Here is a 71,324-nt window from a genome sequence, read left to right as displayed (position 1 = left end):
TACCATCGGCTGTGAATGCTAGAAATCGTTTCCCTACACTCTCCATAAGTGTGGAGTAGCCTCAATGTTTTAAGATCATATGATGGATGGGCCTCCTCGGTGGCACAGCGGTTGAGTGCTGGGTTGCGAAGCTGCCCGCAGCCTCTGCAGCGCTGGTTTGATTCCCGGCTGCTCCCCGGCCACCGGAGGAGGGTCCCACATGGTGCGCAGACCTCTCCTGCCGCCCGCTGCTCCCCTCAGCAGTGTACTTTGCTCCTTCTGCCTGCTCTGCTCCCCGCTCTGGCTCTGGTGAATTCTCTCACCCTCCCACGCCTCTGACTGTACCCAGTGCTTGTATAAATAAATAAATAAATCTTTAAAAAAAAAAAAAAAAAAAGATCATATGATGGCTAAGTTGATAATAAACTTGGATACATAGGATTGTGCTCAGCCACACACACACCCACACACAAACTAACTTAGTGTCTTAAATTGGGGTTTATTTTTCTCGCATGATGAGAAATACAGTGTTGTTCAATGGCTGAAGCATCTAGGGCTGAGATCTCTGTGATGCTCTTTCCTTGTGGTCACAAGATGGCTGCTGTGGCTCCAGCTATTCCATCGATGTTCAAGACAAGGAGAAGGAGGAAAGAGGAAGGGTTGGACCAGCTAAATCCATCTCTTTGTATTAAGAAAGAAAAGCCTTTCTCAAAATATGTTATTTTGAGAGCTGTTACTATATCACGGGCTGCGTTCCTCCTATGACAGCAGCCATGTCTGCAGAAGTAATTTGCTTTTCAGTCTTCATAGAGGAAGGCCCCGAGGAAGGAGAAAGTTGGGAATGGCTATTGGACAACCAACCAGAAATGTCTGCCAAAACTGGTGCAGACACAGTAGCTGCCAAGCACTGTTCTACAGTTCAGCCTGCACCCTTCCCTGCCTGCTCCTACTCCAAACAGCCATGCTTGGTCCTGGAACCATAAAAGCTCAGCCTGAAATGATACCAGCAGCTTTCCTCTAGCTCAGGACAGGTTTCAAAACTTGACTCCCAAGTTTTTGGTGAGGTATACAAGGCAACTTCCTTGTTTGCCCCAGGATGGAACATTCCATCTGTCTTTTTTTTTTTTTTTAAGATTTATTTTTATTTATTTATGCAAACAAGAACTGGGGATGTAGGCCAGAGGTGTGGGGGTGGGAGGAGTGAGAGGGTTCACCACAAACAGAGTGAGGAGCAGGACAGGTCGATGTACTGAAATACATGGCTGAGGGGAGCAGCAGATGAAATGGGAGAGGTCTGCTGTGTTATATGTGAGTTAGGGCTCTGGCTGAGGATTGAACGCAGGCCATGGTGGTGATTGCTTGATGGTGCTGAGACTTTAAGCCCTGAACCACCGGGGAGGCCCCAAGACATTCCATGTGTCTTGATCTCTGATACTCACAGGAAGTCCACTGGTTGAAGAGATCCACTGGTTCCCACCAGCCCTCTCCAGTGGGACCCTGCCATGAGTGCCCAACTGGCTGCACCTCCTGCCTGCTGCTGTGATTGTCCACCCAAGACTTGTCCACCCAAGACTTGTCCACCCAAGTCTCCCTCATGTGGACTTCCTGATACTTCCTGGACCAGCACTGGCCATTCTGTCCTCGATGGGCTTTCTACCCAGACTACTGCTGTCTTGTCATTGCCTCAGCCTCTGGGAACAGTTCCATTATCCCAGAGTGCCGCCATCCTTTTAAAAATAATTTTTAATCAAAAGAGCACATGGGAATTCTGTTTCCAGTAAAATGACAGTGGGCACATGCAGTTGTCATCCTAATAATACCTGACACTCCATAGCACTTGCTACAGGCAGACGCCATCCTAAACATGTTATACGTTTGCTCACCGATGAGGAAACTGAGGCATGGGGAGGTTAAGCAGCCTGCTCTAGTCATAGTGGCAAGTGGCGTTGTATTTCTTAGAAATGGTTCAAGTAGACTAAATATTCTTTTCTGGGCATAGCACAGCTGGCAAAAAAAGGGAAAATTTCGGGCCTCCCCGGTGGCGCAGAGGTTGAGCGCTGGGTTGCGAAGCTGACTGCAGTCTCCACAGCGCCGGTTCGATCCCCGGCAGCTCCCCGCCCACCAGAGGAGGGTCCCACATGGCACGCAGACCTCTCCTGCCGCCCGCTGCTCCCCTCAGCAGTGTACTTCGGTCCTTCTGCCTGCTCTGCTCCCCGCTCTGGTGAATTCTCTCACCCTCCCGCGCTTCTGACTGTACCCAGTGCATGTATAAACAAAACAAACAAACAAATAAATAAAATAAAACATGCCTCTATTAAGAAAAAAAAAAGGGAAAATTTCTAAGGGTCAAAAGTGAATGGGGCATTAAGAAAATGGAGCATAATCCCCCCGTTGGTGTGGGCTGCACATAGGGACTTCCTTCTAGAGTGTTCAGCATGAAATGGAGGACACTGTGCACAAAACAGTGTGGAGTGCAGAGCCCTCACAGCACCACCTCAGCCCAGCGGCCAGGTTCGCCCCCACGGCGACCAACCATGTTGGCAGCACATCCCTGATGCCATGTGAAGAGAGAGGCGCTTCACCTTTGAGGGGTCTCCCTCCCAAAAACCTATAGCCCCAGTTACTTGTGAGAAAAAACACCAGACAAACCCTACTTGCTGGACATCCTACATCACTGACCAGTGCCCATTGCCACTGTCGTGGTCTCAAAAGCAAGGAAAGGCTGAGGAACTGGCGTGGCTGGGAGGAGCCTCTGGAGGTGCGACATGTGAGAGCAGTGTCGTTGCTGAGGTGGGATCCGGGCACGAGCAGAGGACACTGGGTAAAAGCTGAGAGACCTGAACGAAGAAGGATGAGAGTTAATAATGATGTATCCACGCGAGTCACTCGAGGTGATGGAGGGACCTGCAATAGATGTGAAGGGGCGTCGGGACCCAGGGCATTCAGGACCACTCTGTACTATCACTGCAACTTGTCCATGAATCTCAAGCTCTATTAAAATTAAAAATTTATCTAAAAATAAATAAAAGTGAGCCAAAGGGCACCTGGGGAAAAGGTCGTCTGCAGAAACTCTGAGGTGATGGTGAGAGTGGTCTGTCTCATAATCAGACAGCCCAACAGGGCCAGCCTGTCGGAGTCGGGAAGGCATATGGGTTCCCCACCTTTGCTGGGACACTTGAAGACCCCCAACACAATGATATGGTGACAGGTTAAAAAAATAAATCCTCCGTGTGGCAGATAGACCCAGTGCCCAAACACCAGCAGCATCCGCCATTGGGACCCTCCAGAGAGAGAATCGGCACTTGAAGCTGCCGGCAGAGAATGTGCAGACACAGACCATACACGCGTGGTTTAAACCTCATAGAAGAAATCTGAAACGTGAGAGAAGGAACTATTTTTTCAAAAAAAGCACATTTGAAAAAGAAGCAAATAGAACCGCAAAACAAATAAAATTTCAAAATGAAAAAAATCAGTGGAGAAGCGTCAGGCAGAACGCAGCTTCGGAGCAGGCTAGAGAAGTGTGAGAGGCAGGTGAAATGACAGAGAGGCAGAGAGCAGGAGAGCTGGAAGCTACAGAGCAAGGAAATGCTCCACATACACCTCACAGGAGTTCCAGAACGAGGGAGTTGAGAGACAGGACTAGGGGAGGATTCAAAGAGGTGATGGCCAGAAAGTGTCCAGCACAGATTGGAAGTATAAATTCTCAAAATCAAGAAGCAAAAATCCTGAATAGGGGAAATAAAACTGAAGCCACCCCTGAATGTGAAACTGTGGGATGGTGCAAAGGTGTGGCTTAGAGGATGCAGAACACCACCCTGAACCCCCAGAACTGGGCACTTGTTCCCCAGCTACAGGGAGTGTTGGCTGCTGATGCTTCCCAGCATCCACCATTTTGGGAAGATGAGAAGATCTGGAGATGGTGATGCTGATCCTACCATTTACCGCTTAACCTTTTCAATTGACTTGATTTTTTAAATGAAAGTACTTTGAAAGAAAGCCTTTATGTCACTATCATTTTTTTAAATCTTATGCTAAAATATTTAAGCAAATATCCACATTCATTGGCTTTGCACTTAAAACTCTGTCCAGTGCGTCCCTGGTGGCACAAGGGGTTAAGCACAGCACTATGAAGCTATCCGCAGCTACTGCAGCATGAGTTCAATTCCCAGCCTGGGAGGTGACCCACATGGCAGAGCAGATCTCTCCTGTCTAGCCCGCTGCTCCCCTCAGCAGTGTATTTCAGTCAATCCACCTGTTCTATTCCCCACCCTGCCTCTGGTGAATCCCCTCACCCCCCGCACCTCTGGCCTACACCCCAGCTCTTGTATGCATAAATAAATAAATGTTTAAAAAAACAAACCCTGTCCATACCCCCAGCAGTACTTGTCCCACATTTTCAACATTAAATAATACACTTATACCTCAGTTCTTCCTTGGGATGTGCTCACAGCTCTGGGTTTAGGTATATTATAGATATGATGATGATGGTGACAGAAGACAGACAGACAGCTAGCTAGACAGGGTGACAGAGGCATTGATTTGTAGTGTTTCCCAATTTCAGTGGTGTAAACACTCCCACATAGTCCCTTTCATGCTACCAACATGATGTCACTGAACAGATTGTTGGCACACGATCAACACTTGCAAGCTGATATGATTTGGCTCCTGCTCACTCCAGCCTGGGAACCAAGTGAAGAAAAAGAGTTGGAAGAATGGAAGAATGACCAGCCATATTAAATGCTGTTGACATGTCAAATTAGATCAAGACTTCTGTGATGATGTATGTAACATTTTGAGACACAAAAATGTTCAATCTAGTTGAGGCAAGATGCAAAATATAGCAGGACTTCATTCCATTTGTAAAGTCAAATTCTCCCAATGACACCTAAAAGCCAGCAAAAGAGAAAAGCAACTGCTTAACTCATTTATTTTCAATCATTTTTCTAATATATGTGTTAGGCTTTAATTCTCCCTGTAAGCATACCTTTAACTGCATTTCACATTATTTTAATATGTGGTATTTTAAATATCATTCATTCAAAATATATTACTAATTCTCATTCTGTTTTTTCCTTCGGTCCTTAGGTATTGGGGGGGTGGTGGTGGGAGTTGTTAATACTGCTTTTTTTTTAATTGAGAGACTATAGGAGAGGACGTATTCAAAAAGATGATGGTTTGACCACACATTAATTCATTTTTACCTGGGTCTGGTTTTTTCCTTCAGTTTCTTGAATGAATGTCTCATATACCTTTTACTTTTGATGGAATTTCTCCTAGAATCTCATGCTTGGTTAACATCTGGAGCTTTTAATTTATCAGATTGAAAGTTACACACTCAACTATGTCTCGGTAATCTTTATATTGTTTTAGAACATATGGTTTTATTATTTCAAAGACTCTGAACTTCTCTACTGTAAGCATTAATAAAATTTCAATTATATAGGTATCTACATAATAAATGCATAACATTTAATTTTTTAAAAAAGAATTTTTTAGCTATCTTTTTAATCATATTTCTAACTTAATTATATTGTGGTTAGAGAACAAATCCTGTATTATTTCAATTCCTTGAATCTTTTGGAGGCTTGCTTCCCAGGGTAAGTACTTTTTTGGTAAATTTCCAGAGTGTGCTTAAAAAGAATGTGTGTTCCAAAGCAGTTGTATCCAACGTACTGCACATGTCCATTAGGTCAAACTCGCTGATCATTTATTTGAATCTTCGATATCCTTGTTTTTTTCCCTGCTTGTTCTATAAATTACTGAAAGAGAAGTGTATTGATACCTTCTGCCATCAACAGGGATTTATCCATTTCTTCATGTCTGTTTTCTGCTGTCTTTTCTTCTGGCTTTCATTCCTGTGATCTTGTCTCTGTTTGTGCCTAGTTACTTTTACTGTGTGCTCGATAGTAAAATTTTAAACACTGTTGGCAGAAATCATTTGAGATGAAATAATTTCATCTTTCAGAAAGGTATTTAGAGATATTAAATGCCTCCAGGAAATCTTTGTTAGTGCCTTAGGCATTAAACCCCTAAATCAAGTTTTAGGGTTTGAGATTATTTGTAACTGAGAAGGAGTTCCTGCCAGAACTGGCCTAAGGCTGTTTCCAATTCATGCTTACCCCCAGCAGATTCTGGTTCAGGGTCCTGTGTTAAACCATGAGCAATACCAGCACCCAACAACTTTCCTCCTTGGTCCCCTGAATTGTCAAGGGGACTGCTTAGTTCTTAGCCACCTTCTGAAATTGGCACCCATCCTCAAGGAAAAAGTGGCCCCACATGCTGAACTCATTTTTCAGAAATTTTACTTTCTACTGCCTCTTGGCCCAGTAAGTCTTCACTCTCAGTAAGTCTTAGCTCTCTGATGCCTTCAAGCATTTTGTTTTGTTTTGTTCAACTTTTCTAATTGCCCTCAGTGGAAAGGTTGGTACACATCACTTAGTCATCTTTACAAAATCCAAAATGTTCACCTCATTATTCAAAGGAGAAATCCACTGTATTGCATAGAAGAAGGAAGAGTCCCTTTTAATTCCCAAAGGCTTCATTTCTAGGATGCGTTACATCCACTGATGTGAATTTGAGGGAAGGGTTTTTCATGAAAGCCTCTTAAAGGCAGGCTGTATTAAGAACAGAATTGTCAATTACCTGTCAGAATGCTAATGCAGAAGACTTTCCACATATGCAAAATTTAAAGCCAATTTAAATTTTTTGCCAGAATCTCCAATTCTGGCAAAACACAGCTACCACTGAACACCATGAGTAAGTAGGCAAGCTCATTGCCACTTGGTGACAGCCTGTCTTAATTGTAGGCAGACACTAAGTGGAAAACAAAGGTCCAAAAGCAAGTCACAGGCTAGGAGAGTGTCACCCTAGGAGGTTTGCGACCCAGAGGTTTGACCCTCTGCTTCCAAATATGACAGGGAAGGGATATAGAAAATAAATTCTGGAGATCTGTTGAGGAAGAAAGACTCAGCACGGTCCCTGGCCAGCACTTCCTCTTTCTTACACCCAGGCCCTACTTCAGGCATCTGCCTCACCCCTTAGTTCTCACCAACAATAACCTTGGTCAATATTTTAGCCTCTTCCTTACATTCTGCCTCATTCAAGTTCTCTCTTCTTGACCTAATTCACTCCCTTTCCTCAAGATGAACAATATTTCTAGTTCTTGCCCTAACAATCAGAGAGGTTTTGTGTTGGAATTGCTACTGGGAAATCTCTTAAGACTCTTCATGTCAAAAAAGGGAAAAAGGGAAATTCAGAGAGCTTCATGAATTCGCCCAAGGTCACAGCCATTGCTAGTTGGGCCAGTATAGAACTGTACCTCCTGTCTTTCTGCCACTCTCCTCGCTGCCTCTTGTCACACCGCTTCGTACCAATCCAGGGCTCTGGACCCCCCAGCTGTGGGTGCCCAGGCTGGGGAACAGATGTCCCAGAGGCTATTTAAGTAGGGTCTGCAGAAATTTAGAGGGCAGTGCTGGCAAGAGCAAAGGGGAGGTTTGCAACCCTCCCTGAGCCAATGAACATCTGACACTCCCAGCCACTGGCACTCTGCCGCCACCTGCCAACACTGCAAAATTGATACAGCTGGACCTTGGCACCGACCAGCCAACAGGCTGCAAGTCTACAGACTGAGAATCTCTTCAGCAAAACTTTGGAGTCAAACAGACCCAAATTCAAGCCCCAGCCCGGCTCCTAACCAGTTGTGTGGCCCTGAACAAGTCACTTCACCTCTCCATCCTCCCTCCCCTCCTCTGTGCTGTAGAGATAAGAGCGGTGCCCACCCACAAGGCTGTGATGAGAACAAGATGCAATATTATACGTGCATCACTCAGACCTATGCTTGGTAGAGTGAGTCCTCGCTATTAGCTGTTATTAGCAGAAAGGGAAAAGTAGAGATTTCATAGCACATGGGAAGAATTTGGCTATGCCTGGAATAACCGTTCTCCCAGGCCTACTCTACACCAGTTGCCAATGTCTCTATGACCATGACCTTGGATTAAGTAGGTATCATATCCCCATTTCAGAGGTGAAGAAACTGATAGCAATTTCCCTAGTCAGCACATACTAATTCCATTGCCTCAGCATAGAAAATGTAAGTACCTTCCCTAGGATTAAACTCCTGGTCAGTGACAAAGTCAAGATTCAAATTCAGGATGTGCTCTGCCGTTGGGGCAAGTCAATGAAGGTCATGACCTACAAAGCAGAGTTGTGAGCTGGCTGCAGTGGAGAGTCAGCCTGGCTGAAGCCGAGGGCCCATGCCCGGGTAGAGCTGAGAAAGCCCTGTGGCCCACGTCTCCCTTAGCCCTATACATTTGCTTCTTCACCTCTGTCCAAGACTCCCAGCAACAGGGCCTCACTGGCGTGGGCTCCATATCGAAACAGACTTGAGGGACTAGGAAACTTTAACTTCAAGAGAAATGTTCCACCTGCTGCTCATTGGTCCTAGTTCTGCCATCCTGAGCTACAGGGGTGATGGTCTGTGAAATACTGGAGGTGGGGAGAGGAGGGAGGGAAGGAAGAGGAAGAGGAGAAAGGAGTAGAAAGAAAAAGGCAGGCTTTTTTTTTTTAAGTAGGTACAGTACGCCATTCACTGTGCATGGGCTTTTTTGGGTATTATCTCATTTAGTGTTTAAAACGAGCCACTGTACCCATCCCCCACAACAAAGACAGGAAGTTCCCAATTTATGAACTAATTGTGTTGCTAAAATTCCTTTGTAAGACTGTTTGGATGACAGAACACTTTCCCACATAAACAATGTTATAAATGGCTGTGGATGCCCCAAGGAGCCCCTGGAAGCCTGACTTCCCCATTACACTCCCGAGGTCCCCCCAGCACTGAGGCGGGTTATAGTCACAGTCGCTAAACAATGTCGGGGTTGGGGAACTGATGTGGGAAGGGAAGATGTTTGTTCATCTTCAACTCTGCTGCTTAAGGAAGCGCAGGCCTGAGGAGTACGGCCAACTTTCCATGCTGGGCCAGGGAGGCCTGGGAACTGGCTCCTAGAGATAGTACCAACCAGAAATGTCCCCAAATTTTTACCCTAAGAATGACCTCTGGTGGTGGGGACAGGGTGGAGGCCCTGTGGAGTTTGCCAGGCCTGTGCCTCCCTCCTAAGCAAACTACCTGCTATAGCTGAGGGTCCCCTGTGGATAACGGAAAACGAGGGAAATCAGGGTCTTTCTTGGGGCAGAGACAACTCAGGATGAAAGTGTGTCAGGAACTTGGTGAAGCCAGTGGCAATCCACTGCTGAGTTGTGCAGTAGAAGATAACAAAAGTCCTACAAGGTCTTTTCAGGGGGGAGAAAAAAAAAGAGGGGAAAAAGGAGAGGACAAATAGTCCATAATCAGGGGAGGTTTCCCTGGTTCGACCCCTGCCAGGATCTCAGCTCTGCAGGGATCTGACAACTGAAGTGGGGAGGCAAGAACAGAGTCCTAGGGGACCCAGGATTTTGAGATAAAAGAGGCTGTCACCCTTCAGCCAGCCCAGCCTGCTGATTACCTGGGAGAGAGTAGGTACCTTCACAGGCAGGTAGAAGCAAGAGGCTAGGCTGCTGTTTCTCAAACTGGGGACTTTGCTAGTTCACTAAGAGCTTTCAGCTTTGGGAAGACATTTCCATAATAATTTGCATGGTTACCTTCTAACCAAGGGCAACCCCAAAATTCTAGTATGTGGGTTCAACTTGATCATCACCTCATAGCCATACAGGGATTGAGATAGGGTAAACTTTATGGCCATAGGACACTAAGGAAAGAAGGAAGGTGGGCCAGGATGTAAAGGATACATTTGTAACGAGAAGGGCAAATAGCATTTGGTTAGCAAAAAAAAACCCAAAAAACTAAGATTCTGCGGTTAAATAGAGAAAAGTATAGGAAAATTGAGTCATCAGAAGTAGCTCAAGGATGTGCAAGATGCTGCAGAGCCTACACGAAGGCAGCCAGCTCCCTCTTCCCCTTTTAACCAGGTTTTAACAAGACAACATCATCCACTGCTATCATTTAATGTTGTTCATCTGAATTTCATTATCCCGGTCATTTTGATTGCATTTAATTTAATTTACACTTTTGTTTTGGTTGTATTGTTGTAGAAGTAGACAAGTGTTTAGTTTTAGGTGTGTACAAATTTGTATGATGTCAAAGTACAGCTAAAGTCACAGCAGCCAAAAGGTAGCAGGCACATCCATGGCTGAACAGATAAACAAAATGTGGTCTACACATACAATGAAATATTATTCAGTCTTAAAAAAAAAGAAAGAAATTCTTCCATGCTACAACATGGATGAACTTCGAAGGCATTATGCTAAGTGAAATGAGTCAGCCACACAGGATAGATACATGTCACCACTTACCTGAGACACCTAGCATAGTCATATTCACAGAGACAGAAAGTGACATGATGGTTGCTAAGGACGAGGGGAGGGGGGTAGGGAGTTAGTGTTTCATGGGGACAGAATTTCAGTTTGGGAAGATAAAAAAGCTCTGGAGATGATAGTGATGATTGTTGAACCATAGTGCGAATGTACTTAATGCACCTGAACTGGACACTTAGAAATAGTTAAGATGGTAAGCACTACCTTATATGTCTTTCGCCAGGAAATTAATCAATTAATTAGTAAAATAAAACAAGCTAGAGTCAACACTAGGAATGTGTAAGATTTTTTTTTTCTTCACTAAAAGACAACCATGGGCCTCCCTGATGGCGCAGGCAGTTGGGCACAGCACTGTGAAGCTGTCCACAGCCTTTGCAGTGTGGGTTCAATCCCGGCCAGCTGGGGGGATACCCACATGGCGCAGCAGACCTCTTCTGTCGCGCCCGCTGCTCCCCTCAGCAGTGTGCTTCAGTCAGTCTGCCTGTTCTGTTCTCCACTCTGTCTCTGGTGAATCCTCTCACCCTCCCACACATCTAGCCTGTACCCGGGTCTTGTGTGTATAAATAAATAAATCTTAAAATAAATAAATAAATAAAAGACAACCAGACATAAGACTTCAAGGATTTGTCTAAGATTTATCCTTATGTGCAGAGAATCGATCCCTTCCTCACCTGCATCATGAGCTCAGCCAAACCACTGCCTGGGCCAGAAGAGCAGCAAAATGCAGAGTCCTTGGCCCTGCATGCTGATACAGAATCTCCAGGCTAAGACCTGGAGTCAATGCTTTCCACAAGCTGAACCCCCCTGAATCCTCAGCCTGCTAGGGTGATGAACTGAGCAATTAGAGGCCTGCAAGAGCCCAGGTTCGACATCCCTAGAGCTGTGTGACCTAGAACAGGTCATTAGCCTCTGAGTCTCACATGCCTGAGCCAGGCATGGAAGTACTCATGCTGTGTAGGGCTTATTTTGAGGACCAGTGATAATGTATACGAGGCACCTGGCCTGGGACCTGGCACACAGGAGATGCCCAATTAAATGGCAGTTATGGTTTCAAAAGTCGAAGGAGCTGACCGTGTTGGCACTGGCAAGGGGTGAGAACTGAGAGAGGCTGAGCAGTTCGGCCTGTTGTTCCGAGCACCTCCTCCACAGAGGGCGCTATCTACGCGCTTCGGCACCTCCCTGAGGGGAGCACCTTGAACCAGGAATGTGGACGTGGTTTGTCATTTAGCTCTGAAACATGGGGCAGAAGTTGTTAAGGGAGATCCTTTCTTACCAGAAAACAGAACGGTAGTGTAAGTCTCCCCTCCTCTCACCCCCTTCTCCCCACCCTCTCCTGCCCATCCCCAGAATTGCTTCCATCTGAACTTTACCTCCCAACTGCAGCCTCTCCCAGAAAAAGAAGCAAGGCTTACCTGGCTTTCAAATCCTGCTCTGAGTGTCTGGAAAAATCACTCACCTTCCCTGAACTTGGGTCCCTCTTCTCTAGCTAGGGGGCACGAAGGTGACAACCATTCATCCGTTCAGGAGATTTTTATTGAGCACCTACCAGGTTGGGTCCTCAACCAGGGGCAGGGAGACCATGGGGAATGTGATGGGCAGGGCCCTCATCTTTGATGGCTGACAATCCAGAAAGAGAGTCGGGCTTTAGTAAAACCATCTGAAAATATCTAATTGCAAAATGAACCATCCACCTTAGAAAGTGGTGGTCGAGCAACAATTCTTCCAACAAACGACATTTTAGGAACTGAACCCTTTGTTCAAATAGTCTTAATGCAGAAAGAAAGCATGGAAAACAGATGAGAGGCAAGCTGCTCAGAGGCCTCCAGGGAGTCTCTCTGGGACCCTAAGATCACGAGGAGCCCAGAGGGGACCAGTGGTTGCGGGGGAAAGTGAGGTGATGTCTGAGGTGGCCATGTCTGAGCAGAGTCCTGAGCAGAGTCTGAGCAGAGTCTGAGCAGGCCCATAGTGGGCACTTGAGAAATGGCAGTTGGCATCCCAGATGTTGTTCTCTCTCTCTCTCTCTCTCTCTCTCTCTCTCTCTCTCTCTCTCTGTCTCTTTGAGACAAAGGCACCATTTCGAATGGTAGTGGGGGTGGGGCACTGGACGGGGGATGGGGGCTGCAGCCCTGAGCCCCATGTTTCTCAGTTGGTAGAGGCCCTGGACTGCCCAGAACCCCTCTCCAGCCTGGCCAAGGGTGCCAGGGGAATGGGAGTCAGGGGTCCCTGGGAGGGGGGCCACGCTGACTCTGGAGGCTTGCACTGGAAAGCAGCTCACTGCAGCGGCCGATTATCTGATGGAACGCTTCCTTCATCAGCGCTAATATCCATGTAGTGAAACAATGAAAGGGTTTCCTATCAGTTCCAAATAGGACGTGAAAAACTCTCAGTGCTAAGAGTAGAGGATGCTAGAATAGGGCAATGGGAAACGCCTGAGTCACCGGAGGGCCTCTTTGATTCCAATGGCCCAGTCGTTGAAAGGGAAAAAGAGACAGCAGCTTGTTCGTGGCCAGAGGGAGGGGACGGGCAGGACAGGCCCTTCACGGGGGGCCTCCCGGAGGACTGAGTGCCAGGCAGCTCATCTGCCTCTCCCCTCACCCCCCATCACAGGCATGGCAGCTCCATTTTCCACAAATAAAAGTTTCTTTTAAGGGGGAATTTTCAGGAGTCCAGCTATCTCAGGGTATCTGCTCCCCAGGGTCTGAATGGTCTCGAGGCTGAGCCGGGTACGTTCCCTTCACCCTGAACCAGGGCTCTGGGCAGTCCCTTGGCCTCTTCAGAAGAGGCTTTTTCAGAAACACAGAATGCCACATGCAGAGAGCATCTCAGCCCCGTCCCCTGCTAAAACATTCCTGAGTGCTCTCTCCAGCTCCCTTCTGGCTGGACATGAGTTTCCTTTTCCCTTCTCTAAGAATGTGCTAGTCCATTAAGGGGTTAAGCACCACCCTATGAAGCAATCCACAGCCTCTGCAGCACGAGTTCGATCCCTGGCCAGCCAGGAAGCAACCCACATGGCGCAGCAGACCTCTCCTGTCTCGCCCGCTGCTCCCCTCAGCAGTGTATTTCAGTCAGTCAGCCTGTTCTGCAACCTACTCTGTCTCTGGTGAATCCTCTCACACCCCATACTTCTGGTCTGTACCCCAGTTCAAATGCATAAATAAATCTTTAAAAAAAAAAAAAGAAAAAAGAAAAGACAATATGTGAACATGCCCCAGGCAAAGCAGCCTGGTTATTAACCTGGTGACTGGGGTGCGTGCGCCCAGGCCTGGATCCCAAAAGCTAGTGAGGGTCAAACCGCTGCCCCATTTATCAGCCTCAGAAGTTCCAGGGAGGCTGGCAGCCCTGGAATCTAGAGGAATCGCAGATCTTTCGTTCACCACAGAGCCAGCCCCCCAGGAGCTTGCCTTGGTCCAAGTAAAGCAGGCAGGCCAGAGTATTGCTTACATAACAACTCTCTTTAGGATCAGGAACAAATATGTGATGACTCCTAATTGTCCTGACTTGCTGGTGACTCAGACCATGCCCATCTGCCCACATCTGAGTGAGATGGCGCGCTTTTGCCTGGCTGCGTGCTCTGGGGTCCCTGTGTGGACCCTGTGAGAAGGGCTTGGACCCTGCTCCTCTGTGCTCTGCTCAGGGTCAGACAGCAGCTCTTAGTAAAAACCTCTGGGTGATGAGCTGGTAAGCACACAGGTCCTATGCACAGTAGGGCCTTTATGAATATGCATCAAATGAAACTGAACCCAAAGAAGATGATTCATGGCAGGGTCTCCTTGCACAGGAAATGTGTACCCTGAGGGGAGAGTAAAGGCTCCTTGGACTCTGTTCCAGAAAGAGCTGGAAGCTCCTGAGAGAAAGGGACCCAGCTCAGCTAGGAGCTCAGAACAATGGCGACTGCTCAGCACACGCAGGTGTGTGTGCGCAGGGAACTTCTTCCTGCAGCCTCTGAGGTCAGGGGCTGGGGCCCAGAGGGCTGGCTGCATTTATTGTCCATTGTCCCGGACCGGGACAGGAAGCACTTTCTGTTCCCAATTGCTCGGGTGGATTAATTTACAGTGAGGAGCTCAGAGTTGCGTGCCAGCACCTGTTTTCCCCTCCGAGAGGCCAGCTTCCGGGCTCCGAGGGTTTCAGGAAGGGTCCCCCTCTGCAGAGACTCGGCCCCTGCAAACCCTTCTGGCTGCTGCCTCTGCCCTGCTCCCCCATGGGGGCCCCGGACTCCGCCTGGGCTGCAGCTGAAGCTCTGGAGCGGCCTGCCTCACTCAGTGCTGTGCTGCCCTCTGACTACCCACCAGGGGGGGGCGCTGGTGTACCCACTGTGGGGTACACCCCACATTAGCCCAATGTCGAGCAGAGACCACTGAACCTCGGGCTCCACTTTTGGGCCAGGCTCAGAGTTAGATGGCAACACAGGCGCCTCTCCTTTCACTCTGCGGGTGTTGGGAGTTCCGTTCACAGAAGGAGAAACTGAGGTTCAGAGAGGCTGGCTGCACAGGTGGGAAGCGGCGGTGATGGGGCTGACTCAAGTCTGGTCTGGGGCCCAGAGCACTCTCTCAAACACTGAGGCTGCAGGGGCTTGGGTCAAGCTGGCTGGCCCAGCAGCAGGCTGCCACTGCGGGACGGGGAGGAGGAGCCTGGGGAGCACGTGTGCCGCCACCAAGATCAGCGGCTGCTCAGCTCAACCTGCGGTTGCCTAGAAGTAAGGTGGGCCCTGCCCAGCCGGATTTCCATCTGGAATCCCCACATTTTTCCGTATTACTGGGTAGGTCAGAGAAAGCCAGTCTGCAGGTCACGCATTGCATGCAGGCCGTGCTTTCACCTTCTGCTCTGTGCTGCCGTACCGATAACAGTGAGCCCTGCAGTATGCAGACCCTGCCGCCCACTTCCATGCTCAACCCATCCTCGTGTGCAGGCCCTGAAACCAGTTTATCTGTCCCAGCTGGACAGATGAGGACACTAAGGCCAACAAGGCTGGCCCTGGGCATGCAGCCAATCCCAGTTCGCACTGCATATTCCTGCAGTGCAAAAGTCTTCATCACTGACCATCCAGAAGGCAGAGGAATGAATTTGGGAGCTTGGTAGAGGATGGAGGTGCTGACCCTACTCCTGTAGGGTCATTTTCATCTTCCTCGAGGCCGTGAGACTGTCGCGCAGACCTCCACACCCCAGCCGTTCTCTCCCTGGAGGTTAGGAAGCTGTTGGCTCCCTTAGCCACTCCTAAGCTGGCTCTCTGACTCTGGTGGCCCAAGTCAGCTCCCAGTTCCCTCTCTGCCCAGGCCTCCTGCCCACCTGCCCCTGCCCTGCAGCCTGTCCTTCAGAAGCCACGGCCCTGCCCCTCACACCCTAATGTGGACATGTCACCACGGGCCCCTGATACGGGTTCACCAGCCTCCCATGAGTGACAGGGCTGCCCTTTGTGGAGGGGGAGATTAGAGGCGGGCTGGGGGCTGCGCCGCCCTCCAGGATGACAGGAGACGTCAGCTCCACACGCTGCACAGCCAGAGCGAGGAAAGCCCTGACAGGCCTGGAGGGGATCCAAGAGAGAGCCTGGGGAGGGGGCCACGCTCCGCACACAAAGGCCCGGCCTGTCTTCACACCTGCGGAAGAACGGAGGAGCAGGGCTGGGGGGGGGGGGTCGCGGGGGCATGAATAATTCGCTCTGAAAGAAGCATGTCACGGGGAGATAGCTCAGCCAGACACTTCAAATAAAGGCGCACAGCCTCGGTGACAGGGGACATTCTTTGCCACCGATGCGCTGCTGGGACCTAAGTGCTGAGATGTCGTGAAAGAAAGGCGCCTTGAACCCTTCATAGTTATTTTTATTAAAAAAAAAAAAAAGAGAGCGTTCGGCACAAGAGAGGAAAAATACTACCACAGAAGCAGGGGCGAGCCTGGAGCCCTGAGGAAGGCCTGATAATAAATTCTGGCACCTTTATGCTACCTTAGTTGGGACGAGGCTTCCTGGACACCCTGGGGAGCCCCCGGGAAGCCAGGTCGGCTCATTCTTCCTGCTTCTGCACCTGCTGCCACCTGCTCCCCCTCCTGGGTGCCTTCCAGCCACCCCCCTGCCAAATTTCCAGGACTGGAGCCCATGACTCCCCCTTCACACAAGGACCACCCCAGCAATCACCCCAAGTTCTTGCTTCCTCCTCGTGAACTTGCTCATTTGGTACTCAAGTGCGACCTGAGCTTTTGACACACCGACCCTGCCCACCAGCCCAGTCCTCGGAACAAGGCTCCCATCCAGTCCTGTGCCGGTCCCCAGCAGAGCCCCATCACCTGCTAAATGTCAGCTGATGAGGACAGTGATAATGGCTTTCCTTTCCTTGGCAAAACGAGATGATGAGGCCACAGAGAATAATATTCTAGTGAGAAAGTCAACCCCCTCACTGCCCGTTCATAGAGGAATAACAAAATCAACACGCTAGAGCCCCTCATGAGATGACCCTGGGCCACCTAAAGGTAAGGCTGTGCTGCGCGTGCTCAGTGGACAGAGCACATCCAGAGGGACGGGTCAGCATGGCATACAGAAAGAGGAAAATGATGGGGTTTCCCTCAAGCCAGTGAGTGGGGCTGACAGGTTTAAGGGGAGATAGGGGACTGAGGGATTGTCAGGTATTATACATACCTAAGTGTCATTTGATTTTTTTTTTAAGATTTATTTATTTATGTTTGTTTGTTTGTTTATACATACAAGCACTGGGTACAGTCAGAAGCGCGGGAGGGTGAGAGAATTCACCAGAGCCAGAGCGGGGAGCAGAGCAGGCAGAAGGACCAAAGTACACTGCTGAGGGGAGCAGCGGGCGGCAGGAGAGGTCTGCGCGCCATGCGGGACCCTCCTCCGGTGGTCAGGGAGCAGCCGGGAATTGAACCAGCGCTGCAGAGGCTGCAGGCAGCTTCGCAACCCAGCGCTCAACCGCTGTGCCACCGGGGAGGCCCTCATTTGATATTTTTACATTGATTATGTATTGCTTTTATTTATTTTTTTAAAGATTTATTTATTCATGCATACAAGAACTGGGGTATAGGCCAGGTACAGGAGGGTGAGAGGATTCGCCAGAGACAGAGTGGGGAGCAGAACAAGCAGACAGACCGAAGACACTGCTGAAAGGAGCAGCGAGCGAGACAGGAGAGGTCTGCCATGCCATGTGGGATTCTCACCGGCCGGCTGGGATTGAACCCGCGCTGCAGAGGCTACAGACAGCTTCACAGCGCTGCGCTCAACTGCCTGCGCTACCAGGGGAGGCACTACCTTTATAATCTCTATATATACTTAATCCATGTGCTTTAGTGTAAGTTAAATCCTTTTCCAAGGGTTTAACTTTAACTTTTTTTCTCCTCAAGCTGTGGTGCCAAGGCATATCTTTGTTCAAGGAAGGAAAAAAAGGGCTTGGAAGGTGATGCCACAGCTTTAAGGTTCAAGGGAGGAAGGCAGGGTAGGACCAGCTCTGGCCTGGGCCACCACCATCCTCTCCATGGACAGAAAAAGCCTGTCCTGAAATCCTCCAGGGAGACAGCTTCTTACGTCTCATTGACCAGAACAGGTCACATGGTCATCCTAGCTGCAGGGAGGCTGGGAAGGTGGAAGCAAGATGGCCTTGCAAAGCTTAGAGCAGTGATGCATTTCGCTTTAGGGAAGCCCAAAGCCTTCCTCTAGCCCAAAGTGTCTCTTGCCCACTAACTTTTCCTCTTACCTCAAGACCACTGAAACTTTTCACCTGGAACAAATAGACCTATCTCCCAAGGCACAGGTTCACAGAACCCTGTCCTTTCTCACAGAAACTTCCTCCAGCTTCATCCTGAGAGCAGGTTTCTCTTGGCATTATTCAGCAAGATTTCTTTTTTTGTCATTTCCCACAAACACTACAAAATTCTGCATTTCAGACTTGCCACCCCAAGGACTGAGAATGTCACCAACGGGTGAAGAAACCAGAAACCAAGAGCCAATCCCTTAACCCAGAGAGCCTGAGTCAGCCAGGTCCTTCAATGTCGCTTGGCTTCTTAAGGGAATGAAACATAAATTACCTTTTCCTTTCTTTTGTCAGTTTTGATTGAGTTTCTGTCTCTTAAAACCAAAAGCTGTCCTGACAACTGAAAACACAATCTCAGCACTGAGTTTACTCATGAGGCTTAAAATGGCTCATCTAACCCTAGTGGGTGTCTGTAGGTGTTTGTCCCCACTTAGGTACACATAAATCCCACGTGCCCGCTGAGGGGGGCCCAGGCCTCGGGAGCTCAGTGGGATTGAGTCTCGTCACCTGTCCCTCAATCATGCTCTCCTCAAGACTTCTAAAGACCCCCAGGGGTTCCTGTCCTCCTGGCCATTTGTGACCTTCCATTGACTTGTTCCCATGCATCCCTCCATGTCCTGTGTCTTCTGTGGTCTCTGCGCTGCCCTGGCACAGAAATGCTTCCTTGTCCTTCCTCCACCCTCTGGATTCCCAAGACACCCAGAAACATGGTGGATTTTACTGAAGCTTTAGGGCAGTTTAAGTGACAGCAATAAAAACTCCAATCAACTAGGAACGCTCTAAGAAGAGCAATTAATAAGAGTAATTCATAATTGAGCAACAATTCCACCACCAAGAACATCTTGTTAGCTCCATTTTCCAAGCCAGAACTCTTCACCTCCCCACACACTTCAGAAAGGTGCTTCCCTGACTGAAGAGCATCCCTTCTAAGCAGAACCCCGGCGTTGCTCTCCAGTCTGTCTCCTGGCAGTGGTTTTCTTCTCTTACGTGTGGAATGTGGTACAGGTTAGGGACTATGAAGAACATGATTCTGGAAACAGGAAATTCAAACCAATTTGATTGCTCAAGAGAAGTAAAAGCCCATAGATATCTCATCCGAACGAACAGAAATATTTACATTCCAATGCAGCCCTGTGGGCAAAATGTCATCAATTTTATTCTGCTGGTGTTCTCCCACGAGCCAGGGAGCCACCCAGAAGAGGCCGTGACACGGTTAATGTTCTCTCCTGCCTCTTAGTAAGTGTTAAGACCTTCAGACCAACTTACAAATATCCTCCCTCCACAAATGGTGTGAAAGATGGCAGTGAGGTAAGGCCCCAAGGCTTGAGGAAATCAGTCTGGGAATAAGAATTGTAGCGAAAGGTGGCTGGCCTTGCTGCCTGCCCCACTTTGTGCTGGAGCTGTGGCAGCATTGTGAGGTGCAGTAGGGGACATCCCAGGGCCTTCTCAGGCAGCCCCTCGCACTCCCTGTTCCACCCATAGCCCCACCCCAGCACCACCTGAAACCCTGCTCCAGGACACACTCTGGTCACTTCCCTACAAGGCCACAGCCTCCTGACGTGGCTTTCCTGCCTTCATCCTCTCCCCACTCTCATCTCCAGGCAGTGGTGGTTTTCTGATGTGCAAACCCAATCCTGTTTAAAATTCACATATGAGGGCCTCCCCGGTGGCGCAGCGGTTGAGCGCTGGATTGTGAAGCTGCCCGTAGCCTCTGCAGTGCCGGTTCGATCCCCGGCTGCTCCCCGGCCACCAGAGGAGGGTCCCACATGGCATGAGACCTCTCCTGCCGCCTGCTGCTCCCCTCAGCAGTGTCCTTCGGTCCTTCTGCCTGCTCTGCTCCCTGCTCTGGCTCTGGTGAATTCTCTCACCCTCCCGCGCTTCTGACTGTACCCAGTGCATGTATAAACAAACAAACAAACAAATAAATAAATAAATAAAACATGCCTCTATAAAAGAAAAAAAAAGAAAATTCACATATGAGACAAAGTCCCAGGGCATGCGTCCTTGCTGCGCCCCCCTCGCCAAGGTGATTGTGCCGTGTTTTCATGGCATGCGTCTCTAACACTTTCTACAATTCACTGTTTGCTGCATTTGTTTCTTATCTGCCCTCCTTCCAGTATTCAGGGTTGTTGTCACTTGTGTTCACTCTTGTATCCCAGGAACTGAGAACTCTCCCTGGCAGGTAGTAGGTACCAACAAATAGGTGTGGAAAGAACGGACTCTGCAGAGCAGTGGGGCACCTCTGTGCTGACCTACAGCTGGCCGCCCTGAGGCTTTGTGCCGAGGAAGCTGGGACAGGTCCTCTATCCATCCTGCCCTGGACCGGGAGACTCATGGCCAAGCTACAGGGTCCAATCTCAGAGAGGATTCTGGAGTGAGGCCTTCAGGATGCCTTTGAGGAAAGCACTTGTGTGACCCAGGGGAGGTCAGGGGCCATTTCATGTAAGTTTTGCTGGCATGTAGACTTTTTTATATTCTCTCCAAGTGAGGTCGCATCTACAGAAGTCTTTTTTTCTAAAGATGTTAATCTGAGTGATGTGAACACTCCCAAGATCCCACAATTCATCAAATGATGTCCTGTCTTACCTCCATTGTTTAATAGTCTAGAAGTTTCTCTCATTTCTAAAGGGGGAACCCTGGGAGATCAGAGGGGCCTTAAGGTACACTCTCATCTTATGGGTCTCTTTCTTCCCTGTCATGGGACCCTTAGACCTTACCCCAGTGTCCCTGAGACCAGAGGTAAACACACAGTGGAGTAGTTTGGCATTCTCCTTTTCCAGGAGAAGCTCGTGCTGTAGGTGGAGAATTGGGGCCCCAGCCTGGGCCTGAGCTGAGCTCCTGGCCTGCAACTGCTCGCAGGCTAAACACCTGTTCCCTGAGCAGTGGCTGCCCCCGTGAGGGCAAAGCCAGCAGCCAGGCATTTCCTGTGCAGGGGAGGCGGGCCCAGGGCATGGTGCCTCCCGCTCAGGAGCAGAGGACGTTTCTCTGTGCAGCCCACCAGGATGTGCTGACTCCAGAGGCCCCAGGGGACCCACGGGGGAATCCATGCTGGGTGTCTGCAGAGGAGAGGCCCATAGTGGGCGAAGATGGGCCTGAGAGGGACCGGGGAGGTGGGGGGGGGAATAGGGGTGCCATTCAGGGGGCTGGCTGGTTAGTGAAGGGCCAAGCCTGCTGCATGGGATGTTCTTCCTTTTCATTATTTGTTGTTCTTTTTGTTTTGTCTTGTTTTACCTTTATTTTCAAAAAATTTTATGACGGTAAACAGAATACTATCATACCTCAATACAAAGATTCAATAATTATCCGTTCAAGGTCAATGTTGTTTCATCTATGCCTGCCATGCCCTCCCCCCACCATGCTGTTGTTAGTTGACCATGTACATCACAGTATTTTACGTGTAAATATTCTCGTATGCTTCTCCAGAAAAAAAAAAAAAAACTTAAAAAACAAAACCCATATTACCATCACATTTTTCCTTAAAATTAATATTTCCTTAGTAGTATCAAATACCTAGTGTTGTGGATTGAATTATATCCTCTCCCAATGTGTCTGTTGAAATCCTAACCGCCTCTCCCCACTGCTCCCTCCCTGCCCCATATTTCAGAACGTGACCTTCCCTGAAGGCAGGGCTGTTGTCGAGACCACAAAGTAAAAACAGTCATGAGGGGGAACTCATCCAATCTGACTGGTATCCTCACCAGAAGAGGGATGCTTGGACAGAGACAGACATGCGCAGGGAGCTCTGGGGAGAAGTCCACGTGGAAACTGTCATGAGCCAAAGAGCACTGGGTTACAGGAAACTGGGAGAGAGGACTCAGGGGGACCAACCCTGTCCACACCACCTTGATGTTCCGCTCTGGCCTCCGAACAGTGACACCGTAAATCTGCTATGCCAAGGCTCCCAGTTCGCAGTCTGGGTCATCCTAGGAAAGTGATCGGGTCATTGTTCAAGTTCCCAATAATCTCACCAATGTCCCCTTTTCTGCCATTTGTCTGTGGGGACCAAGATCACACGAAGACTACCCACTTAAAATTCTTGATATGTCTCTTAAAACTCTTTTAATCTCCTTTCTTTCTTGCAATTTATGTGGTGATGAAAAGTCATGCTATTTGTTTTGTAGAGTTGGCCGGGCTGTGGGTTTTGCTGTCTGCATCTCCATGGTGTCGGAGCAAGCTCATCCGGCAGCCTCAGCGTCAGGTCCGAGCTTGACGGAGAGGCAGGGATCCTCAGGCCCACCCGGATCTGCTGGGTCAGGATTTCCATGCACAAGCTCCCTTGTGGCTCATGTGAAACATTGAAATTTGAGAAGTAAAGGATTCAAATCTTCTTTTCACTGAATTTCTAAAGTTGGCCATTCAAGAAGGCTCAGATTCAGGTTTGGTTTTGGGGGTAAAGCCATGTCCTTGGTAGGGATTGTTCCTTCATCAAGAATCATATCTTGCCTGGTTGTTTATCTCCTAAATGTTAGCAGAATCTAGTCATCAATGTCTAGGTCCATTAATTCATTTGGGTTGCAAATGGTGGTCTTCTATTTCCATTACTCCTCTCCATTCATCAATAGGAATTTTTTTTTTCTCTAAAGGCCCTCCTAGCTACTATTTGATTACCCTGTGGTAATCAAAGAAGGAAAAGAAGATGCTCAATTCTTTCCCTTTATGGACCATTTTTCAAAACAATGACAATGATTGCCATTTTGTCTTTGCAGCCCCGTGAACCCTCATGGATTGAAGCATACTCCAGGTGCTTACCATCCATTACAGTTCTTGTTCTTATAGATACTCAGCGGCTGTCCCATCTTTGACCAGAGGGAATGATTCAGGCTGGCTCCTGAGTCTTTTTGCTAAGACCCTGGTAGTCCTGGGTAACCTCCAGCTACCTCCTATGACTGCATATTGTAAACCCATCCAAGAGAGTGCACAGGCTCACCAGTGCATAAAAAAAATTAAAGAAATGCCAAAACATAACTACCCAAGTTTCAAGGCATATCTGTTTAATAAGCTAAAACTGTAGGAGGGGGAAATGCATCTGTGCTCCATAGAATAACTAAAAGATTTATATGTATGTGTGTACACAGCGTACAGGAGTCAGTCACTACAAGGCTTGAGTCCAACTGTAGAACATAAATGTGAAGCTGAATGAGGAACCCACCTTCTTTCAATCCCACCAGTGATTTTGAGATTGTAAATTGGATCTTTTTTTAATTTTATTTTAAGTAAAACTTTTTTTTTTAAGATTTATTTTATTTATTTATTTATACAAGCACTGGGTACTGTCAGAAGTGCGGGAGGGTGAGAGAATTCACCAGAGCCAGAGCAGGGAGCAGAACAGGCAGAAGGACCGAAGTACACTGCTGAGGGGAGCAGCGGGCGGCAGGAGAGGTCTGCGCGCCATGCGGGACCCTCCTCTGGTGGCCGGGGAGGAGCCGGGGATTGAATCGGTGCTGCAGAGGCCGCGGGCAGCTTCACAACCCAGCGCTCAACCGCTGCGCCACCAGGGAGGCCCTGGATCTTTATTTTAATAGACTATTTTTAAATGGTTTTGGATTTACAGCAAAAAATGAGTGGAAGTAGAAAGATTTCCCATATACCTCCTGTCCCTACACATGCACAGCCTCCCCCATTACCAATACCCCCCACCAAATAGTAGGGACATATCATCATTACCCAAAGTCCATAGTTCACATGAGGATTCACTCTTGGGCAAATTCCATGGGTCTGAGCAAGTATATGATGACATGTATTCACCATAACAGGACCATACACCATAGTTTCATTGCCCTAAACATCCTCTATGCTATGCCTACTCATCCTTTCCTCCCTGAAACTATGGCAACCAGCGATCATTTTAATGTTTCCATGGTTTTGCCTTTTCCAGAAAGTCATGTCGTTGGAATCATACAGCAGGTAACATTTTCAGACTGACTTCTTTCACGTAGTCATGTGCATTTAAGTCTCCTCTGTGTCTTTTTATAGTGCATTTCTTTTTAGTGCAGATAATATGCCTTTGTTCAAATGGACCACAGTGTAGGTGTCTGTTCACCTACTTTAGGACAGCTTGGTGGCTCCCAAGTCTTCGCAATGAGGAACAAAGATGCTTCTCAGCTTCTGTGTATAGGCTTTCATGCAGACACAAGCTTTCAGGTCATTTGGGGAAATACCAAGGAATGTGATTACTGAATTTTATGATAAGACTATGTCGAGCCTTGTGAGAAACTGCCAAACTGTCATCCAAAGTGGCCGTGCCATTTTACATTCCCTACAGCAATGCATGAGAGTTCCTGTTGCTCCATGTCCTTGTCAGCACTTGATGTAGTCAGTGTTCTGGATTTTAGCCATTCCAATGGGCATGTAGTAGTCTTTTGTTTTAATTTGCATTTCCCTAGTGATGTATGATGTGGAGCATCTTTCCATATGCTGATTTGCCATCTAGATTGCTCTTTTGAAGAGGTGTCTGTTCAAGTCTTTTGTTCATTATTTAATTAAGTGATTTATTTTCTTATTGTTCAGTTTTAATAGTTCTTTGTAAAACTAAATAAAACAAAATAAACCTTTTGAACATGGAATCATGGCGGTTACCATGAGGGAAGGGAGTTGGAGGAGAGGGTAAATGAGGACAATTGTGTGGAGATCAGCCATGAATTTATATAGTATATTCACACGCCAATTCTCAGTGATACACACCTGCAGCTTATATAGTGTTATCATGCTGCATTACTTCAGCAACAACAAAAAAGAATTCTTTGTATAATTTGGAAGTAGTGCTTTATCAGATAAGTCTTTTGCAAAGGTTTTCTCTGTGCCTGTGGCTCATCTCCTCATTTACTCGGTGTCTCTTTACGGAGACTGTTGAAGGTCCAAGTTTGAGACCCACCACATGCAGTATGGGCAGGACCCCTACCCTCCTCGTGCCCGTGGTCCCTAAGGGGAAGGGCAGTGTCTGTGAAGGGAAGAACTAGACCGGGCAGGGAGTGAGGGGCAGGCTTGCAGCTGGCAGAGTCTGTGGAGGTTCCAATCTCAGGGATGTGGGGAAAGCACAGAGGAGAGCTATGTTGGGGGAGAGTCACCCCTTGCCCCAGAAAATCAAGGAAGCTGAGTTGGGGAGGGAGAGTTTCACAGGTGGGGGAAATTGAGGCAACCCTCAAAGGCAGCCTGGGCATGGGTAGGGAGGCCTGTTGGTTAGTGTGAGGCCACTGTCCCCAAAGCTGGGGTGATACTGCTGGCACTTCCTGGAGGCATATCCCCATGGGCCTTCCTTTGCCAGGAGCCTGCATGGACCTTTGCCAGCCAGCAGCACCAGATGCGGAGGTGGCAACGCGCCACTGCTGTCACTAGGGGTCCTTCTTGAGCTACTTCGGAGATCTTTCTGCCTTACTTTGAGGCCTCACACTAACTCTGTCCCCGGAGCATTCAACAGTCAGATCCTAAAAGGACCAGTAAACAAATGCAAAATATCAGATTTTCCTATGTTCACTTCTGCCACATATCCTGGAAAATCGAGACCTTTTCAAACCCACAATACAAATTCAAACCATTCCTAGGGCCCCAAGTGGCCGAGTCACATTCCAGGCAGAACCTTCAGTTAAATATTCCCTGACTTGACAAAATGGGCGGCTTGCAGTGTACGTCCATGAAATCATTTGCCTTTGGTTTCCCTTTTCAAAACCCACACCACCAAAAATAACCAAAGAGGTAAACATAACACCAGGCTGGAGCCCAGCTGGTCTCCTCGGGCAGGAGTTTTGCCAAGTTCACAAAAATTCATCAACTGTCAAAGCAGAAATTGGCCTCTATCTCCGCCAGCCCAGGAAGACAGAGGTTGTCACTGCACCCCCGATCACAAGATCTCCAATCGGAAATCTTAGCCCCATTTGCTCAGCTCCCCAGCCATCGAGAAATTAACCAAATAAAGAACCTAAGTGTTAACAGTCCTGCTTCAGGGTTATCTTTCTGACTCATTACTGAAGAACCTCGTAGGATCTCGGATTTGGTACCATCCCCCCCAGGTGGAGGACGTAGAACAAACTGGGAAAAGTGAAGGGCAGAAGGGAAGTAAGATAAACACTGACCAGCCTTCTGAGTCACCAACGAGAAAATGTCACGGGTAGGAAACATGCCGACCCACGCGTCCCCATGACAACCAAGCAGAGAGCCCCAGGACCCGAGGACAAGGGACCTCTGGTGTCACACAGGTCCGAGGAGCACCCTGCAGCCCCTGTCCCAAATGCCTTTTCTGCAGCTTCGCTGAATCTGCCATTGCACCACTCAGAAGGCTTTTTGGCCAGAGACCACACAGAAAGACAGGGGTCTGACCAAGGGGACATCGCTGCTAGACGGCGTCAGTGGGTCACAGTACATGATTGCACGGAATGCCACCCGGTTGTATGACACAGTGAAGGGACTCCATCCATGGGGCTCAATGACCGCTTGTCCCAGCTCTCTGAGACATTGCCCAGGGAGCACACCACGGTGCAAAATCCCGGCCTAGTGAAGGCAGGGAGAATTGAGGTGCATCAATGCTTACATTTGGGCAGTCTGCTCTGTAACCTGTGGGGCTGCCTCTACGGGGAGGGCTTCAGGAGGGACAGGGAGTGTTCCCTGCATGCGCTTTTGCACCTTCTGGCTCTTGGGTCATGCGAATTATTCTCTTTCTAAATATATTTAAATTTTTAAAGGCAGGTAATAAAAAAGATCTGGTTGGAGCAACACGGAGAAAGACAAGACTTGTGATGACCTGTAGACAGGTTGCTAATGGGGTGTCTAGTGTCATCGATCTCTGTTTAAAAATATAATAATTCACATTTGGATTTGTCCTTTCCCAGGAAATGACTGGAGGGCGTGCCAGGAAACAGGTTCCCTGCAGGGAGGCTGGGGAAACAGAGCGAACCTGTATTTCCTTCTGTCCTGTTTGGTTTTTTTCAGCAAGCATGTGTTACTGTTGAAATAATAATAATGGGGTGGTTAAGGTAAAAGAAAGGCCCAGGCTGTCCCGTGGCCCCCTGTCCTGGCCGTGGCTGTCAGGCTGCACCGTGGCTGGGGACTCCTCGCTGGGGACACAGTGCCGGCCTCAAGGGCTACTGAGGCGGAAATCAGGGTCCCGGTGTGGGCAGCTCCGGCATGGAGCGGTGCTGAGGAAGTGGTCCCCATCTTCAAGACACACACAGGAGAGGCCCGGCTGCAGGAACTGCAGGGTATCTCCTCTGGGGGTGGCTACGAGAACCTACAGGTGATAGAGTTGCATTCACACCCGGTGCCCATAGGCAGGGCGACTCCGAACAAGAGCAGCAGGCGACACCAGAGTCATCACTGCAGTTTCGCAGGCCGTCACCGCTGGGGGAAACCTGGCCGAGGGTGCCCAGGCTTTCTCTGTGCTCTTGCGCACAGCGGCCTGTAAATCCACAATTGTCTCAATAAAGATTCCCACCTACGAGAGCGCACGTGCGTCTCGCAGCCTCATGAACTCAGCCTTGGTGAGAGGACAGCAGCGGCGGATCAGGAGACGAAGCCATGAAGGGACGGGAGGAGACCGAAGGCCTCACAGCTTTGCCACCAGTTGCCGTCTCTGGGGCTCCAGCAGCCTCACAGGAACCGGGACCCAGGAGGAGAGCTCAGTGCAGGGAACCAAGGGCTGAGGGAAAGGACAGTTGCCGAGGAGTTCTTTCTGGACTCCCTGGAAGGAGGTGGAAATATTGGGGTCTCCTAACGGGAGGCAGGCCCGGCTGGAGTCCCAGATATTACTTTAGAGGAGCGGTTTCAACTCTCTGAGCCTCAGCCTATCAAGCGGGGTCTGCACTTGGACCTGGCCGTGTGCTAGGGTCTTAGCAACACACGGAGCTGAGGATTCTGCCTGTGTCTGCTGTGTGGTGGGAGCTCAGGAAGTGTGGTTTCCTTCCCCTTGACATGAGGGGAGAATTGAATGGACAGAACGAGTTCTTACATCTTCTGGGGCATCTCACATCTTCCCTCACCTTTTCCTGGACCTTCTTCCCTTTATGGAGGAAACACACTCAGAAAGACAAAACTGTGTCCGGCTAAAAAGATTACCATCAGATGCTTCATGGCAGACGCTTCACTGGAGCAGCAGCTCCCACCCTGAAGAACGCACCCAGCCCGCCTTGCACAGGGCAAGCCCCAGGCAGAGCACGCCCGAGCACTCAGTCTCCCACAACTCGAGCCTGTGTGGTCCCAGGCCAGGCACTTACCCTCTCTGGGCCTCGGTTTCCTTGGGCTGTAACCTAGGCCCAAGAATCCCCAAGATGATTGTGAGGAGTGAATTAAATGAATTATAGATGAAAGGGCCTTGAAAATTATAATTTCTTTGTTATTATTTTTATTGATTCATTTGGTTAAAAAAGGTATTCATCTCCCTCCCACTGTGGCCTGTGGACGTGACAGGTGTTCCCATGGATTGGAGCTCAAGTGGTCACAGAAACCCTTATACAGCAGGGATAGCTTCAAGTGCTTGACTTACATGAATTAATGCAACTACCGTTTGCGGAAGTTGCTAGTGTTGTCCCAGTTTTCAGATGAGGACAATGAGACACTGAGAGATTAAACCACTGAAATGGCTTCAACTTCCCACATAGCTCCAATGGAGCTGAGGAGGAGCCACCTCTTCATGTGGCACATGTGCTCATCCATTTGCCATAGTCCCCACCTCTCCCCGTTGCCACCCTAACACTGAAACCACGATACTTTCTTCGTTTCTGAAAGCTGTTCTTCTTCTAGCGGAAGCATAGTTCTTAATAGCCATGTTTCCATCCAAACGCACTTGGTCTGGTTTCAGAAGACTCACAGGGTGACTTTCATGAAAACTCAGAAGGTCTGGCATCCCTTGAGCTGTGCTGTGTGGCACCTTGGTGTGAGGCCAGGTTCCCACTTTTGGGGTTCAGCAGAACCCCTAAAGGAGTATGATTTGAGAAGAACCCTCTTCCCAGAAATACTCACCTGAATTCCTCTTTCTGGAGTTCTTTCTCTGTGCTCAGCAGTTCCCTTCCTCTTTCAAAATTCAGAAAGGCTGAAGTCTAACACCCAGGTCTGAAAGAATTTGTGGAGATCAGTATAAGAACTGACCTCCATGCACTCAGAGACACCAGGGCCTGTTTTCAGCGCTGAACATTCCTCACCCCGTCAATCTTGACAACTCTTCAAGGCAGTTAATGGCCATCCTCCCGATTCACAGGAGGAAAAGCTGAGGCTCGCAGAGGTTCAGACGCCTGCCCAAGATCACTGAGAAAGGAGGCTGGAGCAAGAGAGCATGGACTAGCAAGTTGGAATTTGGGGGTGACAAGGGAGAAACTATCACCCCACCAAGCACTTCCTGCTTGTGGGCCGCCTTCTCACACAGCCCTAGGAGATGGTGGCATCCGCTCTGCTTTAGAGATGAGAAAGGAGATGCTGCCTGTGCTCAGGCAGCAGAGTGGCGGGGCTAACCCTACCCCAGCTGCTGAGCTGTGGGTCTGAGCCCCTTGTGCTTCAAGAAGAGAGAGGGCAGGAAGAGAGACATCACCCTGCCAGGCCTGCTCCACAGCCTCGCACCATCCTGGGCACCGGGGTGGGTGGTGGCGTTGGGCCTAAAGGGACACTCCAGAAAGGTGGCTGCTTCCTAGGATCCCCCGCCTTAAATTGCCAGGGTCAGGGTTGGGACTTGAGACCAGGATCTGCCCCTTCCTCAGACACCACCACCCTCACCCCCGCCCCAGTCATTTAAATTTCCTCCATGTGCATCCAAAACATATCAGCCACAGCCTCTCCTGGCAGTGGATGTGAGTTACTATAGTCAGCAGGTTTTGTCTAGATGGGCGGGTGGACAGTGAAGTTTCTTGGGCCCCTGTGAGTGTCAGCAGCTTGCCATACCAAAGGGATACAGGTACAGTTGTTTCAGCAGCCAGGGTGTCAATAACACCCCTCCAACGCCTAAAGTAAGCTGCCAGTGACACATCTGAGTCAACACGTGAATACTGAAGGAGTGCACTTTTTTTAATCCAAATTTCAGATTTTTCTAGAAAAAAAGGGAAGAGTCCCAACTCTAGACTCTCACTTCCATACAGACCCAATCAGCCAGAGCTGGTAGCAGTCACCTCTTTACATGGTACACGTGCTCATCAGCTCACCACAGCTCACCACTTTTGACACTGAAGCCTCAAACAGTGTTCATTTTTTAAGAGTCTTATACTGTTGTTCTTCTTATGGTGATGACATAATTCTTGGCATCCCTGTTTCTATAAAAAATTTACTATTTGTAAATTGAAGGGCCATGAGTTTTGCTTTATGGAATTGAGCAATATTTGTATGGAGTCCTCTGCAGACACCTGTCCTGTTCATTCATGTGCATCACTAGCTGGGCCAGGGCAGCTACCAAAAGCTTATCAAAGTTGTGCACTGCTCATCTCTAAGGGCTCCCCTGGGTCATAGTCCTTAGTCCACAGCAACACAGCAGTGGCCCAGGGGGCTTGGCATTTACGGCCTCAGGTCTCAGGCCCCTCAGCCTCTGTTCCCGGAGATGTGTGCTCTGGGTCGGCCGGTGTCCCGCTCCCACCCCGCATGGTGTGCTTCTGTCTCTCACGAGAAAGTCCCAAGGCAAGGCTAGGTCTCCACCAGCCCCTCACACTTCCTGAAAGTGCTTCAGATAAAGTGGTGAAGATGACCAGGGGCGATAATGACGCCTGGGCCACCGACACTTCCCACAAACCTCTCAAATGTGATCTAAGATTCATCTTCTGATCTGCGACACCCCCATGTGCAGCCTCCACAAATGGGAATCCCCTTGTTTAAGACTGGACCTCACACAGTGACTGCCAGAACCACAAAAAAATAAAATTTAAAAACGTGTCTTCCTTTTGCGGCAGTCATGGAGCTCTGGGAATCCAGCCTGAGGAAGCCATAAACAGAAAGAGAGCGAGGAAGGAAATAGGAGGACGCAGAGGGGAAAGTTATGTTCATGAAAATATCCATTTTGGAAAAAAAAAAATACATGAACGATCACGAGCAGTGTGGAGGTTTGCAGGGAACGATTTGCTCTTTTGAAAACTTCCCGCCGTGTGGTGATAGTCCGAGCGTTCAGGCTAAGCCGATGCAAGCTTCACACTTGGCAGGTCTTGGGGAGCCCAGGCTACTCCAGGCCCCAGTGGTGCAGCTGGCGGTCAGGGGCTGAGCTCCGGGGGCCGGCGGCCTGGGTAAGTGCCTGTGCTGAGCCCCTGGCCCCCTCTTTGGCTCAGTCTCCTTTTTTGAGACAGGCGCCCCAGGACTACCTGCCTTGGGAGGTTGCCGCAAGGTCAAGTGAGATGGTGCCTTTGTGTCTTGAACAGCACGTAGCTCTCACTACGTCCTTCTAGGCTGCTGTTCATAGTAGTGACATCATTTCTTGGGCATCGCCCCAAGTCCCATCCCTCCCCTATATCACCTTGCCCACCTTCCAACCCCAAGTGCATCCCAAACTCTCCCATGAAATCCCTCCGCATCCACCTGCAGCTCCAGGGCGGGCAGAAGAGGAAGGGTCAGGTGTCACAGCCCCAGCCCCCAGCCATCTGCGGCCTCCTGCTGGGCCCTCTGACGCCCCTGCCGGGCCTTTGATGAGCCCTTGCACCCCAGAGACCCCTCTTCTTCAGCCTGTCTCCAGCCACCACCGCTCGGGTTGCAGGGACTTCTGATTTGAAGTGAAACAGCAGAGGAAAAATGTAATTCATTTCATTTGTTACACTGGCTGATTTCAAAGTAAATCACAGACACCGCAGCACCCCACCTCTAAGAAAATACACCCTTTTCCTGCTGGTCGAAATACAGCACCATCACAACCAGGACATTTCTTTCTTTTTTTTTTTTTTTTTTTAAGATTTATTTATTTATTTATACAAGCACTGGGTACAGTCAGAAGCGCGGGAGGGTGAGAGAATTCACCAGAGCCAGAGCGGGGAGCAGAGCAGGCAGAAGGACCGAAGGACACTGCTGAGGGGAGCAGCGGGCGGCAGGAGAGGTCTGCGCACCATGTGGGACCCTCCTCTGGTGGCCGGGGAACAGCCGGGGATTGAACCGGCGCCGCAGAGGCCGCGGGCAGCTTCGCAACCCAGCACTCAACCGCTGCACCACCGGGGAGGCCCTACCAGGACATTTCACCAGTGCTGTCAAACATTTGGTTGGTGGCAACCATTTTTTATTTGAATGTTTTTCATTTTTTTTAACTTTGTCAGACATCAGCAGGGACTGGCAGGGCTACAAAAATGCGTGAGGCCCCGTGTGAGTGAGACGATGGGGCGGAGGCTCAGCCCACACCTCAGCGGGAAATCAGAGGGCGATGTGACAACGCCAGTGACAATGACAAAGGGACTCCACACCTGAGCCAGCACCCACCCCCGCCGTTCTAGGAATTTGCTGACGGCGTATTTCCCCCACCAACATAGGAGCACACACCAAGGCAGTTTTCAGCTGGTGGAACCAAAGACGGGAACCCCTTAAATGTCCAGCACCGGGACAGTTCACGCAGTCGAGTGGGGACGTGCTCTGCAGCCCTTACAGGCCTGGGAAATCTGAGCGTGGCCCCTGCTCGCCTGGTCCGAAGGGGGACACACAACAGGGCCGTTATTAGGTCATTGGGCGGGGAGGTGGGGGGTGTTACAGGCAGTAGATCCAAGAGCTGTCCCAGGACTAAGGACCGTGTTGTGTGTTTCTGTAAAAGAGCATCTCTCTTCTAAGGAATTGCACACTGCAGGCTGTGAAGAGCCATGACGTCTGCAACTTATTCTCAAATTGTTCCCAAAAAATGTCTATACATTGTTATACACAATGTTATACACAACAGATTCTGCATGCTGACATGTGCACACTTATCCATGCACTTACCAGCGTGTATATCTGTATGTCCATATCCAGAGTCTAGATCCATGTCAATACCTATCTAGCTCTCCAGATGTGTATAGACACACACAGATCGCGAGAGGAGAGAGGGAGTGTGGAGGTGAAATAAATGGACGGATTCGTGGTAAATGGTATGCACGTGAATTTTATACTATTGCTTCAACTTGTTTTAACTTTGCGTTCCTTCCCAAATGCGGTTCAGGGCGAGCTGTGCCCCCAGCCGGCCCAGGGAGGGGCTCAGAGGAGAGCCGTGGGAGCTGTGGGCCTTGCCGACAGGACAGGAGTCCTGAGTCTGCTGGCATCATCCCCATTTCAGACGCTCCCTCTGCCACCCTCGTGCGTGCCCTCAGATCCAGGAACCCCAAGCAAGGAGGGACTTGCAAACTGTGAGGCCAGAGTTTGGGCAAGTGTCCAGATGGCTACCGGCGGGCCCTGGGCTCCCCTCCGCCCTGCACAAGGGGGACTGGGCTGCTCTCCCCAGGCTCAGGACCTGCGACCCGTTTCCTCATGTCTGTGTTGGCACCAGCTGGGCTCAGGGCCTTTGCCACAACCCTGGGTGTTCAGGTCCAGCTTGGTCACTGCCACCGGGGGCGTCCCACTGAGCAGATGCCAAAGCTTGTAGGAAGCAAATCCTGTGCCAGCCAAGCCCAGGCCTCTATCATGTCCGGCCCCAGGCTGGGCCTCCCCGTGCACGGACCACGGGAAGCCTGCAGACAGGGAGATGTGATTGGCCCTCCAATCTCTGCTCTGCTCGGGTGCTTAAGAAGGCAGCTCCCTGCTGGCTGGCATTTGGCACCTCCAGGAAGGGGCAAGACCTTCCCGAGGATTTCTGAGCAGGAAGCAAGGCGGGAAACCTTACCCTGCCAATTTATACCACTCCTATCAATGGGGACCAGAATAACCAAGGAGCTTCCTCTCATGTGACGGTTGGTAGCGCTCCTGCTCCCAGCACTGCGACGAGAAGGATCCTGAGGCCTGTCCAGGTTTGAAAAGGGCATTGATGATGCACTGGTCGTGGCTGCAGGTGTGGAACAGGAGACTAGCCGGGATCACGCCCCATATTTGCTATCCCCAAGGTACGGCCTTTCCTTTCCCAAGTCATAGCGTGACCTCCAGTAGAGCGGTCATGAGAGGTCCTTAGCAGAGTTATTATCATCATTGTCATTACTACTATTACTGCTGTATTCTCACTATAACTACGAGTTATCGAGTAGCTACTCTTAGCCAGGCACTTCATAGCTGCGTCCTCAAAACAGTCCTAAAGGTATTAAGAGAATGATCAAGGGCTGGAGTCTTCACCTCAGATAGCTGTTGAATTGGGGGTTGGGCACCTAACCCCATTTTACAGTTGAGGCAACTGAGGCGCACTAGGTATCCTATGGCAAGGAGGTAGTGGAGCCCAGAGAGGACCCCGGGCCTGGGCACTCTCCCCCTGCCACGCCCCCCTCCTCCATCCACCCTTCCCATCCCAGGGCCTGGCCTCAGGCCGCCTTATCCGGACCACCCCCCACCCCTGAGCCTGCGCTCCCCCCACCTCCGCAGGCAGAGCCCTGAGTGCCGCTGGGAGGGGTGGCAAGGTTGGGGGGGTTCCTCACAGCCCCCACAGGCAGTGGATGGGGGCCTCTGCATCCGTTACTTGCCCCCAGCCCAGGCTCTGCCCACCACACAGCATTGATAGATAGTTTGTGAAATACCCCAAGCTTGCGGTTGACCAGAATTCTGAAATAATTCCATTGAGACCGGAATTCATGCAATGTTCTGTATCCTGATGTGGTAAAGAAGGCAGCCGCGGCAGGGGGGCCAGGGGATGTGACAGCCGAGGATGGCAAGGCAGCCTCCAGGCCCTGCAGCAGGGCTCCTGCCCCCCCCCTCGCCCACGGGCTCCGGAAGGCCCATCTGACAGGAGTGGAGCCCTGATAAGCACCACCTGACCAGGAGGCCCCAGGCAGAGAGATTAATGCATAAATTGTCAACAACCTCCCCACGCTGCACCCCCACAGGGGGAGAGGAGGAGATGGGGGGGCACACTGAGAAAGGAAGGACAGAAGGGGCCTCCAGCAGAGATAGCCAGAGGACAACTCGGCCTGCCCCAAGCCCTCAGCCTCGGCCTCGCTCCCCGGCCTGCGGTGCCCCAGCCCCCAGCCCCCAGAGAGTGAGGCCGAGCCAGCATTATGGCAACCAAGTTCACTGCTGAGCTAGCCCTTGGCCACGCCAGCCCTGGACTGCAGGCCGCCTCAAGCTGGAAGCCGTGGGGTTGACTCCCAGGCTCTGCCCAGACTGGGGCCTCCGGCAAACCAGGGCTCTACCGGGCCTGGCCGCCTCCTTGGCTGGGGCACCGGCAGGGAATGGGGACGTCTCCCAGGCCTCAGCGCCGTCCTGCGGGGCAGCCCTCTATTTCTGCGGCTGGGAAGGGGCAGGCCTGGGGTGGCTCTGGGGTCACCGTGTTCAGGGCCTCCCTCACACTGGTCATCAGGCTCAGGTCGATGGAGTGTCCCTCCACAACGGCAAACCAGAAGCCCAAAGGCAGACTAGTGGGCTTCTATAAAGCAAACTGCAGTCACTGAGAGAGCCGCAGAGAAAGCACTGCCTTCACTCCGAGGTTATCAGTTTCCCACGTTTTAAGAGAAAAATGCCTTTTCTCTGAAGAAATGATGGTATTAGCAAGTCAGACATGGCGAACTAAAGCCCCACAGGTGTATCTGGTTTGCTGCACAGGTATCCGGGCACCTGTCTGCAGACTGTCTAGTGCATTCTTTCAAGCTGTGTTTCCCAGCTTTGCTCTGGCAGCTCTGGCAAGTCTGAGCCCACGCTGTCTTCAGGCCCCTGGCCTGGAGCAGAGCTGCAGGTGCTCTTCAAGGTGCCCTGTGCCCAGGCCCTGCCTCTCCCTCTCACTCTCCTGCCCCGCCCTGCCTGCCAGTCACCCAGAGTTACTTTGTCACCATCTCAGCACAACGTAGAGTCAGTCACACCACACAGGTGCCCACATCGTCAACTGCTCCCTCCCTGGCCCTTGTGCCCCAAATTAGGGGACCTCAGCCCAAGCTCCAGCCCCTTACCCTGAAGGCCCTGCCGCCTATGTCTGAATTCCTCCACAGGCGAGGATGTGCCAGGGCCCATGGGTGCGGTCCCAGGTTGCACACGCCATGGAGAGTGGAGGTTACTGCCCGCAGAACAGCGAGGATCCGAAGTGGGGGCCCCAGTGCTGTTCTGGGTGGCCCCACCAGCAGGAGCAGGTTGGGGTTCCCAGGTGACATCCTGGTCCCTCTGGACCCGGTTCCTTCTCGGCCAGTCCACCTCTGCTCAGGCACGCGGTGTCGCAGCTCTCGTCACTGATGCCTTTTCTTGCAAGCAGCCCCCGCAGCTGATGGCCAAGCTGGGCCATGGTGGCCTCAGGGGAGGCAGGGGAGGCAGGGGAGGCAGGGATTGTACAGGAGAGTATGGGTCAGGGCTGGGAGCCCGGGAGGCTGGGCAGAGCAGGCACAGGGCACGGCTGCTGCCCCAGCCGAGGGCTGCCAGACGGAAACATGGGGCCCCTAGGGCTCGATCATCTGAACTTTTCCAGATGGGGGAATAGCTCTGGACTTTCCAATATTGAAAAGGAATTCAACCTTTCATGATGAAAACATTCTGCAGAAGGAAATGCACCCGACACCAGCCGGCACAACCTCCAGGGGGCAGCAAGCCACCCTCCCGCTCCAACACGCAGCCCAGGTGTGGAGCGCACACAGGCCAGCCCCTGCCACACCAGCGGAGCGTCTCCTCCGGGCCCACACCTGAGTCAGACCCCACCCCAGGCCTCAGTGAGCTAGGCGGGCAGGGGCAGATCACGTAAGAGCGGTGAGATACAGTATCCCCAGGGAACTCCCAAGAACCGCAGTGAAGCCCTCCTCGGGAGGGAGGCCGGCCCCTGGGCTGTGGGAGCTGGGGCTTCTACTTCTCTCTTTCTGCTCCTCTGATCTGGTGATCAGGATTACTTGTACACTTGTTTTTAACACGGTGCGCATATTTTATTAAATCTGGATGTAAATCACCGCAGGGATGCTGGTACAACACAGTAACTCAAGAGTAAGGAAATGAAAGGCCTCGGGCCCCTCCCGGAGGGGGGAGGGGAGAGCATTAAGCCTTCCCCTGGGTGGTGCCGGAGGCTGGGTGCCCGAGGCTAGGGGGAGAAATGACCGTGGCACATGTCAGGAATGATGGGCACTGGCTGGGGCCCCAGGAAGGCTGCTACTGTCACTAAACCCGCAGCCACCAAGCAGAATCTCCCAGGAGGGTGGTGTGAGGATGTAGGTGTGAGTCCTGGTTCTGCCGCTTACCTGGCACATGGCCTTTCATCCGACCTCCCCATGCGCCATTTCTTCACTTATTCAATGAAGGTTGTTAGAGGCCATCTATGAGAAGCACCAGGAGAGCCTGAGGGCTGCCCCAGGGCCCACGGCACCAGTAGGGGCCAGGAGAAGGCCTGACCCACCGCTGCCGGAGAGGCCGGGGAGGCTGTACCTCATCCACACAAGGCTGAACCCCAGTAGCCACCTAGGGCTCATGGTCTGCTCTCTGCCTCCCCGCACACTGAGCCGCAGGCCCCTCTCCTGCCACAGGGTCGTGTAAGAGCAGAAACCACAGCCTCTGGCCCAGGGCTTCCTCTCTGAGGTCCCAGAGGCCCTGGGGTCCTGGAAGCAGCCCCTTGGTGTATCTGCAGGCTCCCAAAGCCTGTCCCGCAGCTTTGGCAACTGCAAAGACCTGAGCCATGTGGCCCAACTTCTCACCTCAGAGCTGGTCTCTTGGTTCAGACCCCTGGGACCATCTTTTCCTAAACTCTGGTCTCCTTCCCAGCAGCCTCCGCCCTGGGGTGACTGTGATAACCAATGGCAGGAGGATATCAGGGGCTCGTCACAGGGTCTGGCTTGGAGCAGGGGCTCCATGGTCAAGGTGGACAATTATCCAGCACCCATTTTTCTGAGTGCTCTGCCACCACCGATTTTGTCTAAATCTTGGCAAGAGGTTTAGGCGGCCATTCCAGAGATGATCGGAGGTTACAAATGAGCAAACCCACGTAGGCAGTTTGCCTGCAAATGAGGTGGGCAAGATGACACAGCCAGGAGGGTGGGAGCCGGGACTGAACCCAATCAGGCGGCTCCAGCATCCGGGACGCCACCCACGCCACCCTGCATGCAGGTGCCACACTTCTTCATTCCTCCCAAGCAGAATTTGGGCCCCCTCAACAGAGCTGCTCGGTGCCAGACACCAGATACCCGCTGGCGAAGCCACCCATGGCCGAGGTGCGGATTCCCTGGGCGGGGGTGCCCTCTGGTGGCCATGGGCTCAGTCCCTGCGGCCCAGGTGGGTCTTTAGATCAGGTGAGGTGGGCCCATTCACCATTCCGGGGCCAGGAGCTGCCCCACTTTGCAAAGGGGGTGCAGAGCCCCCCAAAACAAAGCATTAACTTTGTCCAGGGCCGCAGAATGCATCCCCAGAAGGATGAAGAAGCCAGTCATGCTGTGGAGAGGCTGGCCTGTGGGGTGACGGGGGTACCCACATCCACTAAGAGCCTGCTGCGTGCTCTGCAAGCACAGCCCCCCGTGACTCCTATCTTATTCCTGGCATTTGTTAAGATGGCAAGGAGGACTTTACCGAAGAGGGGCTACGGCAGTGGGGGACAGAATCGGGGGCGAGCTCTGAAGACAGCTGCCTCCGCTACCCTCCCCCTCCCCAGTGGAGTCAGTCTCACAATCTAATTTAACTTTAAATGAATCTCTGTATTCCAACCTTAAGTGGAAAACCAGTTTTATTTGCCTAAAGAAAACGTAACTGCAAAAAGCAACCAAGATATGAACCAGGTCCAAGCACAGAAGAGTGACGGAAGGCCTGGGGTTTGGAAGTCCCTCTGCCTTTGCAGATTACGTGTTCCCAGGGGGCAGGCCCATGCTGCCCGGCCTGGGGCTTTCTCCCAGACCCCCCTGCGAGTCAGGGTTCTTCTCAACTCCCCTGGGCACCACCACTCCCCAGTCTCCATTCCCACCACAGGCTGCGCTAGGGGGACGCTACTTCACAGCAGACTGGGATTTTGGAGCAGGGCGCCTCTGGGAGCAGGCGGGGGCGGCCTCTCGCTGTGCCGACTGCACCATGGAACCAACCATCTGTCGGCCAGTCCCTACCACCAGGCATTGCCCCAGTTTTGACCCAATGGTTATGGGGCCCCGAAGAGCCGCTTCTCCTCTCTGGCTGCCAGGCCTCACTGTAACTGGAATGATTTGCGCTCCCTCCCCAGATCTGGTGTTCAGCAGAGATGCAGCAGCCACCCTGGGCAAAGCACATAAAACAGGGTGTCACCACTAGAGGGGGCACATGATGGCCAAGCTGGCAGAGTCTGGACTCTCCTCCCAAATGACCAGGGTGCCTTTGACCAGACGCCCCTGAGCCGCCCGAGGGGAGATGAAGGCGCCATCAATGGGGCGCATAGGGTTGAGAGCATAGGGTAGAGAGGCGTGTGCCGGGGTGCAAGGACGGCCGGAATGACACGCAGCCACAGGAAGGACCCAAGCAGTCAGGCCAAGTGAGACCAACCAGAACCCGAGTCTGCCCTGCAGCCACACACGTCTCCAGGACGCACACACAGCCCAGGCCTGTGCTTTCAGAGTGCAGGTCCCTGGGACAGGGAGGGAAACCACGGTTATGAAGACTGAAGGGGACTCAGGATCCAGAGTCAGAGGCAGGCAGTGCCCCAATGCCCACACTGGGGTGGCCTCCGAGACCAGCTCAGCCAGAACCTGCAATTCACAAGTCCTGAAGGGGCTCGAGTGCTCCCCACCCCCGCCCCACACAGCAATAAGCCACAACTGCTATGATTATGCTTTTGCGCCAGATGTTTCCATCCGCAGTTTCCATCTTTGTAAGGTGTGATTTTGCCTGTTGTTTGAATGGGAACCAGGTGGAAAGAATTTAAGTGGCTTGCAGAAGCAAGATTCAATTCCGGGGAGATCAGAGGCCACCCTCTCCCCAAGCTGCCCCAAGCTGCCTCCCACCACCTTCACCCCCCACACACACACTCACACGCACGCGTGTGCACATACATACAGACACATCCTGGGAGCTCCTCTTCCCCTCCCAGTGTGCAGAGAAACCCCAGCCCGATACTCACCCCCAAATCACTGCTCTCTAACCTTGTGAAGATGAAAAGGGATCCCCTCCTCAGGCCTCAGTCTCATCCTGACAACCCCCTACCAGTCCCCGCCTGCTAGAGCCCTCGCCTGGGGCCAGTCACCAAGGAGCCCCTCCGTTCTCCTTCCTGGCCCCCTCTTGGCTCTGAGCACCCCGTGGGATGACCCAGCCTCACATCACAGGGAGGTCTGGGCTCTCTGGAAGAGCTCCGGTGCCAGAGGGTAGGCAGCTGCGCCTCAGGCTGGGCTTCATCCAATACCCCCTCACTGTGCACAGGCCCTGCTGGGGGCTGCCCGCTAGAGGAGGGGGGTTGTGAGCAAGGAAAGGAGGCCCGCAGTGGGAGAGTGCTGGCACTGGGCCAGGATGCCAGGTGCCCACTGTGCAAGCTCTGGGGGCCGCGAGGTGACTAGAAGTAGTTCCCAACACAGCAGAGTGTCCATTCTATTATGATAGGTTTGTTTCTTTGGGTTTCTAAGGGCCATGAGGGCAGGGACCTTGCCTGAGTCCCCAGGGCCAAGGGCAGCACATGCTGAGTGACCCCCTGGCCCACATCAGCCGGCCCAGCAGTGGTTGTGTGTGTCATCCATCTGTGCCCATTTGTCTGTGAACCCGGGCAAGGGCCATGGGTGTGGGAGGGCACACAAGACTGTCCTGCTTACCATGTCCCGGTGCCTAAAACCGTGCCTGAGACCTAGTGAAGATATTTGTTAAATCTGCCGCAGGCAGGCAGTGATGTCTCTTGAACTCTGCTGAGAGCGAGCTCTCCATCTAGGGAGCCAGCAGTCGGCTCCACTTCAGAAAGCAGTGCCTTTGCCTTTAGTGGGAGTAGGGGCCTCCCAGACACCCAGGAGACAGAGAAGACCACCCAGGAGGCAAAGCTTGAAAGGTTTCTGCCAGGCCTCCCAGATCCCTCTAGCCCCCAACCACCTCCAGTGTCGGACAGACGAACAACATGGCCTCCGAGACTGCCCTCCAATCTCTCCCAATCAATGCCATCCATTCCTTCTCTTTCCCGCCCCCTCTCATGACTGGCCCCTTTTCTCCTGGATCTGCAACCCCCTTCACCTCCTTTCTTCCCAACAGGATTTAAAGGAACACCTGTCTTTCTCATCTTAAGATCTTTCTGGACTCCATCTTTCCAGATTATCAATATAGGGGGCTGACATTTGGGCCCCTCTCTCTGCGTCATCCCCCCACATTCAAATCCTTCAGACCCTGGAATTACTACTCTTAAAGATGCCCCCATTTTGACTCTTTCCCAGGGTCCAATGTTACTAATGGTTTGCTCACTTCTGTTTCCCTAGGTCTGGGGCCTGTTACATAATCATGGTGCCAATGACCTGATGGAAGCTAACAATTTAAAGGGCAGGGTTAGGTTGGAGGCACATAGTGAACTTGGCCATCATAAGGGAGACATTGCATTCTGCTCTGGCTGGGGTCTATGCAAGTCTGGCGATTCCACCGTCTCTCCCCTCGCCCCCCAAGCCGGTCCAGGCCAGTGACAGCCCAGTCCCCACGTCCCAGACCAGAGTTTCAGAGTCCAGCCCAACTTCAAAATGGCGCCAGGCCTGGTCCAAAGCAGCAGGTCTGTGCGGAGGCCATGGGCCCTGGGGTTCGCCTGGGGGCGTTTCCTGTCTGGGCCTGCGGCCCCCAACTGCTGGCAACGCGGTTTCCGGCGGGGCTGCGGCCGGGACCTGCACTATCAGCTCGGCACCAGACGCCCGGTCAGGATACTTGTGGTGAAACTGTGAGGGCGCACTCGGCCCTTGGGGTTTTCTCCCGTGTCAGCCTCTTAAGACAAATGGAGGGGGGAAAGTGACACCCAGTCCTTCTTCAGCTGTGCACCCCCTCCCTGAACTGCCAGCAGCTGCCCAAGGCTGGGGGCCTGCTGCATGACACCAATGACCACCAAGGTAGCTTAAAGCTGTGTCTGTGAAGGAGGCCGGGCCCAGGCCACTGCAGTCAGGCGACCCGGCCATGGCTGGACAGAATGGCCTGGCCTGGAGTTCTCAGCAGGGGCGAGGACACCCCAGGGAAGCGCTCCTCTCTGCCCACCACAAGGGCCTCGTAGAGGTCAGGGTAGGTAGTTCTGAAACCCAATGAGAGGAATTTGGTATCTGGGGAGCCTCACCCAGCTTCAAAGCAGCCAGGTCTGGGCTAAAGCTTTACACTCTGGGCCCCACTTCGTCTCCTGCTCCGAGATTTACAAAGGAGGGTGGGGGTACTGAGGCTCTATTTGCTATGAGGGAAACCGAGGACCAGGGAGGCGGGGGCCTGCCATTGGCCGAAGACAACATCCCAGAGCTAGGGATGAGATGCGAGGAGGCTGGGGGTGGGGTGGGGTGGGGCGGGTAGGCGGTGGATGTCTCAGAGAGCGCCCAGCCCAGAATTAGGGTTAGCCACGGGCCTCGGCCAGTCCAGCTTACCCCGCGGCCCTCACTGGGTTTCTGGGAACCCGAGTCCCCAACGCCCGTGGGCAGAGCCTTGGCCCAGCTCGGGCACCAAACGCTAGACCCAGCTCTGGTCCAGGTAGTTCCGGGACATGCGCCACTAGATGGCGCCACAGCCAGAACATTGGTTTTGGGGAATGACGTAACGCCCTGCCTTTACTGTAGGCGCAACCCTGCGCATGCGCAGCTTTTCTAGCCCAGCGGGTCTGCGCTTGCGCATCTGGCCTTACTTCCTGGCGCCCCCAGTGACGTATCCCGAGTTTCGCAGGCTCGAGAGCGCAAGCGCAACAACCTACCCTCCCCTAGGAGCAGCCCGCCGGTCCAGCAGAGGGCGCCATTGACATGACCCCTTGATTTCTGCCAAGTTTTCTATCTTTTCCTGCTCCCAAAGGGAGAAAGGATTTAACACTAAGTGGAAGGGGGGTGATGAAACTAGCCGAATGGCCCGAGGTGGTCTTTGCCCAGGATAAGCAGAGCTGCAGCTGGGACTTCCTCAGATCGCACAGGCGGCGCTGGGAGGCCGCTGGGCAAGAAATAAAGTCATTCCCGCCAGTGGCCAGGCTTGTAGGGGCCATGCTCAGACCCCTTTGAACACAGGTCAACTGCAGCCGCCAGTTCCCAACCCTTGAGGACTAGAAAGCCCAAGACCCCAGACTCAGGCCAGAATCACTGATTGGAGGAGCGGGGAGTAAGCGAGATGGGGTGGAAACCACCGCTAATGCTTACAAGCAGTTGCCCTGCGCACATTTGATACCTCACATGATGCCCACAGCCAGCCTAAGAAGCACCGCCCTATTTTACAAATGAGGAAATTGATCCCTGAAAGACCTGCCGCAGGTGAAAGTGAATGGCAGGATTCACATTTCTACCAGGCCCTCTTAACAGCGAGGCCCTCTTGTAACGTGTCCTCCATACCCACGTCCACTTCCACTGTCCTTTGGACCTTGTATCTTCCTTCCACAGCCTCAGAAACCTCACATTGTCCACAATCACTTCCCCTCTATGTTCAGCCTCCCACTTTCCACTGGTTCCTTCCCAGTGACATTTTACACACTTGCATCTCCCTCTAAAACATTCAGCTGTAACTCCCCCCAGCCACCCTTCATTCCTTCACAGCTAGTCTGACAGATCAGTTTTCTAAAGAAGCCTCACCTCAGCCCAACTCCCATTCCCCCCTACTCCAACAGGCTTCTAGAATCACTGGAGAACTTCAACAACTCACTCCTAAAACCACTGACTTCCTCTTGTTGCCTCAGCAGCACTTGCTGCTTGCTCCCTCATGAAACTTGTCTTCTGCCACACAACAGAGCCCTGGTCCATCTGCTCACTGACCACTTCTCAACCTGTCTGCAAGTGGCCACTGTGCTTGGGTGCCCTAATATTCAGTTCTGGGCCTCTTCTCACTTGATATACTTTAAAGAAGGACAAAACAAAAACTGATGGATATTGAAAACCAAAATGAAACTCAAGGGTGGGGAATAGTGGGGAGGGAGGGGTTGGTGGTGGGTGCTGGCTTAAAAAAAAAAAAAAACAGAACAGAACAGAGCAAATTTTCAGTCCATTTTATTTTCTTTTGATTACACACACTTGTAAAACACACTCACTCACAAAATACCCAAACATCAGACTAGAGTATAAACACAGGTCATCTGGGCTAAATGGATATCCTAAGACTTCAAAACAAAACCAATCAGTTATTGAAAATTTCTTTTGTTCAAAAATGCAAAGATCTGTTTTAAATGGAATTAAGATTTTTATAATTTTTTTTAAAAAAAGAGCACTTTGGGGACAAAAAAAAAAAAAACCCTAAGTTTCTTGTGTTCCGAGGCATAGCCTGGTTCTCATTCTTGAAAGCCTTTTGTAAAATACAAATGCCAGCACTTGCTGCCTCCATGCGCATCCGCCCCTCGCCACATCAACTGAAAGCGCAGCACCCTGAGGACAGCAAGTTGCAGCTACAGAGCATCCAGGATGTGGTCGATCTTACTAACAAACTCCTGGCGCTTTCCTGAGATGAGCTTCTCACTCTCAATGTAGGCGTCCTTCTTGAGCTTGCCAGCCACCAGCCGCTCCGCTTCTACTGCTGACTTCAGCACCAGCTCCTTGACATGCGCGTCCAGCTTCTGCATTTCGCTCACCTGGCCAAGGGCAAGGGCAGAGCCTAAGAGCAATCCTCACACCCGCACTCCGCAGGGCCCAGTATCTCCATATCCCAGAGCTCCTGGGCAGAGGAGCTGTGGAGGGAGACAGACTAGGCTTCATCCCCAACCAGCCCTGACCCTCGTGAGCAAGCCCCTCCATCATCCCTGGACCTCATCCGTAGCAGAGGATTGTGAGAAGTATGAAATACAGAAACCACCAGGCATGGAGCCAGGCCCACAATAGGCATTGGAGAAAGTTATTCTCTTCCCTTCAGCTTGCCAGATGAGGTCCAGGGATTCATGAGACCAAAGACCAAGGGCAGGGGGCATAGCAGCAGGACTAAAGAACTCCCCCATCAACTGATCAGGTGTCAAATTGAGGACTTTTAGCCACATTCATTCACCAGTCAACAAATGTTTAGTGCTCAGCCACGGCGCTAGGCACAGCGTGCCTCCTGCCAGGCACGATTCTTGGCTCTGGAAAAGAGCAAGAAAGACAGCTAACACAGCACCTTGCCTTCATGAAGCTGACAGGTAACACTTCAGCATGTGAGTGAAGAGTGCCAGAAAGTGCTAAGTGCTAGAAGAAAACAGCACAGAGTGAAGAGAGGGAGCGCCAGGGAGTGGCACGTGGAGAGGGTGAGCAGGGACTCTGGGAGCATCTCCAGGATAGGGTTCACATCCTCATCCAGGGAACAGGAACTCACCTTCAGTGGTCCAGGCAGGGTTCTCAGCAATCCACCTGCACTAACTCATTTCACACTCACCAACAATGTGAATTAAATACTAACAGCACCCCCATTTTACAGATGAGAAACTTAAGTACGCTTCAGGTATTCACACAGATTTACAGTCTGAATCAGCCTGGATTCAACTCCACAATTCCACTTAACTCAGCCTCAACAGCTGGAGCCCTATCCAATCTGGCCTCCAGGAAAGGAAGCAGCTGCGATCAATCCCAGCCACATGGACGGACGTGCTGCCCACGCCAGAGCGTGTTCTTCAAACCCAGCTTGCAATCAAAACCCCAAGCCGGACCTCCCCTGTGGCACAGCGGTTGAGCACTGGGTTACAAAGCTGCCCACAGCCTCTGCAGCACCGGTTCGATCCCTAGCCTCCGGGTGAGGGTTCCACATGGCGCGCAGACCTCTCCTGCCGCCCACTGCTCCCCTCAGCAGTGTACTTCGTCGGTCTGCCTGCTCTGCTCTCCGCTCTGACTCTGATGAATTCTCTCACCCTCCTGCGCTTCTGACTGTACCCAGTGCGTGTATAAATAAATAAATAAATCTTTAAATAAAAACAAAAACCCAAGCCTTCTTGCCTCATCAAAACAGTTGATACTACACAAGTCTATGACTGAAGGGTGTGATGTCATCCCACAAGCCAGTAATGAGCAGGGGCGAGAGTTGGGCACAATCCCCAAAAGTGGGGCATGGCAGGCACCAAGTCAAGAGGCGCAATGATGGCAAACACTCACTTTGTCGCACAGGTCAGAGCCCTCCGTCTTCAGCCTGGTCTGCAGCAGGGCAATCTCACTGGTCAAGGTCTTGTGCTCCGTCTCCAGGCTCTTCTTGCCACTGTTGAGGGTGGACACATCACGGGACTGCTTGTACCTATTGACAGTTTCATCGAAGTGCCGGTAGAGACCTATTCTCTTGTTGACCAGGGTCAGCACCTGCTCCGTGATGCAGGCCACCTTCATCCTGGCCTCTGCAGCTGGATCCTGAGGGGTGAGACAGCAGGCATGACTACACCCAGGCCCAAGTCCATGTGGACCTTTACCTCCCACAAATCTATCTACCACCATTTTCTGGAAATTACGGATCAAAGCCTTGCTCACACTGATCTGGACCAATTCAGTCATGGGTAGGACTAGGGCGATGAAGACAACACAGATGTTCAGTTTAGTTCTCAGGGCACACAGAGCATTATGAGGAAGGTGGGCTATTAAAGGGAAAGGCAAAGGGCTCAGCTCAGCTCAAGGAAGGCTTCCAGGAAGTTTATTATACGTCTCTCTTAAAACCTCAGGGGAAGGGCCTCTCCTGGTGGCACAGCGGTTGAGCCTGGGTTGCAAAGCTGCCCGCAGCCTCTGCAGCGCCAGTTCGATCCCTGGCCACCAGCAAGGGTCCCACATGGCACGAGGGTCGCTCTCCTGCCGCCCGCTGCTCCCCTCATCAGTGCACTTTGTCAGTCTGCCTGTTCTGTTCCCCACTCTGGCTCTGGTGAATTCTCTCACCCTCCCGCACTTCTGACTGTACCCAGTGCTTGTATAAATAAATTAATTAATTAAAAAAAAGATTCTCAACATCTCTAACAATCAAAGAGATGCAAATAAATTAATAATGAAATGCTGTTCTTCACTTAAGTCAATGGGAAAGATCAAAAGTGAAAACAGCAAACACATCTATTAAAAAAAAAAAAACACCTCAGGGAAAAACAGACAGGAACAGTAGAATCAGACTGGATTAAAGACCACAGTATTGACTCAAATTTTAAATGCCTTCTTTACTTATCTCCTCGCTCTGTCTGCACAAAGGGCCTAGCAAAAATGATACTCCAAAAGCAGCAATTCACACCACATGGTCTCTAAGTACCATTCCACACTAAAAGGACCCAGGCTCCTTGAAAAAAATACAGATGTATCGGGAACATGTTTCATGCTCAATAAGGAGGAAATACTGGGAAAAAAAATGATAGGGGTGAAAAAGAGCCAAATCTGGGACAACTTGAGCATCAAAACAAATAGCATCAATGAATGGTAATCCATGGAATAAAATAACCCACGAATCCAAACAAACAATCACTCAATGAACCAACCAGTAAGAAAAGTTGCTCCTAATAGCAGAATGCCAACCACTAATGTAAGAGCAATCAGTTTTCAACCACCACACTAACAGTTTCAGAAAATAGTTAACAAGTGCTACAACTAATGGGCGAATGTACATGAGGGTCTTTACATGGTCTCAAACACGGTACCCACCAATTATAAAGAGAAAAAGTAACTTTACAGTGAAGAAAGCAGGTAGACACCCACTGAGTCATGTAGGGAAAGTTAACTAGAGGGACCAACTGATATCACTAGAGGGACCGACTGACATCAACTACTTCCTGATGCAACACACTGGCGGTGTCACTTACCGATGTTCTTGCCAAAAATTCATCATCTGTATCTAATCACACAGAAATGTAAAGTAAACCTACACTAAGGGACGGTCTACAGAACTGACCTCTATACTTCAAATATGTAAAGGTCAGCAAAGGCTGAGGGATTGTTCTAGATGAAAGGAGGCTGAGGAACTGCAGCCACTAAATATAAAGCATAAAACGTAATTACTATAAAAACTATCCCCGGGCAACTGGCAAAACCTGACCACGGACAACCTGTTGCTTCATAGTATTGTTAACAGCTTTCCATTTCCTGGTCTGAGGCAAGTGCTGTGGTTACGTCACATGCTGAAGGAAGGAAGGTGTAGTGAATGGTTCAGGAAGAATCATTTAGACACAGAGCGGGGAGCCAAGTGTTAATCGCTACATCAAGGTAACAGGTATAAAAGAGATGTTTTTACTATTACTGAGACTTTTCTATAAATTTGGAATTATTTAAAACCAAGGCTTTTTTTTTAATCAAAAAACTAAAAGCAATTTTCAGGCTTTAAGAAATAGGGATGTTTTGGAATAAAAACTGAGACTTCTGTATGACAAGGTCAGCTAGCAGCTGTCCAAGCTGTATCACCTGTCGCTGGACAGCCTCGCTAGTCTAGGGAACCATCCAGATAACATCTTTGCTCGCATGTACCCCACTGCCACCCACACCAAGCCTTCCCTGCTGTCCCACACATGGTTCCCTTCAGTAAGTGTCCTTCCCATCTCTGCTGATCGTCACCTCCTCAGCTAGCAATTTGGGGCCTCCAGAGCCCACGGTCGCTGCCCTCTGCCCACTGCCCTCCGTTCCCACTGACTAGCACATGCTCCCTGATGACAGCCACCTGAACAAGGCATCTTTATAGTACGGACAGCAGAGGCCAAGAGCAGGGGACGGTCTCCTGGTCAACAAGGCTCTGCCTCCGGCTGTGGGAAGGACCAGTGCTCAGTAAACTACCCAAGGGTGCAAAATGACTCAATGATAGAAGAAGAAAGCCAAGAGGGTACCTTTGTGATGGAGAAGTCAAGCCTGACATAGATGATGACGGTGAAGAACAGGATGTAGAAAGCAGCCACCACCAGCAGGGGCTCCTGCAGCATGAGCACCTTGTTGAACGTGTAGTGGACCTGGGGGAGAACCAGGGGAGATGAGTGCTGGCAGGCCCGCATGGACTCCGAAACCCAGAGCAAAAGCAGGTCTGACCAGGTGGCCCCACCCCACTGTGCTCAAAGGAGGCCCAAGGAGGGAAAAATGAGCATGTCCGAGGCACCCATTATCTCGGGAGCAGACACAGAACGCAGGGCAGTGGAGCTACTCACCACAATGTCCTGAATGTGCTGTTCTACCAGATTTTTCTTGTAGGCAACAATCACAGGGCGGCCAAACGTGTCCAGGTAGGTGTAGTGCAGCTCATCTGAGGCGCGGGTGATTTCATAGGGACTGTGAACCTGGATGTTCCTGAGGCAGACAGAATGAAACAAATGTTTAAAATGCACTAATTTAGGACTGTTGAATTCAGGGGGTCTTTCAGAATCACCTTCTAAAAGGTCATACCCCCTTCTTGCACCAGGGAACACCCAACCTCCTCAAAGCCTTGAGTTGCCACCATCCTGCTGCCAAGGCAATAAGGTCTCCCTACAGCCTGTACTCACAGGATGGCCCACAGGCCCTGCAGCCCACACAGCTCTCCTGTGCAACCCACCCTCCAGGAGCCTCTCGGAACTCAAAGTGGTACCTCAAAGGTTCTGACTCCACGTGACTGAGAGCTTCCTATGGGGTGTGGCCCACACATCCTGTATTGGTTTTCCCTTCTCCTGGTAAACAGCACACCCTCACTGTGCTCAGTGGAACTACCTGCCCCCAAGGAATGTCTCAACAGGAGAACAATCAGTAGCCTCTCCTGGTGGTCAATGTGGACATGTGAGCCCAGCAAGGCAGAAAAGATGCTCCTGTTTAAAGCAACTCTAGAGCAAAGACACAGAGACTGCAAAGAGGTGTCTGCCATGCCAAGGGCAGGTGGCTGTCAGTGTCCATCAGCTCACACCTACTAGGCTCCGGAGATGCTCTAATTCTGTCCTTTCCAAAGCCTAGTTGAACTCCTCTGTTATTACAGGGGAGTCGGCTGACATTGGTCTAAGACAGCTCCGACTATGACCCTGAAAGCTCATACACCACCTGAGAGGCCTCCTTTCTACTGGTCTGACGAACCCAGGAAGAGACAAAGCCATTGCTCCATTACTCATCCCCTCTACTAGCACAGTGCAAGGGCTGCCTGGCTGCCTTGACTCTGCTTCCTCCCTGCAGCACCTCATCCCATCAGATTCAGGCATCACCCCAGCCTGTGGAGGCAACTCTGGATACTGCACCTGTCATACAAAGGCACAGTGTCTTAAAGACATTTCCTACATAAATCTTGTGCCCTCATGTTTAACTTTCCTGTTTAAATTCCAGCCAGAAGTTCCTCAACAGGCTTCTCAGTCAAAGCTACGCACTGAGCACCTTCACTGGGCCCCTACAACATGTCTTCCCTTAAAGCACCAACCATGCACCACCAGAGAAATGGGGAGCAGAGGAAAAGTGTGGTCACTCACTTGGCCCCTTCAGGCAAGATGATCTTCATTGTCAGAGAATCAATCACTTGTTCATCAAACACGTGGTCCACAAACCTCATCTTCAGTGCATACTGGTCACCTGGGGAGCAACAATCAGAGGCAATGACATGAAAAGCAGGGCTGGAGCTCGAGGGCGGCACTGGCGGGGGATGTGCTGATCTCGCAGAGAGGAGTGAAGAGAAGTCACCAGAGTTCATGGACTGAAACTAAAGGCAGGGTGGTGTTTTCCCCAATTTCCACATAAAGACAGAGTAACTAAGTAGTAAAACCCAAAACTCGTGGACCATGTTTACATGGGTTTAGATAATAGGTCATCTCCCCAAATCCCAAAACTTGAGGGTCCCCACAAAACTCCAAAAACCACAAGACCAATACATTATTAGTGTCTGTGAGGAAAAAAGCAGAGGCAATATGACCACTGACAGGCCTGAGACCAGACGAGCCCCAGAGAGACAACAGTGTTCACTAGAGAATGTGGCAGAACAAGAGCTGCTGAAACACAGGACTCCCAGTCCCACACAGCAGGTAAATGAAATGGGCCCACAGATCTGCCAGTCTAGAGTGGTTGGGTTCCTAAGGACTCTGTAAAGCCCACGAGAGCACCCTACATGGAGGCGAAACTGGTGGAAGAGAATCAAAATCGAGCATAATTGGACCAACAGAGCTTCAGGAAAACAGAGCCAGGAAAAGCACAAGAAAGCAAAGCCACATTTTAATGCCATACTAACCAACCAAGAGAGAACTAGACAGTGACAATAACGCCGTCTAGACGTTCACATTAAAAAAGTAACGGCAAAGTGCCTGACTCTTAGAATAGATTATATAGGAACGTTACATAAAAAAGAGCATTCCCAGAGAAAATAAAAACATGCCCACAAAACCAATCAAAACCCTTAACTACTTCACAATAAGCCTTACAGGTATTATGAAAATGACAAGTCACAAAAGAGCAGTGTAAGCCAAAATTAGAGAAATGCAGACAAGTGGTATAACTCAGGGAAAAAAAATCATTTTAGAAATGAAGGTTAAAAATCAAAAAATAGGGCCTCCCCGGTGGCGCAGCGGTTGAGCGCTGGATTGCGAAGCTGCCCGCAAGCCTCTGCAGCTCCGGTTCGATCCCGGCTGACGGGCGAGGGTCCCACACGGCGCGACAGACCTCTCCGGTCTTGCCCGCTGCTCCCCTAAGCAGTGTAGTTCAGTCTGCCTGTTCTGTTCCCCGCTCTTTCTCTGGTGAATCCTCTCACCCTCCCACACATCTGGCCTGAACCCCAGTTCTTGTATAAACAAATAAATAAATAAATAAATCTTTAAAAAAAAAAAAAGATTAAAGAGAAAGTGTCTAATACTGAAGACTCAACATAAGCACTTCCAAAACTCAATGAGTTCTCAAAACAAAATACTTTCAAAGAAGTTTGAAACACAAACCTGAAGAGTATAACATGTACCCAAAAACTGAAACCCAGAGCAACCACTGCCAAGACATGTTCTAGTAAAAGTATTGGGCTTTATAGAAGAATGCCTTTTAAGCATCTAGATAAAAAGAGCAAGTGATTTATTAAGTTATCATTAGAATTGAAAGGCATACTTAATGCAAAAAAATAATGGTAGCAATAACAACAACAATAATAATTAAGACACTACAAGAAAGACATGTAAGCCAAAGATTGCTATTCCATGAAAGGAATTCCCAAAAGAAGAAACTAGAGTTTCATGGAAGTGGTTGATTCCAGGTGTGGAATAGAAAATACACAAGTTGAGCCAGGAATGGCTTGTCATAAAACAGCAAGGAAGGTATAGGACAGACTGCCAAGTTCATGTCAAAAAAATTCAGAAACTTAACTTGACAAGGCGCCCACTGGCTAAAGATGGGACAATTTGGGCATCTGGATATTGCCAAGGCTGAAACCCACAGGGTGTTTATATCTGTAAGTATATAATGATTTAAAAAAAAAAAAAACCTAATTGCTCATCTAGTAAACAAAAGAGAAAGGTTCAAGTATTTCCCCTTCCTTTCCTATATGAACTTCATTCAACACTGGGAAACCAAAGGGTAAGGGTCTCCTTATAAATTCTACCAAATAAATGAAAAACAAATGCTAGAATTCTATCAGTGATTTACAGTGCGCAGCAAAGTAGTAGAACCCAGGCACTACGTATCACAAAAGGAGACACCAGACACCACTTACTATACTCTCTGCATGAAAGAACACATGGTCTTGGAGCCTGGCTAATGGGGTCAAAGAAAAGGCTGGTCCAGCCTCCAGGAACAGCTTTCAATTGGCAAGAAACAGAGACGGCAGAGGAATGTGCCGAATAGCACTGTGGGTAAGCAATTGGCACAGGCCACGCCAGAGTATGGGTTAGGCTACCAGCAGGCTCAAGTTCAACAGACAACAGACAAGGAAAACAGATGGAGAGGTTATGAAGACAAATCAAATCTTCTGAAACAGGCAGAACTCAAGGAATGCATGCAGAGCTGTATACCTGGGTGATAAAAACTATGAAGAAATTCAAGAGCACAGTCACATCAGGTCAGGATGGTTACTGCTGTTGTGGGAAGGGGCACAGGGTGGGCCATTTGAGTGGCGGGCAAATTTCAATTTCTATACCAAATTGGTGGTTACAAGTTGTTTCTCTAACAATGATTTGGTGAGCTATGCATTTGTTTTGTGGTTTACTATATTTTATTTTGTATTAACATGGTCTTCAAAAAAACAAAGACTTCAAGAAAACATAAGATACTTAAAACCATTACTTCTGGTGCTGTGAAAAAGTGCTTCTTATTCTCTTAAATTTTTCTTTTTCAAATGCGTCAAACTGAAAGAATTTAAGCAGTTCATCTAATGATAAACTGGAAGAAGAATTTTATTATGACTGTTTGAATTATATTCCTGCGTTACTTTTACAGTATTAATTGGTGCCACCCATGGAAAGTTGTTCCAGGTATCCCAGCCTTCCTAAGAATGACAAGAGAATATTCCTCTCTACCAGAATGGGAAATTGTAAAAAAAAAAAACCACAGCCACAGGAAATTAAGAAAAATAGAGTCTCTTCCCTCTCAACCCCCTTTATTGAAGACTGACCCAAATTATAGAGGTACTCATAGCTTGGGAGGTTGTAGCCAACGATGTAATGGGTCTTCCACCCCCCAAAAAGAGGGAAGCGAGGCCGGATTTCCATCTCTACGGAGTCATCCAAAATAAGGAGGTGGCTGGTGGAAACGTTGCCAATCTCATCACGGTAATAAACATCCTGGGCAGCAGCAGGGAGGATGGTCTGCAAGAGAGTGGACATCACCTTTCTAAGCCCTGCAGAAACCGACTCAGAAGAGATGATCCTCAATGCAGAGAAGATGCTCTACACCAAGACCTTCATCACAGGACTTAATTCACATTATCCCCAAGCTGTCAACACCTAGAATATGCCTGACCTGACCAAGGTCTCAAAATTTCTAGATATTGCATCTGCTTCTCAGTCAAGGTTGATAAAGAAAATTCTCCTGAAGAGGAATAGACAATCACAATACCTTTGTGAATACTAAACATAATACAAAGGTAACAACAATCTCTAAGTTATTTTGCAGGGAGGGAATCCAAAGAAAAGAAATTATGTCAAATGACTAGGTGGAATAGTTATAGAAGAGGTTTCTCCGCCTAATATTTTTTAATTGCATCTTTCAAATCCTTAAGACACATTTTGATAATGGGGGGTTTGGGAGGAGAGGGTGTAGAATATTAATATCTCCATACAATATGTCCTTCCTTCTATAATGTGAGTAGACAAAAATGCCTAAGATCATAAGACAAAAAAAGAACTGTATGTGCAGGAGCAACAAATCTTTTTTTAAAGCAGCATTATGAAAGGAAAAGAAAATATATAAAATTGTCAGCAACAGTTTGGGAAGGGTATGAGTATGTTTTCCTTCTTTTATTCAATGTTTCCGTTAAAAACATGGCCTACTTTTATAAATGAATTTGAATATTCTGTTGATCTCTGACATTGTCACTCAACTAACTTCTTGAACAGCAATCCCGAACAACTGTCCATACACAGCTAGGTATGAAGGATAGCTATGAAGTCACGGTTCCTCCCAATGCCCGCGCTGGGCACGGCATACCTTGAAGGAACGGATGGAGGATATCCCGCTATCTGGTTGTCTCTGGTAATCATAGCGTGAGAAAGGACCCTTGAGCACAGCCCCCGTGTGCTTCAGGTCCACATTTTCTTCTACAGCAATATTGCCCCAGTGAGAGACCTCGATGACACGGGTCATGCTGGTGATGGTCAGGAAAGGGCTGTTGTTCTCATAATGTACTTTAAAAGCATCCTAGAAAGGAAGGAAACAAGTAGTTCAAAGCTTTGGCAACAGAGGAATCAAGACTAGTTTAAAACAATCTGATCACAGAGACCATCTCTACACATCAGCATGAGAATGATCAAATTAATGATGTCCCTCATGTGGGCACCGTTTAAAAGTGATGTGTACCAGAAATTCTTAATGATGTGCAAATAAGTCTATTACGTGGAAAAACAAGATATACAAATTTGTTTATCATTTCAGAAACAAAAAATGTCTACATTCCACTTGTTCCTCTCACAGCAACGATGTGAGTAAATGGGGAAAGTATCCGAGAGAAAACACACACGACTCTCACTACAGGTAGGAAGGAGTTATGAGTTATTTCTACTTTGTGCTTACAATTCTTATTTTCCAGATTTCTACAGTGAGCTTTTAAAATAAGTTTATAGTTTTAAAACAAAGCTTAAATTATAAAACAAGCTTGACTAAGACTCATCTATTCCCAGCGAGACAGCAGAAAAACTGACAACTGAGGGTGACGCACAGTATTCCTGGATTTATCTAACCTGGAGGAGACTAATGTGGAAAAGGTCACAAAAAAGAGACTAGTCTCTGTGTTCCTCTCTGTTTGAAATTTTCCCATAACAAAATTTTAATTCGGTGAAATACCATTCTCTTCTTTATCCCGTCTACCCTGCTCTTCCCCCGCGCCCCGCTCCACCCTTGACTTCCCCTCCCCTCCCTCTTAACCTCAGAAATCTCACTTCATTTATTAAAGTCCACTAATTTTTATAAGTATCTTATTCTGTCAAATCATCCACATGTAAATGGCCAATAATTCATTGTCATTCTAATTTGCTTTACTACACGTAATTCCCTGACCTCCTTCCATCTTACTGTGAACAGCAATGTTTTAGCTTTCCTTTTGGCTGAACCGTCTTCCACAGTGGGTGTGGGCAGCCCACCTCTTCTTGATGCAGTCTTTTACCGATGAGCACTTAGGCTGCTTCCACCACATTCTCAGTAACATAAACACTGCAGAGCACTACAAGCACTGGGTACTCAGAAGCACGGGAGGGTGAGAGAATTCACCAGAGCCAGAGCAGGGAGCAGAGCAGGCAGAAGGACCGAAGTACACTGCAGAGCACAAGTTTCGAACCGGCGCCGCAGAGGCTGCGGGCAGCCTCGCAACCCAGCGCTCAAGTGGAGTGGATGGTTTTACACTCTTTAAATAAATGTGCAGGAGCGGGCTTGTTAGGTCACACAGTGGTTCCAGCTTTCATTTTTCAAGATCAATTCAGATCGTTTTCCAAACGGTTGCGTCAGTTTACAGTCCCACCAACGGTGTAATAGGGTTCCTCTTTCACCACATCCTCTACAGCACTTGTTGGGTTTGTTTTCTTTAATATGTGCCATTCTCAGGGGGTGAGAAGATATCTCATTGTGGTTTTAATCTGTACCTCCCTTATTAAAAGTGATGATGGAGGGCCTCCCTGGTGGCGCAAGGGGTTGCATTGCCATATGGGTTAGCTCCCTGGCCAGGGAGCGACCTCATGTTGCAGTGGCTGGAGGTTAGCTTAATAGTGCCAAGACTGGGGTCTCAGCAACATGAGGTTGATCCCTGGCCAGGGAGCTGACCCACATGGCATAGCAGACCTCTCCTGTCTTGCCCACTGTTTCCCTCAGCAGTGTATTTCAGTAGATCTGCCTGTTCTGCTTCCCTCTTTGGTGAATCCTCTCACTACCACCACCTACCCCCGCACCTGTGACTTACACCCAGTTCTTTTATGCATAAATAAATTAAAAAATAAAAATTGATGATGGACATTTCACGTATCTATTAGCGTTCTGGATATCCTCTTTGATAAACTGTTCATATCTGTTGCCCACTCATTAAGTGGGTTGTTTTATCATTGTTGAATTGTAAAAGTTCTTTCTATATCTTGAATATTAACCCCTTGTTGGGTGTATAATATATAAATATCTTCTCCCATTTAGTAGGATGTCTTTTTAATCTACTCATTTTCTTTCCCTGTGTAAGTTTTTTGTAATTTGAAGTAATTCCAGTTGCTTATTTTTTATTTCCCTTGCCATAGGAATCAGTTTCCAAAAATATCTTTAGTATTGATGTCACTGACCATATCAGCAATATTTTCTTCTATAATATTTTATTATAGCAGATCTTCTATCTAAAACTTTAATGTATTTGGAATTTTTTTTTGTGCATGAAGTTAGAGAAGCGATTCAACTTCATTTTTTAAAGGTGACATTTCAGGTTCCCCAGCACCATCTGTTAAAGAGACATTAATAACAAAATCTTTTTTTTTTTAATTTTTTTATAGATTTATTATTTATTTACACACACAAGCACTGGGTACAGTCAGAAGCGCGGGAGGGTGAGAGAATTCACCAGAGCCAGAGCGGGGAGCAGAGCAGGCAGAAGGACCGAAGTACACTGCTGAGGGGAGCAGCGGGCGGCAGGAGAGGTCTGCGCGCCATGTGGGACCCTCCTCCGGTGGCCGGGGAGCAGCCGGGGATCGAACCGGCACTGCAGAGGCTGCGGGCAGCTTCGCAACCCAGCACTCAACCGCTGCGCCACCGGGGAGGCCCTATAACAAAATCTTTTTTATGCCTTAATTGTTCCCTTTCCTTTTAAGAGGCAACCCCCAGGCTCAGCAGCACAGCCTGTTTTACTACTTAGCAGTCACTCTGGCCATATCAGACAGCACATCACACATTTCCCACCTCTAGGTCTTTATCCTTCTTACCACCTTGGTCCAGAATGCCTTTCCTTCTCTCCCAATTTCCCACTCCAACTCTTAAAATGCCACCTCCTTTAAAAGTCCCCCTAAATGCCCCAGCCTTTATCTGTACTCCCAAAATGAGAACGGTGACCCGATGAAGTTATTTTGCAAGTTAAAATCCTTGGGATAATCTTAAAAATGATTTTGGATTTCCATCCACTATACACCTCCCAAGCCACTTAGCAGTCACTCTAGAATAGACGTTCTATAAAGTACACAAGGATAAGCTGGACTCCAGAGGAGCCTACCTGACTATAGGCAGGGACATCTCGGAAAGGTCCATAATCCAGGAGGTCCTCAGAGCGCGTAGGGTTCCCCAACTTGGTGTAGCTCTCTACATTTCGAGAGGCAAGCTTCACACGCATTGTTTGTGTCTTTGTTGGATAGGGAGAGTAGAAATAATGGTTCCCTTCAAACACCACAAACTGTTTCTCTGACTGGGTGATCTGGGTTGGATATGGCTGAAGCACATGGGTATAGACTGTTTCCACAATGACTGAAATCTTGGCCCCAGGATCAAGGGCAACTGGAAGCTTGACTGTGAAGAATCTCCCACTGGAAGAAGACAAGACAAGGGAATTAAGAGATTAAGGAAATGGAAAGCAGCTAGCAGCTCAAAGTTATAGAAAAAATTTTGTCCCCATGATGAAAGCAGTTATCCTTAAGAAATCACCTTCAGGGGCCTCCCTGGTGGCACAAGGGGTTAAGACACAACCTATGATGCTATCCGTAGCCTCTGCAGCATGAGTTCGATCCCCGGCCGTCCAGGGAGCAATCCACATGGTGCAGCAGACCTCTCCTGTCTCGCCCGCTGTTCCCCTCAGCAGTGTATTTCAGTCTGCCTGTTCTGTTCCCCACTCTGTCTCTGGTGAATCCTCTCACCCACCACACCTCTGGCCTGTGCCCCAGCTCTTGTATGCATAAATAAATAAATCTTTTTTAAAAAAATCACCTTCAATCTATTAATTTAAGTCTTTTCAAACAAATATCTGGATGTCACCCAAGGTTGTTCATAGTTCATAGTAGTAAGAGAGTATCAAACAATGTAAATGTCCAATAGAAAATAAATAAATAATAAATGTCCATAGTAGGATAATGGCTAAAAACATTCCAGTAGAGTCACACAATGGAATTTAGTATTTCCACGTACAATGAAAATAACAAATCAGTTTACAAATGATAATTTATAATTTGACATAATTCCAGTAAAAAACAAATGCATACACAAGAATATGTGAAAAAGAGGACTTCAGTGAATGGCCCACACAATGTTCACAGTCACTGTTTTGAGGTAGGAAGATAAGCTTCATTTTGTTGTTTCTTCCAATTTGTTTTGAGTTTGTGGTAATCTCACAACCCGGGGGAGGAAAGGCTACTTGCAAGAAAATGAGATGGCCTAGAAACTACTAAAATCTATAGGTCATTAAGTTAAAAATGGATCTGAAATTTTCTAAGCCAGGAGAAAACATCTGCCATCAAAGGTTGGTAGAACATGGATCACTTTTCCTCACAGGACTTTACAGAATGCTAAACGTCAATGCTTAATTTTTTTTTTTTTATTTTTTTTATTTTATTATTTTTTATTTTTTTTATAGAGGCATGTTTTCTTTCTTTCTTTCTTTCTTTGTTTTTGTTTATACATGCACTGGGTACAGTCAGAAGCGCGGGAGGGTGAGAGAATTCACCAGAGCCAGAGCAGGGAGCAGAGCAGGCAGAAGGACCGAAGTACACTGCCGAGGGGAGCAGCGGGCGGCAGGAGAGGTCTGCGCGCCATGTGGGACCCTCCTCCGGTGGCCGGGGAGCAGCCGGGGATCGAACCGGCGCCGCAGAGGCTGCGGGCAGCTTCGCAACCCAGCGCTCAACCGCTGCGCCACCGGGGAGGCCCTCAATGCTTAATTTTAACCATCAGTCACACCATTACATTTCTTATCACTACTCCAAATTGAATAAGCCCTACACCTTCTCCCAAGATAGTTTTAACCAATTCCTGTTTTCAGGTCCCAAATCTGTTTCTCAACCCACTTTATCTTCTGAGTACGAATCTCCTATTTTCAAACACTGGACAGCTCCACTGAACCACCCACAGGAAAACAGTATGTCCAAATCCAGTGTCATTCATGATCCCATTAGCACTGCTACCATCTGACCACTCAGGCCTTTGCTGATGCCTCGTTCAACCCACTATCTAGTTGATCTTGCCTTGGAAAGCCTCTCCTTGGAAAGCCTCTGGCTTTCCACTGCCTTCTCCTCAATTTAAACCATTATCACTTGCCTAAATTAGACAGGTTTCTGCCTAATTAACCTCTAATTTTCTCCTTTATCATTATCTCCATCACCCTCAAATTTACCTGAGACTTTCAGGATAAATGTTTCCAGCACAAATGGATCTTGCTTAGATGATTCAGAGGATAGTTTGGTGTCATTATGAACATCAGTTCTTATTGAAATGCAGAAGCACCAACTAATGAAGTCTGTGATTGATAAAAGGCTGGACAAATAACACAGAGCTGACTATAGTGGTGTTTAAGGAACAGATCTATTTTTTTTTTTTAAGATTTATTTATTTATTTATGCAAGCACTGGGTACAGTCAGAAGCGTGGGAGGGTGAGAGAATTCACCAGAGACAGAGTGAGGAGCAGAACAGGCAGACCGATGAAATACACTGCTGAGGGGAGCAGCGGGTGGCAGGAGAGGTCTGCGCACCATCTGGGACCCTCACCCGGCAGCCAGGGATCGAACCGGCGCTGCAGAGGCTGTAGGCAGCCTCGCAGCCCAGCGCTCAACCGCTGCGCCACCAGGGGAGGCCCCAGATCTATTTTTTTTTTTTAGTTCATTTCCTCCTGGACCTAGTGGGAGAACGATTCTGTGAAGGACTTTTGGTTTTGCTAGGTAAAATAAAGCATTTAACCACTTACATTGCAAATAGATTTATAGAGACCCCAAATATGTGTCAGTTCCAGTGACAGGAAGGGGTAATAAAGACAAATCTGTGTGATGTATGCATTCATAGCTAGAAATAAATAAAATAGTATGCTCTTTAAAAGTTTTTAAATGTCCCCAACGGACTACTCCCCCAAAGAACTATATAAACTGGCCAAAGCACTCCATAAACACTCCATAAAAGCACTCCATAAACTGGCCTCATCCGTCCCCACACACACCATTCTCCACCTTCCTCTGAGTTCCAACCACTCTGAAGTTAACACTCCATGAAACGTCAAACCTCTGTGTCTACAGATATCTCTGCTTGGAACGCTCCTTCTCATTGTTAGCCCTCCTTGTGATTCAGTCAGGTTTACTGAGCTCTTACTATGTGCCAGATTCAGTTCTAAGTTCTGTTATACGTATTATTTGAGTGAATTTTAACCCTGATCACAAGGTAGGTATTATTTCTTTACTCAGGCAGAAACTAAGGAGCAGTTTCCCAAGGACACACAGCTAGCAAGCAGTAAGAAAGAAAGGATCTGAAGCCAGGCAATAAAACAACAAAAAACAACTAAGCTACCTATCTCTCCAAGAGATGAGCTGCAGGCCATCATGCAGAGCCAGGAAACACAGGAAGTGCCCTCAGACAGCAAGTGATTCAGAACAAAAACCTAAGTTGTCATGTTAGGGTTGTGGGGTAAACGACTGTTACGTTTTAGATAGACAGATTGATAAATTTAAATATGACCCCATTTATATCTTTACGGTAAAAGTATGTATGTACAGGCATATGCATAAATAGTGCAATTGTTATATAATATTCTTATTATTTATTTTTTGAAAACTAATGAGAAAAGTCTTCCAAACTCTGCAGGAGTTTTATATTAAGTATGAGCTAATGCAGGGCTTTTTAACTTCAGCACTTTTTTTTTTTAATATTTATTTTTATTTATTTATACATATAAGAACTAGGGTGTAGGGCAGAGGTGCCGTGGGTGAAAGGATTCACCACAGACAGAGTGGGAAGCAGAACAAGTGGAGCCACTGAAATATACTGCTGAGGGGGCAGCGGGCAAGACAGGAGAGGTCTGCCGTGACATGGGTCAGCTCCCTGGCCTTGGATCAAACTTGTGCTGCAGTGGCTGGCAAAAGCTTGACAGCACCGAGACTTCAACCCCTGTGCCAGCAGGGAGGCCCTAACCTCAGCACAGCACTCTTGACATTTTGGGGTAGATAATTCTCTGCTAGGAAGAGGGACCTGTCCTGAACATTTGAGGATATTTTGCAGCATCTACCCACTAGATGCCAGAACGAATCCCTGAGCTAAAAACATCTTTTCTCCCCACACCATTCATTCAAAAGTATTTCAGTGCCTGGTACCTAACATGCAAAATACTGACAACCGTTGAAGCTGGGTGATAGGACACACACTTTTAATGCAATTCTCCCCGGCTCTGTATGTGTATTTGAAAAATATCCTTAATAAGGTGTCTGAAATAAACAACTCCTAAGGGCCAGGCCCCATATTAGATGCTGAGGTTACAGGAGAGAACAGGAAAATTCAACCCAGCCTCCATAAAGCACAGTCACCATGGCAAAGAAGCACCTTCAGTGCCAGGAAGGCTTGAGTAGAGACGAGGTGAGGTGTGGGTGGGGGGAAGCGCTTCGCCTCTTGGATGGTGGCCAATCTTGGTTGGGAAGATAATCTGCTGAGGCAAACTGCTTGATGTTCTCACATACTGGTTCCCCATCTATTTGTTGGGGAATGCCTGGCCCCACAAGGGCTAGAGGGCTGACTTGGTATGGAAAGTAACTACTTTCTGGCTGTAAAACAAAGCGCCACAGTTAGGGGACTCCATTTTCAGTATTAGTAAGCAGAAAAGACAATAATGGGTCTGGAATTTGTGCTACTGGCCTGTTGCTTGTTATCACACAAGTATTCATTGGAACCTCTTCTAAGACATCCAGCACTTCCTAAACAACTCTCTTAGCTGAGGATTCTAACCCTGATACAGTAACCTGTAAAAAAAGGAGGCAAGATATATAGATATGGTAGCTGTTGGGTTGCTTACCTTTTCCCCTTAATTTTGGTTTCTTTTACTTCCAGGTTGTTCTCTTCCTCATCTTCTCCCTTAACCTACAACAAGACAAAGCAGGTTATTCTTTTTGATGTCCACCCACATCTAAATTTTGGGTCAACAATTAACTAACTGTCTCAAATTGTCCACATTAAAATATTCACGCTGTCGGCACTGTTTAAAGACTGGAATATGATCAAACATTGTCAAAGACTTAGTTTTGCCTGAGTAAGCTACAGGCACACCTCAGAGATACAGCAGGTTGGGTTCTAGACTAGTGCAATAAAGCGAGCATCTCAAAAAACAAGTCAAAAAAAGTACAAAAGAAAAAAAAGCACAAAAGAAAAAAAAAGCAAGCCACAAATTTTCTGGTTTCTCAATGAAGGTAAGTTATGTTTACACTATACTGTAGTCTACTAAGTATGTAACAGATTTATGTCTAAAAAGACAATGTCAATTCCGTAAACAAAAACACCTCATTGCTAAAAAATGCTAACCATCATCTAAGTCTAGACTTGCTCAACACAGGGTTGCCACAAACCTTTAATCTGTAAAAACTGCAGCATCTACAAGGTGCAATGAAAAACAGTAACACAAGGTACGCCTGCACATAACATCTTCCTGAATGAACAAGTACACATATACAAATATAAAGGCCTGCAAGGTTTCTTTCTGGACATTTTCTTCCACATATACATTCAAATACACATAGAAAATAAATAATTTTACTTATTATATAGAAGTGTCTCATGGAAATTTTAAAAAGCCCCATTTTTACTAGCACAGAAGAAGGTAACTGTGGCACAGATTCTTGGGGAGGAGTCAAAGGTCACTGTTTGGCACATTCCCTTCCTATCATCCCTTTATTGCAACAAGATGTGTAAGCAGGAAAAGGATGGTAGTTTCAGCAGGCTGCAGGGTCTTCCTAAGAAAGAGTAGGTTATCTCAAATCATGAAGCTGGAGTAGACTGCAGAAGGAGGGCGATACTTACACACATAGCCCACAGCCCTCTTTTGCAAATTCAACGACCACCAAAAGATAAAAATTTAAGAATACCATGTAGGACTAAGGCAGTAGTTCCCAAAGCTTTAAGGCAAAAGCTATCTCAAATTTTCAAAAAGCCTAAAAGCAACTTTACAATCACCCTCAACAAAGTTCTACAGGCTAATAACAAGTTTTATTACTTCAACCAGAATCTTATCACAGTGGGGACATGCTAGTTAGCGCACGTGTGCTGATCAGGAGAGCATATCTCTTCACTTCCACACTGGTTTTGTGTACTTAATAAAAGATTAGTGAGATAAAATAGTTCAAACATAAAATCCCAGTGACAGGAAAAACTGTAAGGTTGGTGCTTGGTAGTAAAAAGGGAGGAACCACCGGCTCCATGGTTCCTTCTACCAGTTCCTAAATTTCTACATGGAGAGTTGAAGATAATCCAACTAAAAGATTTCTAGCAATCGCACCAAAGCCTCCAAGTCAACTGTTGAAAAAATACACTTACCCCCTTTGTATCAACCAGCCCTTTCCCTGGGAGATAGGGACATAAAAGAGCACATACATCTCCCTGACTACAAAATTAACAATTGATTCTTTAATTGATCTGGTAGTTAAACTCAGGTTTTATACCCCAACACAACCCTACCTCACAGCAATCCAGGCAAGGAGAGCAAGTGGTACAACGAGGATCACACACACAAATCTTAAGTCAACTAACTTGAGCCCTCCCAACTCTTCACCATAGGACCTCAAATGGGCAGTTAAATAATGTAACAACAGACTACAGACTCCTCCCTGCAAAACACTTCCACCTCAAAGGGCCAGCATGCAGGTTAAATGAGAAAGCACTGAAGATACCTACCCCAAATCCTGACACAAAGTAGATTTTCAATAAGAAATGAGTACAGTAACCCAGCTTTCAAGCATTCTCCAGCATGACGGAATAACTAGCTTTCCCTGGGCTTTGTGACACTGTGGAAACTTCATTCAATGACAAGTACCTTTTATAAAAGAATGGGATTTAACAATCAAAGGCGGCAGCACAAATTTAAGTGATGATTTAATCCATCTTTGCACAAACCTTTGAAGGAAATTGCAGATTTTACCATGGACAAAGCAGGGAACTGAATAGGAGTCAATCTCTATAAACCCAGCTTTATAGCTCCAGCTTCAGAGAGTGAGGTGCCTAGTGGAAACAGAACACTAATAACTATTCCCTCAACAAAATAATTGGGTAATCACTTAATGGAAGTTGTTTCATGGAAATGGTTATAAAAACCAAACCTCTGTACATGCCTAATCTCTCTGTTCCCAAAGTCAACATGTTCTTTCCTTGAGAGTTGTAAAAATGTTCACGGAAATGCCAGAAAGTACACAAGCAAACTGGGGAGTCATTCACGACCTAAGTGTAAAATGAGACCCGACTGGAAAGAGAGAACCGGACATTACCTTTCTGCAAAGTTTTTAAAAGCTTATATGACTTTATGATTTTTAAAACTAATCTGAAAGGGCAACATTTTTTTTTTCCCATAAAAAGCATTCATTAGCAACCACAACAAGTAAGATCGTGTAAAATGGGTCTCAAGCGATTACAAAGGTGAAAACACGGAACCTGTCACCGTTCTGATTATATTAGCTGATGTTTGGAAGGAAGCACCCACTAACGTGCCAGGCGCTGAATAAGGGCACCAAGTTCATTTTAATTCATTTATTCGTCCTCCAGGCGGGCTCCCTCGGAAGTCGTGAGTATCGACGGGTAAGTGTGGCGCACCCTGCACCCTGCAAGGCCCTTCGCCGAGCCGACTGTTGTCCTCGCCGTGCCGGGGTAACCAGGGTCGATCAGGTTTGGGGACCCGAGGGGCGCGGCGGGGCGCAGGCTCCAGAGCGGCCCACGTGAGCCGCGCCCGCCCCGGGACGGGCTAACGCTGACGTGTCCGCAGCGGCGGGGCCGGGAGGGGGCTCGCGGCAGCCTGCCCGGCGGCCTCCGGGCCTGTCCCCCCCGCGCCCCTGGCTGCCCCTCCACCTCCCGCGGCCCCCAGGCTGCCCGCCCGCACAGCTCGGGTCCCACGGTCCCTCGGAGACCGAGGGGCGCGGCGCGGGGTGGGAAAACAAGCACCCCGCGCGGCAGGGCCCGCTCGCACTCACCTGCACGCCCAGGTGCGCCAGCCGCGCCTCGAGCTCCGGCTCCAGGGCCAGGAGGAAGGAGGAGGCGCGGGACGTGGACCCGCCGCCCGGGTGCGCCAGGACCACCTCGGCCGTCACCTTGGCCAGGTGGCTGCTCAGGTCCACCGTGCGCTTCACGTCCTCGTTGACCAGCGGCGGGGCCTCCGGGGAGGCGCGGCCCGGGGCCGGGATCCAGGCCCCGAGCAGCAGGAGCAAGAGCAGGCGGGCGGCGGGCGCCTCCATGACCGGGACGGAGCAGAGCCGCAGGCCGCGCCGAGCGCCACCGCCGCCCCGCCTCCAGCCACCCTGCCGCTGCTTATTGGGCCCAGACGGGCGCCACAAGATGGCGGCGCCCAGGGAGCAAGGACCCCGTCTCCAAGGCAACGGGCGGCCCGCGGGGCGCCTGATTGTACGTGCCCACGACACTAACCTGTGTGGACACCGGGGGTCTCCATCCCTTGCCTCTTGCCTCTGCTGCTTGACTCGGTACTTTCATTCAAGCAGAAAAAGTAAAAGCTTGGGCCATATTTTAAGCAGAAACAGGTTACCGGCGGTCTCAAAGTATCTCCCCTAAAATATCTAGTAATTACAAAGGGGAAAATAAGTTTATAGCGGAGAATCTTAGGAGACGCGATATTAACCAAGTAATCAAGGCTAACATCACCAATTACAAGATATGGTGGCATCATGTAGTCACTGATATGATACACCCAAAAGGGCACCTCAGTTCTGTGGCATTGCCACATAATTAGCTGAAAAGGGGTTTGTGTGTGCGTGTGTGTGTTGTTCATTGTACACACTGCCTCTTCTGGCCCAAATGGCTGAATATGGCCCACAGAGCAGAAACTGTTTACTATAAAGACCTTTTGAAGAAATTGTACACACTCCCATTCTAGTCTCAGACAAGATGTTCACACCAGAGAAAGCTGGGTGAAGGATGTGAGGGACAACAAGAATCTATCTTTACAGACTAACAGTCCCAAGATCAGGAACACTCTCTACCACTTTTTTCAATGCTTCCAGAAATCCCAAACTCAAAGCTTAAAAAAAATTTTAAACAATTAAGTGAAAGGTAAGCCACAGAATGGGAGAAGATATTGACTATGTAGGGGGGCAAAGTAAAATTTCCCCAACCCTCTGAGTTCTTCTTAGGCTGATCAAGCAAATAAATCAACATCAGGCAGAATAGTAGGAGATAAAGACCGAATTTAATTACATATATATGGAGAATTTACATGGTTACAAATTCCAGAGTAAATAGGACAATCTGAGAATTTAAATCCTGAGTTAAGGAATGGGATAGGGGTCTGAGGCGTAATGGGGAGAAGCAGGTTTCACATGATGAGATGACTGCATGATAAAACTACATCTGTATGTCTTCCCTGTCTTTTTTTTTTTTTTTTTAATTTTTTTTTTTTTTTAATAGAGGCATGCTTTATTTATTTATTTATTTGTTTGTTTGTTTTGTTTATACATGCACTGGGTACAGTCAGAAGCGCGGGAGGGTGAGAGAATTCACCAGAGCCAGAGCGGGGAGCAGAGCAGGCAGAAGGGCCGAAGTACACTGCTGAGGGGAGCAGCGGGCGGCAGGAGAGGTCTGCGCGCCATGTGGGACCCTCCTCCAGTGGCCGGGGAGCAGCCGGGGATCGAACCGGCGCCACAGAGGCTGCGGGCAGCTTCGCAACCCAGTGCTCAACCGCTGCGCCACCGGGGAGGCCCTGTCTTCCCTGTCTTAACATAAGTTTCTACAATAAGGCCTGGGGGCCTCCCTGCTGGCGCAGGGGTTAAAGACACAGCACTATCAAGTTATTGCCAGCCACTGCAGCTCCAGTTGGATCATTCCCCCCTCCCCATCCCTGGCCCCACAAGGGAGCTGATCTACAAGTGCTCCACCCACTCTGTCTCTGGTGAATCCTCTCACCCCCACCCCTGCATCTCTTGCCTGTACCCCAGATCTTATATGCATAAATAAATAAATCTTTTTTAAAAAATTAACAATTTCTCTTGAGACCCACAAGGTCTCAAACAACCTTAGTTCTATATAACAAGGTGACATTTATTGGAAAAAGCCTGCCTGGACAACTTGGCAAAAGTCTACCTGAACATTTTCCAGGAGGCCAATCCTTCAGAACACATCTAATAGAAAACTCATATCCAAAAAATGTATTAAAAAAGGTTAGTGGGCCTCCCCAGTGGCGCAGTGGCTTGAGGGCAGCACTGTGAAGCTGTCCGCAGCCTCTGCAACGTGGGTTCGATTCCCAGCCAGCCAGGGAGATTCCCACATGGTGGGGCAGACCTCTCCTGTCTTGCCCACTGCTCCCCTCAGCAGTGTATTTCGGTCCTTCTTCCTGTTCTGCTCCCGGCTCAGTCTCTGGTGAATTCTCTCACCCTCCCATGCCTCTGGCCTGTACCCCAGTGCTTGTATAAATAAATCAATCGTTGAAAAAAAAAGTTAGTAAGAAATGGTCAGATATAAGCAAGGTGTCACTGAGAAAGAAGGTTGTCTTTGTCTCCACTGCTAGCTGAGAGATTTTGCTTAGAGATCAAATCAGGCAAAAAAAATATTATATATTATTAAGAATATTATTATATTATATAATATAGTATATTATTGTATATTATATTATATATTACAATGTTTATATATATATATATATATATATATAAATATAAAATCTCCTCTCCTCTCAAAAAAAATGACTTTCTTTGTATCAGAGCTTGGAGAAGTACAATGGAAGTAGCCAGCACAGAGATCCCTATTACCCCAGTTTTATAGGTAAATAAATGGATTGCCAAGGATGAGGGACAGACTTCTCCCAAGTTCAGGCCCTAATTTCTGGAATTGGATTAAAACCTCCCGAGAATAGCTATAGTAACTGTCCTCTGCGTCATGGCCACTATTATTGTAACATGGTGGTCCCCAGGAAAGGGGGAGGTTCCAGGTTTCCTGTCCCACCCAAAAGGAGGGTGGAGCTGAGCAGGGAGAGAAGAAGCTGCAGAGGAGACTGAGGAAGGGAGAAAGCAGGATGAGAGCAAGAAGGAGACCTACAGGAGTGCATGGAGCCTAGAGACATGTGAAGAAACTACGCTTCCCTTTTGGTCATGGACTGGGTGACACAGATGTGGGTGAGACCCGTGGGGAGGTGACAATGGAAACTTTTATCTTGATTTTGATTTTGCTCTTTTCCTTCCGGGCTTGTCTGGTTGTTTCTGACCCTTTTCTGTGGGTACCCACTGGAAGATGCTTTGCACTTGTGGCAGGCTGTGGGGCCTTGCTCTGGGCCAATCCCATTTGGATGGAGTTTTACCCATCAGGGGATGGGTAACTTTGGGTGCTTAATTTAGAAACTAGATTCTTTGCCTTTCCTGTATTGTTTCCTAATTTTATTAAAGTTCCTTCCCATTAAAGTCTCATATGTTTTGTGTTGATGCAGCGGATGGCAGAACCTATTTAAAGCAGGCAGGTTTGTAGGGTCTGCGGTGTCCCTCTCTCTGCCCTGTAACATTATCACTACTTGCCCCACTTCCCATTCTCCAAGCTAGAAGCTTCACTAATGCAGACAGGTGCAGACAGGACAAAACCTGTATTGATCCTCTCTAGTTCATTCTCTCTGGGACTTCCTGAGGCCAGGCCTTCTGGCGCTCTTCCTCCACCCACTTCTCTCCCTTCCCCTCCCCTCCAGACATGTCCCAATAAACCACAGGAGGTTGCAAGAACTACAGTGATTGGTCTCTGCGCCTTTACCTTTTTCAGTACATACTTGCGACCAAAGAAATGTGCATCAGTAAGATCAAGGCCTCCCACCCCAACTGCCTGGGCATTGCTAGTGGCTGTACCAAGACCTTGAACAAAGTCTGCTTTCCTCAACTGTAGAGCACAGACAGGGCCGGGCACGTGGTTACTGTGTTCTTGCTATTATCAATGGAGAAGAAACCAGCATCAAGATGCAGGCAGTGAAATCTGATAAGTCACTTGACCCTCGCAAAAATCCCCAGATTAGACACTGTTAATTTATTTTAGGAAAAAAAGGAGGGGATTTCTGTAATCCCATCTCCACCAGGTTTAGCAGAGTGGTCAAGGCGAGTCCGTTTTCTCACCTGGAAATGGTAACAATGATACGCGCCTCGCTGGGCCGCGGGCAGGACTTAGCAAACAAAGAGGACAGAGCAGAGGCCCTTTGCAGACACGGGTTTCCTTCCCGCCCCGCCCCCAGCGCGCAACGCGCAGGCCCAGACTCCGCCCCAGACTGGCCCCTCTGGATTCGCTGTCGGGCCGGAAGGCGTCAAGGCCCCGCCCGAGCAGGACCGGAAGCAGAATCCCCCCCAGGTCAAAGCTGGCGTCGCTGCCCGCAGCCCGCCGCCAGAGGGCGCGAGTGGCTCCTGCGTTGGCTCGCACCTCCCTGGTCACGTCACCAGTTCGTTCCCGGAAACGGAGGGCTTTGCCGTACAAGATGGCCGCTTGCTTTGTGTTGTACGTGACGCTGGCAGGCCTTGTCTCTGGGCTATACGGTGGTCTCAGCGTGGTGATTGCCGCGCAGGCTACTGGTCCAGAGGGTTGGCGCGGGGTTGCAGCTACCTTTCTTGACTGGAAAGGCGGGCAAAGGTACAAGATGGCGGCCCCCACGCCGACAGGGAAATGGAAGCGAGCGCTCGGCCTTTGTTTACCGGAGAAGGTGGGGACCTGCTCTCGGAGCTCCGTTTGGGGTAATGACACCCCCATTGTGGAGCCAGTTTCCGCCCAACCACTTCGAGTGAGACCGACTCTTGTGGAAAAAAGCAAAAAGACTTGATTGCTTCAGCCACGTCGCCAGGGATCGCCCGGTGAAACAGCCCTCCTCTCGGGCGAGGTCGGCCTTCCGCGGACGGGCGAAGCCGCCGCTCGCGTGCTTAGGTGGAGCCAAGTCCAGGATAAATGAAGTGAGGGAAGGCTTTCCAGCCACCTGCAGGAAAATGTGGATGGATATGCTGTGGTGTGGTGGTTGTGGTTTTGTTATAGGGCAGCCCCGATATGGAACGGGGTGCCTGGCTGTGGGTCCTCACCCGCGCGCTTACAAGGGACTTATGAATACTCCACTACAGGCACACACAAAAGGTTCATAAAAGGTTTATTTACAAGGGAAAAGGAAATAAGGAAAATGTACAACTCAGGGAAAAATAGGGAAATAAAGTCTTTAATGCGTTCTACCCGATAAGCCCACCTGGAAACCCAAAGGCACTCTCCGAGCTGGCCAGACGCCGCAAGCTGGTGGAGAGTCAAAATGGGGGACCCCTCCAAAGCCCACGTGTCTGGCTTTATACCAACCTGGCTGCTTTACCCCACCCTCAGGTCCCAGCCACCTTCCCTTTGGTGGTGATGGGATGTGGAGTTCCCAGTGTCTTGGGCTTTGGCCTGGGGTCGGGGTGGAGTCCACAAAGCCTGTATGGAATTAGCTTTAGGACATCCTGTTCCCCGTAACATTTTTTCTTTTTTTAAATGACCCACATAAAGCTACACATGTGCGAGTAAAGACAGTAGCTCCAGAAAGACGGAGAAACTCACTGACGAAGGGAGTAGGAATGAAAAGTTGGAGAACAGCGAGGGCGGGTATAAATTTTGCATATGTGTAAATACATG

General features: G+C 49.3%; 1 protein-coding gene across 1 annotated transcript; it reads right to left on the bottom strand.

Moving 5' to 3' along the window:
* Positions 1–44,078: 44,078 nt before the first annotated feature.
* Positions 44,079–65,985, bottom strand: RPN1 (ribophorin I). The gene is made up of 10 exons (XM_037524048.2): positions 65,693–65,985; positions 62,542–62,606; positions 57,792–58,098; positions 54,557–54,766; positions 53,523–53,715; positions 50,419–50,518; positions 49,147–49,285; positions 48,835–48,954; positions 46,163–46,408; positions 44,079–44,682 (listed from the first exon to the last, which is right to left on the bottom strand). Exons 1-10 carry the CDS (start codon positions 65,951–65,953, stop codon positions 44,500–44,502), a joined length of 1,824 nt encoding a protein of 607 aa, XP_037379945.1. The 5' UTR covers positions 65,954–65,985; the 3' UTR covers positions 44,079–44,499.
* Positions 65,986–71,324: the final 5,339 nt, after the last annotated feature.

The sequence above is a fragment of the Talpa occidentalis genome, unplaced genomic scaffold (genome assembly GCF_014898055.3).
Source record: "Talpa occidentalis isolate TD23 unplaced genomic scaffold, MPIMG_talOcc4v2.1 talOcc4.10, whole genome shotgun sequence".
In the NCBI taxonomy this organism is placed as follows: domain Eukaryota; kingdom Metazoa; phylum Chordata; class Mammalia; order Eulipotyphla; family Talpidae; genus Talpa; species Talpa occidentalis.
This window is presented reverse-complemented; position numbering and strand designations above follow the sequence as displayed.

Coding starts and splice junctions, on each gene's coding strand:
- RPN1 (XM_037524048.2), bottom strand. CDS start 65,953: ATGGAGGCGCCCGCCGCCCGCCTGCTCTTGCTCCTGCTGCTCGGGGCC. Junction 58,099..62,541: donor ACCAAAATTAAGGGGAAAAG/GTAAGCAACCCA, acceptor GTCTTCTTCCAG/TGGGAGATTCTTCACAGTCA. Junction 53,716..54,556: donor CCTCCATCCGTTCCTTCAAG/GTATGCCGTGCC, acceptor ACTCTCTTGCAG/ACCATCCTCCCTGCTGCTGC.